The 71,522-nt window shown below is 42.4% G+C and overlaps 3 protein-coding genes across 18 annotated transcripts; 2 read left to right on the top strand and 1 right to left on the bottom strand.

The window, feature by feature from the left end:
- Window positions 1-4,043: 4,043 nt before the first annotated feature.
- On the bottom strand, window positions 4,044-16,412 carry LOC118398689 (phosphatidylinositol 4-kinase type 2-alpha-like). Of its 5 annotated transcripts, XM_035794311.2 has the most exons (10): window positions 15,859-16,411; window positions 9,892-10,092; window positions 9,314-9,445; window positions 8,659-8,812; window positions 8,459-8,520; window positions 8,207-8,306; window positions 7,984-8,117; window positions 6,113-6,172; window positions 5,804-5,909; window positions 4,044-4,102 (listed from the first exon to the last, which is right to left on the bottom strand). In XM_035794311.2, the coding sequence occupies exons 1-10, from the start codon at window positions 16,180-16,182 to the stop codon at window positions 4,059-4,061; spliced, it is 1,317 nt and encodes a 438-aa protein (XP_035650204.1). In that variant the 5' UTR covers window positions 16,183-16,411; the 3' UTR covers window positions 4,044-4,058. The 5 variants fall into 5 exon arrangements, with proteins under 5 accessions (XP_035650204.1, XP_035650195.1, XP_035650184.1 ...); XM_035794302.2 differs by lacking the exon at window positions 4,044-4,102 and having other exon boundaries at window positions 4,135-5,909; window positions 9,892-10,089; window positions 15,859-16,412; XM_035794291.2 differs by lacking the exon at window positions 4,044-4,102 and having other exon boundaries at window positions 4,135-5,909; window positions 15,859-16,410.
- A 13,937-nt stretch (window positions 16,413-30,349) lies between these two features.
- On the top strand, window positions 30,350-38,833 carry LOC118398688 (phosphoglycerate mutase 1). The gene is made up of 4 exons (XM_035794276.2): window positions 30,350-30,613; window positions 32,084-32,358; window positions 37,484-37,664; window positions 38,053-38,833. The coding sequence occupies exons 1-4, from the start codon at window positions 30,475-30,477 to the stop codon at window positions 38,220-38,222; spliced, it is 765 nt and encodes a 254-aa protein (XP_035650169.1). The 5' UTR covers window positions 30,350-30,474; the 3' UTR covers window positions 38,223-38,833.
- Window positions 38,834-41,525: 2,692 nt separating this feature from the next.
- Window positions 41,526-60,105, top strand: LOC118398644 (SMC5-SMC6 complex localization factor protein 2-like). 12 transcript variants are annotated; one of them, XM_052474555.1, is made up of 17 exons: window positions 41,734-41,971; window positions 43,168-43,205; window positions 44,585-44,716; window positions 45,238-45,767; window positions 46,897-46,954; window positions 47,443-47,605; window positions 49,700-51,305; window positions 51,805-51,884; window positions 52,131-52,253; window positions 52,426-52,593; window positions 52,713-52,815; window positions 53,005-53,234; window positions 53,317-53,581; window positions 55,050-55,373; window positions 55,680-55,844; window positions 56,010-56,078; window positions 57,695-60,105. In XM_052474555.1, exons 4-17 carry the CDS (start codon window positions 45,306-45,308, stop codon window positions 58,292-58,294), a joined length of 4,416 nt encoding a protein of 1,471 aa, XP_052330515.1. In that variant the 5' UTR covers window positions 41,734-41,971; window positions 43,168-43,205; window positions 44,585-44,716; window positions 45,238-45,305; the 3' UTR covers window positions 58,295-60,105. The 12 variants fall into 12 exon arrangements, with proteins under 12 accessions (XP_035650130.1, XP_052330512.1, XP_052330515.1 ...); XM_052474552.1 differs by lacking the exon at window positions 44,585-44,716 and having other exon boundaries at window positions 41,733-41,971; window positions 45,253-45,767; XM_035794206.2 differs by lacking the exon at window positions 44,585-44,716.
- The last annotated feature ends 11,417 nt before the right edge of the window (window positions 60,106-71,522 follow it).

The raw sequence follows: 71,522 nt of genomic DNA, 5'->3' as shown, positions 1-71,522 counted from the left end.
ATCCAGTGGCTCTTCAGGAGGAAGGTGGATGGGGCTTGTTTAAAATGGCATGTAGGATGTAACAACTTTCAGACATGTATGATATAAAGATATGATACTGTCAAATACGCTGTGTTTAGACATGCACCCTAATTCTGTTTTTTCCACTAATTGGTCTTTATCAATCACATCAGATCTCAAGTTGTCATGTGCACAAGTACAGTAAAATCCCTTACTTGCTTGCTCTTTCCCAACAATTCAGTATTCAAAATAAGTAGTACTATTAATATACTGTATATACAGATTTTTGAAACAAAAACACACACAGAATTAAGAACATGAGAAAGTGTAAGATACCAGGGAGGTGCATGTCTGGATGCATGGAGTGAGTCACTCAGTTTTGTATTGACAATACTGTGGTTATATGTAGAAACCAGACAAAGTTTAAATCAAGCCTCTAAAATCGATACATCAACATATACCCACGCAACTGGAAGAGAGTGAGCAATCAGTTGGTAAAGTGGTGGCAGCGACACTAAGCTTCCCCCAGAGGAAACTTCCATACAACCCATCTCCACGTCTTGTACCAACACACCGTAACCATTTGTTTAAGTGTCAGACAAAGGCAAAACACCCTCTAAAATGAAGGACTGGGCTGCCCCAGTGACTCGCAGCATCTTCACTGGCTGCTTAACACCATTGCTTCTCCGCAGAGACATGAACCCATCTGAAACAAAGGGTTCATTCACGTCTGATTCCAAATCTCGTTTACGAGATACACCAGTCCCATTCAAACACATAATAGGCTGGAGTGTGCTCAAGCTGTAATTTCTGTTGCTTCAACTTTGCCTTTAGTTCTAACTCTCACAATTACACGTCTGCAGGACTCCCCTTTTCATCAACCTCCCTCTCCGGAAGGATTTGCACCTCCACCAAAGCAGTACCGATCAACACTTTGACTACTGCTTTTGGATCGCCAGATGCCACCTTGATATCATAATGCCTTGAAATGATGAGCAGATTTGCCTTTGTACATGTATCTAGTATCTCCCATGTAAGGTTATCCACAAATGCTTCCAACTGGAAGTTGAATTTTTTAATTTCTTATCCCCAATTTCGTGGTATCCAATTTGAAGTTAGTCTTTGTCTCATTGCTGCATCTCCCGTAAGGACTCGGGAGAGGCGAAGGTCGAGAGCCCTGCATCCTCCAAAACACAACCCAACCAAGCCGAACTGCTTGATGACACAATGCCCACTTAACTCGGAAGCAAGCCGCACCAATCTGTCGGAGGAAACACCATACACCTGGCGACCGTGTCAGCGTGCACTGCGCCTGGTCTTCCACAAAAGTCGCTGGTGCGCGATGGGACAAAGACAAGTCCTCCCCTAACCCTAATGACACTGGGCCAATTGTGCGCCGCCCCATGGGTCTCCCGGTCATGGCCGGCTGAGACAGGCTCTGAACTCGAACACAGAATCTCTAGTGGCACAGCTAGCACTGCGATGCAGTGCCTTAGACCACTGCGCCACTCAGGAGCAGCCCCAACTTAAGTTACATAAAAGCCTGTGCGATTATGCAACTTTCAAAATGATTCAAACTCCTCAGGGTCGATATTAGTGACAGAAACTATCACAAAAGTGTATTTAGAACACTCAAATATCCGGGCACGTCAGAGTAAGTGACTAGAAAGACTACCATACTCATGGGAAACAAGATCGTGGACGAGCCCCCATTTTGTTATGTTCCCAAGCAAGAAAACCAAAAATGTCACTCACTCAAACAGAAGAGGGAACTAACAAAGAGTCAGTGATAAGAAATAAATGAAATGTTACATTTACATAACTATTCAGATCCTTTACTCAATACTTTGTTGAAGCACCTTTGGCAGCAATTGCAGTTATCATGTCTTCTTGGGTATGACTCTACAAGCTTGGCACATCTGTATTTGGGGAGTTTCTTTCATTCTTCTCTGCAGATCTTCAAGCTCTGTCAGGTTGTATGGGGAGCATTTCTGCACAGGTCTCTCCAGAGATGTTCGATTGGGTTCAAGTCCGGGCTCTGGCTGGGCCACTTAAGGACATTCAGAAACTTGTCCCGAAGCCACTCCTACATTGTCTTGGCTGTCTGCTTATGGTCGTTGTCCTGTTGGAACCTTTGCTCTAGTCTGAGGTCCTGAGCGCTCTGGAGCAGGTTTTCATCAAGGATCTCTCTGTACTTTGTCTCGATCCTGACTAGTCTCCCAGTCCCTGCCTCTGAAAAACATACCCACAGCATGATGATGCAACAAACCATGCTTCACCATAGGGATGGTTCCAGGTTTCCTGCAAGAGTGACGCTTGGCATTCAGGCCAAAGAGTTCAATCTTAGTTTCATCAAACCAGAGAATTTTTTTTCTCAAAGTCTGAGAGTCTTTAGATGCATTTTGGCAAACTCCAAGCAGGCTGCCATGTGCCCTTTACTGAGGAGTGGCTTCCATCTGGACACTCCACCATAAAGGCCTGATTGGTGGAGTGCTGTAGAGATGGTTGTCCTTCTGTAAGGTTCTCCCATCTCCACAGAGGAACTCAAGTGCTCTCAGAGTGACCATCGGGTCTCCTCCCTGACCAAGGCCCTTCACCCATTGCTCAGTTTGGCCGGGCAGCCAGCTCTAGGAAGAATCTTGGTGGTTCCAAACTTCTTCCATTTAAGACTGAAGGAAGCCACTGTGTTCTTGGGGACCTGCAATGCTGCACAAATGTTGTGGTACCCTTCCCCAGGTCTGTGCCTCGACACAATCCTGTCTCGGAGCTCTACAGACAATTTCTTAGACCTCACGGCTTGGTTTTTGCTCTGGCATGCACTGTCAACTGTGGGACCTTATATAGACAGGTGTGCCTTTCCAAACCATGTCCAATCAATTGAATTTACCACAGGTGGACTCCAAGTTATAGAAACACCTCAAGGATGATCAATGGAAACAGGATGCACCTGAGCTCAATTTCGAGTCTCATAGCAAAGGGTCTGAATATTTATGTAAAGGTATGTTTAAAATAAATATGTTAACATTTCTACAAACCTATTTTCACTTTGTCATGTGGTATTGATTGTAGAACTAGGAAAAAAATGCATTTAATCAAATTTAGAATACGGCTCTAACGTAACAAAACGTGGAAAATGAGAAGGGGTCTGAATACTTTCCGAATGCACTGTAGATGATGATTATTAGAGTGTGTGTAGTCAGTATGAGTGTGTGAGCAAATTAAGTGTGTGCATAGAGTTAGTATGCGTACAGACAGAGCAAAAAGAAACAATAAAATAAGAGTCAATGCAGATAGTCCATGTAGCCATTTTGTTAGCTATTTACCGGTCTCATAGCTTGGGGGAATAGAAGCTTTTCAGGAGGTTGTTGGTGTCAGACTTGATGCTCCGGTAGCACTTGCCGTGCAGAAGCAGAGAGAACAGTCTATGGCTGAGGTGGCTGGAGTATAACAATGTTCCGGGCCATCCTTTCACCCCCCCCCCCCAGTGATGTACTGGGCTGTCCGCACCTCCCTTTCCACATCAGATCAGCTCTGAAAAAGATCTGATTGGTCAAAAGACCAATTAGTGAATATATTTGTTGTTGCTGCCTGTCTAGATGCAGCAATAAAATAGGAAATGGTGACAGCCCTGTTCTTTCTGTTTCACACCACTGAATACAGTTGTACAGTAAAGCCTCGCTGACACAGGAGGCTGCAGAGTGGAGGACAGCTCATAATGGCTGGAATGAAGTGAATGAGATGGTATCAAGCACTTGCGATCCATGAGTTTGATAGCATTCCATTAATTCCGTTCCAGCCATTACTATGAGCCCGTCCTCCCCAATTAAAGTGCCACCAACCTCCTGTGCGCTGAACTGACTCATGATAAATGTTTTCTGTGGACATTGAAAGGATTTTGCAGAACATTTTAACGATCGACATTCCTTTCAAGTTTTAATAAAAAAACGAAACCAAGTCTCATCCAATTCTCCGCCCTCTTTGGATTTGAAAGCATATGATTGGTGTGGATTGAGTTTTCACCATTGTTAAATCCATGTGATGAAGTGTGCAAGTGCATACTACTTGCACAATTTGGGAGAAGGGTAGAAAATCAGGATGCAGCCTACGAGACAAGAAAAGTACAAGAGACCCTGATAATGCAATAGTACAATTCTTTATGTATTTCATTCTGTAATACATTACATACAATTTGTACAGTGCATTGTCAATACAATACATTAGTAGAACAGTTTGGTTGCTACAGCAGGAAATATCAATTAAAAAAAACAAATACAAAAAATGTCAACGTAACAAAGACAAAATGAGATGTAGGGAAACAAGCAATACAGGCAATGTGCATGTTTGAGACCGACTACATTGCAGTCCTCCCCTAGGTGGTGCCGCAGGGCTGCCATCACATGCCAATAACACAACAGGTACTGTTGCCTGGGTTATGTTCAGTAGGCATGAAATGGAAGAAAAGTGCCAGAAAAGGAGTGAAATTAGAAGGCTTATTTTAATTTTCTGTTTTTGTTTTTTTTCTGCTACAATGTACCCTAAGGAACATGGCTCAGTTCAGTCTGCAGTTCAAACCTAATCGACTACAACGTGAGTACCACCTATAACCTGGCCCTAAAGTCAGCCTGGTTAACCCAGACTTAACACTGAAGTGTTGACAATGGTGAATGCAGTGTTCAGTCTGGTCCAACCAGGCTACTGCAGTCAGGTTCTTCTGTATCAAAGAAAGAGACTCATTAAAATAAGGCCACAAACGCTGAATGTCTGACCACAGCATTCATACACCACAGGGTTGCAAAATTATTGTAACTTTAGGTTTTTCAAGTTGAAGGAATCCCAGAATCAGAAGGACATAAGCAGGGAATCCATAATTCTCCAACCAGGATTTCTGGAAAACCTAGGATTTTGGGAAAGTTACTGGAATTTTGCAAACCAAATAACAGGACACTTGACTTCTTATCTGCTTGCTAGCTACAAGCCATGGTAATGCCGTACTTCCATAAGAGATGCGACTAAATCTGTAACTTGGTAAGGAAAATGAAGAGTTGGGGCTGAAATGTTTAGCCTTAGGTAAAAACTTTCTGTGCACTTGGATGGATTTGATTGGACTACCATATATTGACATTTTGTACATTATGTCACTGAAGGAGAATGCTACCATAGAACCATCAATTGGGAACCTCTATAGTTGGAGCCTTTCACAGTTTTTGGTCTCTATAATCATATTTCAGCCAGCTACCAGTGTAGGGCTACCCAACTGTCTTAATATACCATACTTCTCTTATTTTTCTCCCCCCCCCCAATTCTGAATATTGACACTAGACAAACTAACCTCTTTACTCAATGTAAATCCTCCATCTCTCTTTCTCCACCTTCCCATCTTTCTGGTGAATGTCTGTAGTTAAAGCACAACTGAATGTGAAGGATTCCAGGGAAAGTGTAAACATACCTGGCTCCCTATTGGCTATGGACGGGAGAGGGGAAGAGCTTTACAGGCTGATGAAACAGGACTACGGCAGAGGTTTTTGGACGAAGCTCTTCTCCTCCTCTTTCTCTCCTTTTATACCCTTCTACTTGGCCTTGGTCTCTACTCTTCAGTCTCTCAATCTGGTTCATTCCTCCTATCAATTCTCCCTTTCTCATCTTCCTCCCCCCCTCTTCCTCTCTGATCCTACCATATTCATTCTTCCTCCCTCCTGAGTCTCCTTCACTCCCCCTCTTGCCTCTTCTTCTACTTGGCCTCCTCTCCTCTACCACCAGGTAAAGAAGGGTTTCCTGCTCTGGAAGCTCTGTGTGTAGGACTCACTGTTGGCTCTCTGTGGTGCTCTGGCTGTCTCCACTATGACTGGGGGCATCTGAACCAGGTGTAGCGGGGTCCTACTCTCCTTCAAGGCCTGGCTCAGGTTCAGGATCTGGTGGTAGAGACATACAGAGTTTCAGCATAGGTTTACACAAACAGACAGACTTACATAATCAAGTTCTGGTGACAGAAACATACAGAGCTTCAGCACAACTTAGCATACACGCATGCCCACACACGTACAATTTCACACACTCAGTCTGACAATATAAAGACAAATGCTGACACTGTCCAGGTATTCCTCCAACAACTCACCTGTCCCCTCATCACAGCTATCTGTTTGTGAAACTGCCCTCTGTCAAAACCTGGATCCTTCTGTAGGATACACACAACAATAACGCTGGCATGATTCATTCAGTGCTGTGAGGATGACAGAATAGAGTAGAATATAACTTTGTTGTGACGTTAAAAGGCCATAAAAAATAAATAAAAACGTGTTCCCAGATATAGTGGGGCAAAAAAAGTATTTAGTCAGCCACCAATTGTGCAAGTTCTCCCATTTAAAAAGATGAGGCCTGTAATTTTCATCATAGATACACTTCAACTATGACAGACAAAATGAGAAGAAAAGAAATCCAGAAAATCACATTGTAGGATTTTTAATGAATTTATTTGCAAATGATGGTGGAAAATAAGTATTTGGTCAATAACAAAAGTTTCTCAATACTTTGCTATATACCCTTTGTTGGCAATGACAGAGGTCAAACGTTTTCTGTAAGTCCTCACAAGGTTTTCACACACTGCTGCTGGTATTTTGGGCCATTCCTCCATGCAGATCTCCTCTAGAGCAGTGATGTTTTGGGGCTGTTGCTGGGCAACGCAGACTTTCAACTCCCTCCAAAGATTTTCTATGGGGTTGAGATCTGGAGACTGGCTAGGCCACTCCAGGATCTTGAAATGCTTCTTACGAAGCCACTCCTTCATTGCCCAGGCGGTGTGTTTGGGATCATTGTCATGCTGAAAGACCCAGCCACGTTTCATCTTCAATGCCCTTGCTGATGGAAGGAGGTTTTCACTCAAAATCTCACGATACATGACCCCATTCATTCTTTCCTTTACACGGATCAGTCGTCCTGGTCCCTTTGCAAAAAAACTGCCCCAAAGCATGATGTTTTCACCCCCATGCTTCACAGTAGGTATGGTGTTATTTGAAGGCAACTCAGCATTCTTTGTCCTCCAAACACGACGAGTTCAGTTTACACTAAAAAGTTATATTTTGGTTTCATCTGACCATATGGCATTCTCCCAATCTTCTTCTGGATCATCCAAATGCTCTCTAGCAAACTTCAGACGGGCCTGGACATGTACTGGCTTAAGCAGGGGGAGACGTCTGGCACTGCAGGATTTGAGTCCCTGGTGGCATAGTGTGTTACTGATGGTAGGCTTTGTTACTTGGTCCCAGCTCTCTGCAGGTCATTCACTAGGTCCCCCCCCATGTGGTTCTGGGATTTTTGCTCACCTTTCTTGTGATCATTTTGACCCCACGGGGTGAGATCTTGCGTGGAGCCCCAGATCGAGGGAGATTATCAATGTTCTTGTATGTCTTCCATGTCCTAATAATTGCTCCCACAGTTGATTTCTTCAAACCAAGCTGCTTACCCATTGCAGATTCAGTCTTCCCAGCCTGGTGCAGGTCTACAATTTTGTTTCTGGTGTCCTTTGACAGCTCTTTGGTCTTGGCCATAGTGGAGTTTGGAGTGTGACTGTTTGAGGTTGTGGACAGGTGTCTTTTATACTGATAACAAGTTCAAACAGGTGCCATTAATACAGGTAACGAGCGGAGGACAGAGGAGCCTCTTAAAGAAGAAGTTACAGGTCTGTGAGAGCCAGAAATCTTGCTTGTTTGTCGGTGACCAAATACCTATTTTCCACCATAATTTGCAAATAAATGTATTAAAAATCCTACAATGTGATTTTCTGGATTTTTTTTTCTCTCATTTTGTCTGTCATAGTTGAAGTGTACCTATGCTGAAAATTACAGACCTCATCTTTTTAAGTGGGAGAACTTGCACAATTGGTGGCTGACTAAATACTTTTTTGCCCCACTATATGTTTGTGCTGTCCATAGGAATTGGTAGAACTGCACAAACAGATCTGTGACCAGGCAAATTAAACCCCCTGCTAACCTTAAAGAGTTCGTAGAGGTCTTCCTCCAGGTCTTTGATGAAGTTGGGGTCAGCCAGTTTGGGCAGAACCAAGTCCCTAATCTCCTGAGAGAAAGGAACCTTAGCCTGGGACAGCCACACCCAGTAGAATGGATCTACACAGAGGAGGAATAAAGTAGTTTTCTGTGTGAGTGTGTGTGTGAGAGAGTGAGAGTGAGAGAGTGAGAGAGAGAGTGAGACTCACAGGCTCTCCAGGAGTCAGGGTGTTTGATTGGGAAGGCCAAGCCGTTGTCTATGGCTGCCAGTCTGATGATAGGCTCCTTTACCACCACCCAGTCTGTGTCCTACACAAACAGACATAAGGATATGAATGTGACATTCTAGTTTACCATTTAATTTTTTATTTAAATTTTTTTTTTTAAATGGAGGTTCCTATAAAAGTAATGCGGCAGATTGAAATCTCTAGTTTTAAATAATGTTTTATACGTCTACTCACCCGTTTCCCTTCCGTGTCCATTGAACAGTCATATTTTAACAGCCAGTTGTCGTTCCCCCGATCTGCAAGCATCAACAGCATCATCATTAAGCAACAATCAATCAAATTCAGTCATACATCCTCCCCACCACAAACACACACGCCTGTATTCCTGATGATGAAATACAGAACCACCAGTTCCTCTGTGCACGCACACACACCTGTGTTCCTGATTATGTAATCGAGGACCACCAGTCTCTCAAACTGAAGTTGCAGCTGCCGATTGGTGTTCTCTGGAAGAGGTTCCACCTCAAAACGTCTCAGCCAATAGTCTGCGTCTTTGTAGCCCTCCACAAACAACTGGAATGATCCCACCTGAGTCATGTGTGAAATGTATTATGTATAAGCATTATTCTAAGACATTATAAAGGATCATACATGCTTATAAGAAGTTTTAAATTATTACACCTGCAGGGTTTAAGTGTTACAATAGTATTTACTTTCAGGGCAGTGTTCTTCAACTCTGGTCCTAGGGACCCATGGAGGGTGCAGGCTTTTTTTCTAATCCAGCACTAACACACCTGATTCAATTAGCCGTTGAGCCGTTGATTGGTTGAATTAGTCAACACTACATGAGGCATGAAGTGCTGTCTAAACTTTAAAGCAGAGACAGAAATCACCCTATCACAGGGTCGTGTTCATTAAAACACTGTAGCAAAACATTTCTAAACATTGTACAATGGAAAACTAAATGAGGGTTTCTTATTGGACAAGTTCAGGTAGTACTTTACTGTTTCGGGCTGCTTTCTCCAGTTTCATGCCTAATGAACAGGACCCAGTTGTAGGTTCTGAACCCTAGGCAGAAGTTGTACCTACCTTAGGAGGGAGGCCTATTCTGTGGAAGCGCTGTCCTACTTTGGGAACTTTCTCCAGAGCTAGCCTCTTTCCCCGAGACTTGACTCGGTCTATAGCATTGTAGTTAAATGTATCACTGGCCAGGTACACTACCTAGAAAAGAGAGAGAGAGAAAGAGATGGTGGTGAGAGGGAAGGAGGTGGTAGAGAAGATAAGAGTCAGAGAAATCAGTCAATTATCAGTGCATACCCGTGTGTGTGTGTGTGTGTCTGCTAGAACTGGGCGATATGGACAAAAATCCATATCACAATAAATTGCCTGAATTGTCAAGATAACGATACATTGAACGATACTTATGAAATGAATAAGCACCAGTTACTTGTTTATATTACCCTTAACTATTCCTACTACTTTGAATGGTATTATTGTCCTGTGAGCAATAACCCATATGAGCAAACTTAGGAATACTTCATTTCAAACTTTACATTCCTCTAGTCAAGGCTACTTGACTGCGTTATCATTGATAAATTATTGGTTTGTTCGGTGAAGATAATTGTCAGTTTATCATCCCAGCTCTGTCTGCCTGTAACCCTTCTTACCTTGGTCCGGGGCACGATATTGAGCTCTAGTTTTTGGTCGACCAGACTGGCCCCGGCCTCAGACAGATAGCCCTGGTTCAGGACCAGACAGTCCCGTCCGAAGCAACAGGGACAACACAACTTCTGGAGCCACTTGGTCCACTTTGGGTTCAGCTGACCGTACGGCTCCTCAGTCTTCGGCTTGAACACACCAATGACCTTCTACACACAGACAGATTATTATTACTGGTATTTGTTACACGCAATGAATATTCTTTATTTGTAGCGAGAGAGAGAGGGAGAGAGAGAGAGTGTGAAACGCACCTAACATTATCCTATAGCTATGAAAAATTTACATTTTTTTGCACAACAAAATACAATCTCATCTGAAACCACACTACAGTTTTACAGCAGTACAAAGTTGGACAGAGCACAGTGGCTCACTCATCTACTATTTTTAGATTAACCCAAATCTTCACGACAATCTAATGTTGGTTCAGGCACACTGTTACTGTGTACAAAGACTGCTCAGGAGGATCATATGATAAACAAAGCATTTGCTTGATAGAAACCTGGGTATCAAAATATTGCCTGTGCTTCACTGATTACCTGCTCATGACCCAGAGTATCAAACAGACACTGATCTTAAGATTTTTTTTAGTAGCATTTTGGTTAAATGGTTAAGTTTACAGTGAAGGAATGAAAATCTGACCCTTGATCTGTGCCTACAGGCAATGTCTACCATGTCATTCTTCTAACCATGACTCAGTCCCCTGAGTCCTTAAATTGTGAGTGGTGATGTCAGAGGAAGTGACATCACACAACATCTGCCATCAGAGGGTGATTCATGGTGATTCAGAACCTGCAGGCTGGGGCTAACGAGCTGGAATGAGAATGGTTTCGCAACCCATTAAAGTTAATCAGATTAACTTAAGTTTCCTCACATGATTGACTGTGGAAGGAGAAGCACAGGAGGCTAAGTACAGAGACTGTGGCTAGCTTTTTATTCTATGGGCACGTTCCAGGTAGTCTTAAATGTAGTCTTGCTGCCTGTGTCAGATGATCCGATCTCACAACACCTGGATAAGTGTTAAGGCATTGTGGTTCCAGAGATGTTAAACAAAGACTAAATTCCCTCTTGGGCCGAGGGTGACACTGATTTGTGTAGCAGCAGGCAGAGCTACCTCAACACGAAAAAGTGTCAGTCTGTCTCGCCTCCACTTCATATGGGTGATTCCTCATGAACAAGATTTAATCCATAGAATGGTCCTTTGGAGGAAGGATTGTTGACATATATATCTTAAAGCATAACTGAGAATTAAATAATTTAAGTTGGAGTTTTGGCAGATTTGGAAATCACAGTTGGGTCACCTGCTACAGTCCTCCCTTCCACAAGCATATTGTTATGTTCCGCTCATAATGGGGTTTTCTATTTCTGTTGTCTGGTGGTCAAAGCAAGACTGAAAACAGTCTGGACAACCCCTCCCTCTTTCCAGTTAATGTCACTTCTCCCGGCTCATACTGGCACCTACCACCTTTCCATTTACTATACTGAACAAAAATATAAATGCAACAATTTCAAAGTTTGACTGAATTACAGTTCATACGAAAATCAGTCTAGGCAAATAGATTCCTTGTACATATATTTGTATGGTTTGTTAAACTTGGGAATCAATGTTTATTGTTTGGCATACATTTTAAAAAGTAACAAATCTGAGTTAAAGCGCAAATCCGTTAACGTTCCATGACCATTTAAGTTGACATTCGACAGAGGGTGGCGGTCATCTTTGTGGTAGTAATTATAAGTAAACATGTTGAATTCATTTTTTTTTTATGTCAATGGTTTACTAGCTAAATTTCAGTCTTCTGAAGGGGTAGGTCCAGTCTATGAAATCTATATTTCTATGATTGAATAAAGGGTTGGTGTCATTTCAGTAGCATGCTGTCTCAACCGATGGCGGGCACAACACAAAAACCTCAGATGATGTGAAATAGGGTCCGAGCTACAACATATGCGAATATGGAAGAAACATTACGTGTTTTTAGATCATTGAAGGTTTAAAAATGACATTGTGATTTTAAACTTTTTTTTCAAAAATAACTTTTGTTGACAACACTGTTGTATGTGGATACCAAAAGTATGTGGACACCTGTTTGTCGAACATCTCATCCTAAAATCATGGGCATTAATACGGAGTTCGTCTCCCCTTTGCTGCGATAACAATCTCCAACCTTCTGGAATGGCTTTCCACTGGATGTTGGAACAATGCTACGGGGACTTGCATCCATTCAGCCACAAGAGCTTCAGTGAGGTTGGGCACTGTTGTTGGGCAATTAGCCCTGGCTCGCAGTCGGCATTCCAATTCATCCCAAAGGTGTTCGATGGGGTTGAAGTCAAGGCTCTGTGCAGGCCAGTCAATTTCTTCCACAACAATTTCGACAAATCATTTCTCTATGGACCTCTCAGTGCACGGGGGCATTGTCATGCTGAAACAGGAAAGGGCCTTCCAAACTGTTGCCACAAAGTTGGAAGCACGGAATTGTCTAGAATATCAATGTATGCTGTAGCGTTAATAATTTCCTTCACTGAAATTAAGGGGCCAGGCCCGAACCATGATAAACAGCCCCAGACCATTATTCCTCCTCCACCAAACTTTACAGTTGGCACTATGCAGTCGGGCAGGTAGCATTCACCAAACCCAAATTCCTCTGTCTGACTGCCAGATGGTGAAGCGTGATTCATCACTCCAGAGAACACGTTTCCACTGATCCAGAGTACAATGGCGACAAGCTTTACACATTTGATGAACAAACTTGTTGAAAAAGGTTGCATCCTTTGATGGTGCCACGTTGAAAGTCACTGAGATCTTCAGTAAGGCCATTCTACTGCTAATGTTTGTCTATGGAGATTGCATGGCGGTGTGTTCAATTGTATACACCTGTCAGCAAAGGGTATGGCTGAAATAGCCAAATCTACTCATTTGAAGGGGTGTCCACATACGCTACATGGCCAAAAGTATGTCTCTGGCCAAAAGTATGCTATGGTGGGGAATGCAAAATGGGTCAACTTTAATGTTTTGGCATTCAGACCCAAACAGTAACTTTCTAACTACTTCTTCCATTGGAAAACATGTTTGGAAAGTTGTCTAAATAAAAAAAAATGCTGTCAAAAGTAATTGAATTCCAATGGATTTACCCAGAGGAAACATTATGTTAAAGGACGCCTGGATAAAGGCAAAAATGTCAGAAATATTCCAAATGATTACTCAATTATACTGTAAAATACAAATGTCAATAATCCTTCCTCAGATTACATTTTGTGAAAATCCCCCAAAAGAATCATGGTATTGTTTTGTCCCATGTCTGCAGTAAAGACACCCTGGAACACAGCCTATGTAACCTTGAGACAGTGCCTGGATAGAAGGTTATATCTGTTGCCTTTAATAGTTCACTGGTCAATAGGAGAGTAACATAACTGTGTTAATTGAGCATGTGGAGAGGAGAGGAGAGAGAGAGGCTAGGAAATGGAAATGAAGTGGCTATCTTCAGAGAGTGTGAGGATGCTTATTACTAGGCATATCTCTAGAGAGAAAATGGAGCCTTCTACCTTTAGCCATTCAGATTGCTAATACATGACCTCTCCTGAGTTACGACATCTTCACACAGATAGTAGCCTACATGGTACCCAAACACACAGTAAGCTAAATTGATTTTCTATGGGTTCAAAAAAAGACTGACAGGTCTAGGGTTGATCTTACTTACATGTGAACAATGCATAGAATGTCTGTACAATTCTCTCCCAGCCTGCTTCATTTAAAAAGGAACTAACAAGATGTATAACAGGATCTCAACCTTTTCGATACAGGAATGGCAGCAAATTACAATTGTTTTAGGCCTGAGAACTGATAGTGACAGCTAATCTCAGAGATTAGGCCTGTGTGCACTTTGCACCACACTTGTGTTAGAAGTTGCCCAAAGGCACGTCTAGGATCTTACAATGTCTCTATCCTTAGACCAGTGTCTGGGGGCAACTTCTTTCTATTCTATGCATTATGCAGGGCTGGCAGCCCACAGATTTGTTTTTCCTAGCCTGACTGCCAAATGCCCTGGGCTTTGAGATGCCACCTTGTCACACCCACAGGCTAGCGTGATTGAACTACACTGAACAAAAATATAAAATGCAACAAGAAACTATTTCAAAGATTTTACAGTTCCAGTTGATATGAAGAAATCAGTCAATGTAAATACATTAATCAGGCCCTAATCTATGGATTTCACATGACTGGGAATACAGATATGCGTTGGTTGGTCACAGATACCTTAAAAAAAGATAGGGTAGTGGATTAGGAAACCAGTCAGTATCTGGTGTGACCATTTGCCTCATGCAGCGCGACACATCTCCTTCTCGTAGAGTTGATAAGGCTGTTGTCCCACTCCTTTTCAATTGCTGTGTGAAGTTGCTGGATATTGGTGGGAAATGGAACACACTGGAGTACACGTTTGGGATGCTCTGGATCAACATGCTCTACGGGTAACATGTCTAGTGAGTATGCAGGCCATGAAAGAACTGGTACTTTTTCAGGACCCAGCAATTGTGTACAGTGACATGGGGCTCTGCATTGTCATGCTGAAACATGAGGTGATGAATGGCATGACAATGGGCCTCAGAATCTCATCAAGGTATCTCTGTGCATTCAAATTACCATCAATAAAATGCAATTGTGTTAATTGTCTGTAGCTTATTCCTGCTCATACCATAACCCCCCCACCACGGGGCACACTGTTCACAACGTTGACATCAGGAAGCCACTCGCCCACACAACGTCATGCATATGCCATCTGCCCAGTACAGTTGAAACCAGGATTCATCGGTGAAGATCACACTTCTCAAGCTCGCCAGTGGCCATCGATGGTGAGCATTTGCCCACTGAAGTCAGATAAGATGTTGAACTGCAGTCAGGTCAAGACCCAGATGAGGACGACGAGCACACGGATGATCTTCCCCGAGACTGTTTCTGACAGTTTGTGCAGAAACTCTTTGATTGTGCACAGCCAGTTCCATCAGCTGTCCGGGTGGCTGGTCTCAGACGATTCCGCAGGTAAAGATGCTGGATGTGGAGGTCCTGGGATGGCGTGGTTACACGTGGTCTGTGTTTGTGAGGCCAGATGGACATACTGCCAAATTCTCTAAAATTACACATTGGAGGCGGCTTATGGTAGAGAAATTAACATTTACATTCTGGCAACAGCTCTGGTGGACATAACTGCAGTCAGCATGCCAATTGCACACTCCCTCAAAACTTGAGACATCTGTGGCATTGTGTTGTGTGACAAAACTGCAGTTTAGAGTGGCCTTTTATTGTCCCCAGCACAAAGTGCACCAGTGTAATGTCCATGCTGTTGAATCAGCTTCTTGATATGCCACACCTGTCAGGTGGATGGATTATCTTGGCAAAGGAGAAATGCTCACTAACAGATGTAAACATATTTGGTCACAACATTTGAGAAAATGGTACATTTCTGTGGTATTTTTCAGCTCATAAAACATGGGAACACTTTACATCACGTTATATATATATATATATATATATATTTTCAGTATATATACACACCGATCTACTATACGGCAAGGTCTACCATGGCTAGAAACAAGCCACAATGTGAAAAATGCTCACCTCAACTCAAAAATCAACACTGCAGATACATGCTGGAACTCAATACAGAACATGATGACATCACTGCACAGTCAGGGCTAGAATCAGCAACATCAGGTTGCCAGAGCAGACAGACAGTAAGCAAAATCATGTGATGTTGTTGCTGCATGAAACTGAATTATATGATTTACTTGAAAACAAAGGACATTTTCAAACATGAGAGATGGCATCCTCTCCCTATTCGTCTCCCTCCCTGTTTAACGGACTGTGTTTTTTTTACATCTCTCCCACTGCCCCTCTAGAAAGAAAGACCATAGAAGCTTGTCTGTCTCACCCCTTGAGAGTCTTTGACGAAGTAGCTACCACTGGATCCTTGGCAGATCCTCTCTGGAAATATTTCTTCTTCTATGGCTTGTTCTGCTTTCCTCACGATCTCCCTAAACTCCGGGTCGTCCGGAAACTCATTCCTGTGTGGATCCCGCGGAGAATTCCCTCTGTCCCGGTCCAGAAGCGGCTGTCTCTCACGGCTGCGTCCCGGGCTCCCAGCCGACACTCGCACAACAGAACCCGGCGTTCTCGGATTGGTGGCTTCGCTCTGGCAATAGTTGTAATCTATGGAGTCCAGGAGAGGGGAGACGAGGGGGCTCGTTTCGTCCATCCCAAAGTGGGATGTGGGGTATAACAAGCGTCGGCGAATGGACAGATAAGAGCCAGGACGAGGGACTCAGACGAGTTATTTCTACGCTGTCGTCTCAACGCTGCTGATTCTGGCCTACCGCAAGCTTTCAAACAAAACAGTGTCGTCTTTCCGCGTAAAAACACGCCCACTTGGAATAGAGACTCGCGATTGGCGCTTTCCCTGCCCAACCTCCTAGATGTCTAATGCTGCATTTATAAGCAAGTGAGAAGGTGGCAATTACCAGTTGTGAAGGCTTAAATACCAGTTGGATGCATTCACTTGTTATCAACTCGTTATGAAACGCTGCGTCAACCATAAACTGCAAGTGCAGCTTTCATGCTTGTAAACAAAGCGTTCAAAAACCATAATAATATATTTTTACAAATAATGTTTTGTAGTTGCAATTAACTGCCGAAAATGCTGTTATGAGGTAATTTCCTTAGTAGTTGACCTCAGTGGTCAGCATGTGTGAGAAGTCAGAGCTCAGGCTTGACCCCTCCACTAGTAATTGCCAGTTGGAGGGGAGTTCAAATGGATTTATCCCAGTCGTATGTGGTTATGAACCAACTATGTTGAAATGTGGTTGGGAGGGGGGAATCTGGTAATACTGAACTTGTACAGCCTGTGAAAAGTGATCAGGGTTGTGGTAAAAATACTATTTTGCTGTAGCTGTTGGTTTGAGTTAAGGCTATTGTGGTGGAGTGACCATTCAAACACAGATGGTGGTTAGCAGTTCAAATTGCAATTATCTGGTTTATTATTTCAGTTTAATTGTTGAATATAATGATGACAAGGTTGAGGATGTAAGGATTGATGGTTAACTAGGAAACAAAAACATACATGTTAGTGATTTCATATAAATCAAGTGCAGATCCACAAATATACTCATGAATCTCAATAATATTACATTGAAAAAACCTTAGGCTACAGGTTTAAACATGAGTAAAAGAAAAGCATGAAGTAAATGTTCTTCAATTGGTAATATAAAAGAAGAAATAAAAACAAACTTGGTCATAAACATCCAAAATACACAAAGGGAAGGTTTACAAGAGAAAAAGTGTCTTGTAACAAAACACTTGCAAACTGAAACAGTGAGGTCTGGCACACTGATTAGTGACTGGTGGGGGTATTTAAAGGTGGTGAAGGAGCTTGAGTCCCACCTCTGTTGGAGGGGGATTGGACAGGCGATGGTGGTTGGTGATAGGGTGAGGGGACTGTTTGTATTTATTATTGATCCCTATTAGCTGCTGCTAAAACATTACAATACATTAACAGATTTCACAACGTATTAAGTGTGTACCCTCAGGCCCCTAAACTACTACCACATTTCTACAACACAAAATCCATGTGTACGTGTGTATAGTGCAGTGCATATGTTATTGTGTGTTTGTATGCACGTATCGTGCCCTCTTCATGACTGAGTGTACATTTACATTAGATGGCGCATTAAGTATATATATATATATATAAACTGTGCAAACAGATCACTGTACAAACAGACTGCGTTAGATACTAATAGAGCCGTTTGGTGTGTGTGTTGCCCATAGTTGTCCCGGTGTCGTGTATCTGATGAAGTCCGGGTGGCTTATGAGTTGTAAAGTAGTGATTCAATTTCTAGTACTTGGATAATGATACAGCTATATAGAAATTTGACAAATAGACATGTTTCTGTCTCTCGTGTTTCAGAACCGGGTAGACTCGGTCATTATTTATATCTCGAGCGAGGACAAAGAGGCAGCCGATTGAATTTTGAGGACATATTAGCAGACCAAGCAATAATTCTCGGTCCCCTGCGTTTTCAGTAGTGTGGGTAGGGCACAGGCGTATCTTTATCCTAAAATTACTGCGAGTTCCGGTAACTTAGGGCTAGCAAAGAAAATCGCTGAGAAAGGGTTGAATGTAAGACGTTTCTAGTAAAACCGTTCCCTTGTTTAAGGGGATCCTATGTTATGCTTGAAAGTGTACAAAGTAGGACTCGCTTGCACGAGATGCTAGAACTAACAAGTTGGGCAGCCATTTTGTTTTTCCTGTTTCATGTTGAAATTCCTCCGTCTTGGGCGACGGAAATCCCGCCCTCTGTATTTCTGTTTGATTTCAGCTTTTTGCAATCACTGACTCCTGGTGGTGAAGAATCGCCAGTAATATTTATTTTTAAATAATTAGTTCTATGTGATATCGACCATATGCTCACGTGTATTGAAATGGGGTACTGACTTTAAACTGTTTGGATATGTCTCATTCAATTCTAACTAAAGTTAAAATTGCCTCACAAATCTTTTCAGGTGGATCTTTTAGATAATATCCAAAGTGATTGGTTTCTACATTAACCTAGATCAACAATGCTGTCAGGTTAATTAAAGTTGAATTCCCAAATAGCCTATACAGGCTTGATTTATCATTAACACTGATTAATCAATTACATTTGTGTTTGCAAGCATTAAGCCAACTCATACATTACTGACCAGTATTGATGAAAGTCCCCCCTTCGCGGGAATCCCATGTGGTTTCAGCCCTCAGGGATAAGTGATCCCTGGTGTAACAGAATCGATTAAAATATATATATTCCATTGAGGGTCACCGTTGTCCTACAGTGCTAACAAGTGGTTACTCTTCTGATATCCAGCCAATCTACACTGATTGGATATCGGTCTCATTCAATTTAACTAAGAAATTAAAATTGCTTAACTTCTTCAAATGGACATTTTAAATCATTTCCAAATTGATTGGTTTCTACAAATGAGACCATTTAAACTCTTCCACATTAACCTTGATACAGCTACTCTCTCAGGTTCATTAAAGTGTAAATCCCAAATATCCTATATAGGTTAGATTTATCTTTCATTTTGATTAATCAGTCAAATTTGCTTTTGCAAAGCTTATTCGGGACTACCCAGTACTGAAGGAAGTACCGCCTTCACGGAAATCCCATGTGGCTTTGGCGTTAGGGAGAAGTGAACCTAGTGGTGAATGTACCAACATTTGCTCTACTGTTTACACTTATGATAATCCAGCCAATCTCAATTGATTGGACATCATCGTCTCATTCAATTTAATAAGTCAAATTGTCGAACATACATTTTCAGGTTCTTCCAATTAAAGGAGACATTTTAAACTTTCCCATATTAACTTAGACCAACTTCTTAGGTTAATTAAAGTTCAGTTGCCTATACAGGTATGATTAATCATTATCATTGATTAATCAAGTCAATTTGCTTTTGCAAATTAATTCACCTCCAACTCCCACTTTACTGATACAGTACTGATGATTTATTAACATCTATAAATAGATAAAAATCGTCTTTGCAGCTTCCAACGAATTCCCAACCCAAACTTAAGAGAAAAAAATGAACATTTTTCAAATAATGTGCAAGCTATCAGAGGGGGTGGTCCCCACTCCTCCGTTAATTAGTGAACCTCCACCCATAAAAGGATTGATTTCTGACCTCAGCAGTGATACCAACCCTAACTATGCCAATAGCGGAAAAACAGCAGAAATTGCGAACGCCCTCCAAAATCAACCATCGAACGCAGGCTTTGCAACGGTTCTATCCACTTCAGCCCTTATGTATCGCCATCAAAGATTGGCATCGGTACAATACCGCAATGCACAACTGAAGCATGTGCAAGACATGGCTGACATGAAGGGACAGGTGGAGATAACCAAGCAACTATTGACAAAAGCAGGAAATGAAAACATTCTGCTCGCCAAGGAACTGCGTTTGAAATCGGGAAAATTAAAAGTAATTGAAAATACTCATGACGATGAACGAGCACAAACTCTTCAACAAAATCATTGTCTACAGGAACAACTAGATTTAGCCAAAACTAAATACGATGTAGTCCACTGCAAACTAGATAAATCTGTGGAGTTATCTACAAACAGGAGCGCTCAACTTGATAACATGCAGGCAGTTTTGTTGAACGTTACTCAAAGTAACACGGTTCTACTCCAAATGCTGCAGACCAAAGATGATCAGTTAATGAACACAATGACTAAGTTGGATGACAAATCAGCAGAACTCATTGATGTCGCTGACCAAATGAATGATGAGAGAACGCAGGTGATGAGGATGGAAATATGGATTTCTAAGCAAGCAGAGGAAATCTCATCACTGAATCTCACGCTCTGTACTCAAGACCTCTTTCTGCAAACCATGACAGATAAGTTTGAGACCGAAAGGAGCAAGTGAAACACTCACATGTGCAAAATTAGTATTCTAAGCTCTCAAGTGGACTCTACAATGCAGCAGAATACCACCCTTAGGTACAATCTGGTGGAATTCCAGAAATGTTATGCGTTCTCAAAGGAGTGAAGAGATGGAAGGTTTCAGACTTTGCCTCCATCATGTGTCCCTCAGGCTTCTCCGCTTGGCCATTCGGCACTGAGTAATATGGCACCTCTTCGCCAACAAAGCCAAAGCTCGGCTTCTCCTCTTTGCCTTTTGCCCCAATTTCCCCATAAGATGAAGCCAACCCTCTCTGCCCACTTGGTGCGGAACGCCTTGACAAATTCGTCAAAGATTTCCTCACCTTTGAGTGGAACATAGAGGACGCATTGGATGGCTACCCGAACACTACAGGTTCTGACAGGGTTTACCTATGGAAGCGAATGTCAAATAAACACGTGACGAGGTCCATTCGTCTATAACAGCAACACGTGCTAAACGACCACGGTAAACTTGCCACAGCTTTGAAATTAGAGTTCAGTGGTTCTGCGAAACACAATAGCTCACTGGCAAACACTGTCAAACAAGCTTGGAATGAACACGCACAAGCTTACTATCATAGGCTTCGTTCAACTTACTCACTACTCACTGAAACAGGAATGGAAGAGCTGTTACCATTCAAACAAATGTTTCTGTCGAACATGTATCCCACCTTCATTACCTACTTGGGCCTTACTGCCCATGTTGGCTTGCCTATCTTTCAACTCAGAGAGCTTGCAAGCACAGCTTTTGAGGAATCAACAGCTTGCAACACTAAGAGCCCTGACCAGGAGCACTCAAGTTTGACCAGGAGCACTCACCCCAGTTAGAGGGTGCATTATCAGGTATTGGAGCGTTGAGAGATGACGCACAAGAACGGTTTCTACCACAAAACCATGAATCCAATAACCACCGCAGTCGAAATAACTGTAAAGTACTTCGCCATCGAAACAACTACCGTTACAATCGACCTGTTCGCTACGTTCCTGCACCCAACCCACAAAAAGTGTTAGAGCACAAGGGTAACAAAGGGTTGAAGGACGATCAAAACGTAGACCAATGTTCTCTGGAAGTTCCACTAGGTGAAGAACCTAAGCGAGAACAATTTGATTAAAGGGTAAAAGAAAAGTCACAAGGACTAGACAGGAAATTGCCGGACACCAGGTCGGCAAGAATTAACACACTTAGCAAGGAAGTTAAAAATCGAATTTCTCCCGCTCTCACTCAAGACCCTATCCAGGGCCCGCTTGATCAAGAAACAAGCCCATAGACTTTGTCTATAGACTGATAGAAAGGTTGCGAAGAAAAAGGCCAAAAGCTTCATTAATGCCAAGCCCACTCAAAATCCGAAAAGTCGATCTGCTTTCACCTTGAACAGGAATGGCACTACCACTCCACCGTGGGGAATATGTCCACTAAATGCGACTCTAAATGGCCGTACCTGGAAACAGTCCTGGAGGACTGCTTAACTTGCCATGCACTAATTGATTCGGGCGCGACAACATCACTCATCTCTCAAACATTGTTTGATGATCTCAAAAGGGCTTTGAAGCCAACTACACGTTGGTTAAAAGTGGAACGATGTGACATTACACTTTGAGGTTTCCCTCAGACTACTGCGCCTCTCACAGTGAGAGTCATGCTGAAACACTTACAGGACGTAACGCTCGTTCACCCTGTGTATGTTACTAACCTCGAATCTGATTGGAAAACCAACCATGTATGGTCACAGGTCCCAGTGCCTTCTCCACTGACCACACTGTCCTCCCCTAAAGCTAGCTGCAATGCAGTCATCCACGAGGGGTATCTGTCAAAAGCACCCCGTGGGAAAAATACATTTTGAAACCTCTTGGTGCAGAATCCTATCAAAGGACATATTACGATATCTCGACACATTCCATCAGCAACCCCGATTGACCATTATTTTAATGGTTTTGAGTCAGCTGTATCTGTGAATTACCAACTTCCCTCCTCCTTGACGTCGTGCAATACTGTAATTGAGATTAACTTCTCGTGCCCTTTGGACACTTCCGCAAGCACTGCGGCCATCTCAGAAAGAAGAACATTGATGAGCAGAGTGTACTCTGCTTCTGAGGATACATCTCCGCATTGTGTGGACTGTCACCCCTTACAATGACACTAATGGCGTCAGTCCAAGGTAAACCACTAGAGGGGGACAACAACAGGGATCACCAACCGGATATCCACTGCCCATCCTTGTGTTGGATTGCTCCGCTTTCAGAGAGCCTACCAATGTCAACCACCAGAGGGGGGACCGCAACAATGATCCACAACCAGGACATCACATGGTCATAATTGTTTTGTTAGTTTGCAACCTGCAGGATAATCACAAGATTCAACCCACCAGAGGGGGACTGTCATGATGTGCCCTGGGGGAAGGATTGGGTAATAGAGACTCTATAAACATTTTTTTCATGGTGCCCCAACTTCCTAGTTAATTAAAGTTTACGTTATTAGTTTAATTGGTAATAATAATTACACCAAGAGAATTGATTTGAAAAAATAACGGTCTTCACATTTGACAATAGTCCAGACACAACAGTACATATCCCAACCAGAAGCCTTGGATTATAGGAAACATCTGAATTGAGGTAAAAGCTAGAGCTGCCGCTTTCAAGTCTAGGACCAAAAGGCTTCTTAACTGCTTCTACCCCCAAGCCATAAGACTGCTGAATATTTAATAAAATGGCCACCAGAATATTACATTGAGCCCCCCTCCATTTGTTTTGTACACTGCTGCTACTCGCCGTGTATTATCTATGCATAGTCACCTCACCCCTACCTACATGTAAAAAAAATGCCTCAACTAACCGGTACCCCCTGTATATAGCCTCATTATTGTGTTACTTTTTATTATTTAATTTAATGTTTTACTTTAGTTTATTTGTTAAATATTTTCTTAACTCTTCTTGTTGGTTAAGGGCTTGTAAGTAAGCAATCACGGTAAGGTCTACACTTGTTGTTTTTGGGGCATGTGATAAATAGAGTTTGATTTGATGTGTGTGTGGCTGTTTGTATTGCTTCACAGTCCCCGCTGTTCCATAAGGTGTGTTTTTATCATTTTTAAAAAAAATCTAATTTTACTGCTTGCATGAGTTACTTGATGTGGAATAGAGTTCCATGTAGTCGTGGCCCTATGTAGTACTGTGCGCCTCCCATTGTCTGTTCTGGAGAACTGATGAGACCTCTGGTGGCATGTCTTGTGGGTATGCATCGGTGTCCGAGCTGTGGACCAGTAGTTCAAACAAACAGCTCAGTGCATTCAACATGTCAATACCTCTCACAAATATAAGTAATGATGAAGTCAATCTCTCCTCAACTTTGAGCCAGGAGAGATTGGCATGCATATTATTCATGTTAGCTCTCTGTGTACATCCAAGGGTCAGCCGTGCTGCCCTCTTCTGAGCCAATTGCAATTTTCCTAAGTCCCAGTTTGTGGCACCTGATCACACAACTGAACAGTAGTCCAGTTGCGACAAAACTAGGGCCTGTAGGACTTGCCTTGTTGATAGTGCTGTTAAGAATGCAGAGCAACACTTTATTATGGACAGACCTCCCCATCCTAGCTACTGTTGTATCAATACGTTTTGACCATAACAGTTTATAATCCAGGGTTACTCCAAGCAGTTTAGTCTCCTCAACTTGCTCAATTAACACATTATTTATTACAATATTTTGTTGAGATTTAGGGTTTAGTGAATGATATGTCCCAAATACAATGCTTTTAGTTTTTTAAATATTTAGGAATAACTGATTCCTTGCCACCTATTCTGAAACTATTTTTAAAGTGTTGCAGTCATTTCAGTCACTGTGGTAGTTCATGTGTATACTGTTTAGTCATCCGCATACATAGACACTCTGGCTTTACTTAAAGCTTGTGGCATGTCGTTAGTAAAGTCAGAAAAAAGTAAGGGGCCTAGACAGCTGCCCTGGGAAATTCCTGATTGTTGGAGAGTCTTCCATTAAAGAAACCCCTCTGTGTTATGTTAGACAGATAACTCTTTATCCACAGTATAGCAGGGGGGTGTAAAGCCATAACACATACGTTTTTCCAGCAACAGACTATGATCGCTAATGTCAAAAGCCGCACTGAAGTCTAACAGCCCCCACAATCTTTTTATCATCAATTTCTCTCAGCAAATCATCAATCATTTGTGTAAGTGCTGTGGTTGTTGAATGTCCTTCCCTATAAGCGTGCTGAAAGTCTGTTGTCAATTTCTTTCCTGTAAAATAGCATCATATCTGGTCAAACACATTTTTTTCAAAAGTTTACAAAGGGTCGGTAACAGGCTGATTGGTCTGCTATTTGAGCCAGTAAAGGGGGCTTTACTATCCTTAGGTAGGGGAATAACTTTTGTTTCCCAACAGGCCTGAGGGCACACACTTTCTAGTAGACTTAAATGGAATATGTGGCAAATAAGAATGGCAATATCGTCCGCTATTATCCTCAGTAATTCTCCATCCAAGTTGTCAGACCCAGGTGGCTTGTTATTGTTGATAGGCAACAATATTTTTTCACCTCTTCCACACTTACTTTATGGAATTCAAAATTAGAACGCTTGTCTTTCATAATTTGGTCAGAAATACTTAGATGTGTGGTGTCAGCATTTGTTGCTAAGTTTGCTAATCTTGCCAATGAAAAAACAATGAAAGTAGTTGGCAATATCAGCTGGTTTTGTGATGAATGAGCCATCTTATTTTTTATTTATTTCACCTTTATTTAACCAGGTAGGCTAGTTGAGAACAAGTTCTCATTTACAACTGCGACCTGACCAAGATAAAGCATAGCAGTGTGAACAGACAAAAACACAAAGTTACACATGGAGTAAACAATAAACAAGTCAATAACACAGTAGAAAAAAAGAAAAAAAGAGTCTATACATTGTGTGCAAAACGCATGAGGAGGTAGGCGAATAATTACAATTTAGCAGATTAACACTGGAGTGATAAATGATCAAATGGTCATGTGCAGGTAGAGATACTGGTGTGCAAAAGAGCAGAAAAGTAAATAAATAAAAACAGTATAAAAACAGTATGGGGATGAGGTAGGTAAATTGGGTGGGCTATTTACCGATGGACTATGTACAGCTGCAGCGATCGGTTAGCTGCTCAGATAGCAGATGCAGTTGGTGAGGGAGATAAAAGTCTCCAACTTCAGAGATTTTTGCAATTCGTTCCAGTCACAGGCAGCAGAGAACTGGAAGGAAAGGCGGCCAAATGAGGTGTTGGCTTTAGGGATGGTCAGCGAGATACACCTGCTGGAGCGCGTGCTACAGGTGGGTGTTGTTATCGTGACCAGTGAACTGAGATAAGGCGGAGCTTTACCTAGCATGGACTTGTAGATGACCTGGAGCCAGTGGGTCTGGCGACGAATATATTGCGAGGACCAGCCAACTAGAGCATACAGGTCGCAGTGGTGGGTGGTATAAGGTGCTTTAGTAACAAAACGGATGGCACTGTGATAAACTGCATCCAGTTTGCTGAGTAGAGTATTAGAAGCCATTTTGTACATGACATCGCCAAAGTCGAGGATCGGTAGGATAGTCAGTTTTACTAGGGTAAGTTTGGCGGCGTGAGTGAAGGAGGCTTTGTTGCGGAATAGAAAGCCGACTCTAGATTTGATTTTAGATTGGAGATGTCATTCAATGAATGATGGAGTGGAGTTTGCCTTTTTGCCCAAAAGTTCATTTAAGGTGCTCCAAAGCTTTTTACTGTCATTCTTTATGTCAATTGTCTTTGTTTCATAGTGTATTTTCTTCTTGTTTTTATCCAGTTTAGTCACATGATTTCTCAATTTGCAGTACATTTGCCAATCGTTTGTACAGCCAGACCTATTTGCCATTTATTTTTCCTCATCCCTCTCAACCATACCATTTTTTAATTCCTCATCAATCCATAGGGATTTAACATGCTTATTTGTAATTGGGCTAAACAATTTCATAAATGTGTCAAGTGCAGTGTCCGGCTGCTCCTCATTACAGACCACGGACCAACAAATATTCTTTACATCATCAACATAGGAATCGCTGCGAAACTTATTGTATGACCTCTTATACACTATATTATGCCCAGCCTATAGAACATGGTTTTCCTAGATATGGATACTATATTGTGATCACTACATCCAATGGATTTGGATACTGCTTTCAAACAAATTTCTGCAGCATTAATAAAGATGTGATCAATACATGTTGATAATTTCATTCCTGTGCTGTTTGTAACTACCCTGGTAGGTTGATTGATAACCTGAACCACTTTGCAGGCAGTAGTTACAGCTTGAAGCTTTATTTTGAGTGAGAAGCCTAATGAAAATCAGTCAATATTTAAATTGCCCAGAAAATATACCTCTCAATTGATTTCACATATATTATCAAGCATTTCACATACGGACAGTTAGCACATGGTGGTCTATAGCAGCTTCCGCCAGAATGGGCTTTAGGTGAGACAGATGAACCTGAAGCCATATTACTTCAACTGTATTTAACATGAGATCATCTCTAAGCTTTACAGGAATGTGGTTCTGAATATAAACAGCCATACCTCCACCTGGCATTTCCATCTTTTCTGTAGATATTATAACCATGTATTGCTACCACTGTATCATCAAACGTATTATCTAAGTAAGTTTCAGAGATTGTCCGAATATGAATGTTACTAGCAAATGATTGATTTCATGAACCTTGTTTCTTAAGCTACATATGTTAACATGGGCAATTTTTAACACTTTTCTGGGATGCTTGAATGTTTTTCTTGCTTTACTGGGAAGCTTTGCAGAAGTAGACATGCTCAGGTTATTTATGTTAGTGCAGGGTGAACTACACACAGTGGACTTCTTGCTAGGGCACAACACCTCAGTGCTAACAGTATAACTCTGGTTCATAGGCATATGATTACTGCATGCAATAGCTGTAGGATCAGCAGAGGCATTGACCCAGTTAATGCGAATGGATCTGCTCTGGCTCTTCCTCTGATCTCGAGTTCATTGGCAGGCAGATGTAATTGGGAGGTTTAGGAAGAATTTACAGGGGTTAGTGATCCCTACCCAATCATGTGTTCTGTAGGAATAAGGGTGGAAGATACAGCAGATTGCGTCGTCTATGGATCTGTTGGGACGGTATGCAAATTGGAGTGGGTCTAGGGTGTCTGGGATGGTGGAGTTGATGTGTGCCATTACCAACCTTTCAAAGCACTTCATGATTACAGATCAAATCAAATTTTATTGGTCACATACACATATTAAGCAGATGGTATTGCGGGTGTAGAGAAATGCTTGTGTTCTTAGCTTCAACAGTGCGGTAGTGTCTAACAATTCACAACAATACACACAAATCTAAAAGGAAAAAAATGGAATTAAGAAATATATAAATATTAGATTGAGCAATGTTAGAATGTTAGAGTGACTAAAATACAGTAGAATAGAATACAGTATATACATATGAGATGAGTAAAGTAGTATGTATGTGAGTGCTACAGTGTGGTAGTAATTGTGGCATGAAGCCTTAGAGTTCTTGGGAATGAAAGTAGTCACTTTAAGAAATGGGGACATGGGAATTATAGGCTGGGATAAGGAGAGGATGAAAATGACATTGAATATGCCTGCCAGTTGACCTGTGCATGCTCTGAGAATCTGTCCTGGAATATATTCCGGTCCTGCGGCCTTGCGAATGTTGACTTGATTAAAGACCTTACTCATGTCGGCCTCGGAGAGCGCGATCACCCAGTCGTCTGGGTGGGTGGGGGCCCTCACGCACGTCGCTATTGCCGAAGCATACATAAAATGCATTGAGTTCATCTGGAAGAGATCTTTGGGCATGTCATGGCTGGGTATTCCTTTATAATCCGTAATGGACTATAGCCCGTGCCACAAGCGGCGGGCGTCAGAGCCTACCTTATTATATTGTCCTTTGGCTCATTTGATGACTCTGCAGAGGTCGTAACAGGACATCTTGTGCTTTTTCCTTGCCTCAGACGTAGCCTCAGGGTTGTCTGCGATAGCCCTGCATGTGGTAGCACTGTCCTTTATTTTAGCACCAACCTCTGTGTTAATCCAGGGCTTTTGATTGGGAAAGCAGCTAACCTTCACTGTGGGGACAACGTCGCAGATGCATTTCCTTATGAAGCCGATGATGGAGGATGTTAGCTCGTCGATGTTATAGGCGAAGTCTCTGAACACTTTTCAATCAGTGTTATTAGCAAAGCAGATCTGTTGCATAATCTCTGATTCTGATTAGCCTTTCTCAATGGAGTTAGAAACCCGTACAGTGCATTCAAAAAGTATTTAGACCCCTTGACTTTTTTCACATTTTATTACGTTACAGACTTATTTAAAAATGGATTACATTGTTTTTTCCCCTCATCAATCTACACACAATACCCCATAATAACAAAGCAAAAACAGAGTTTTTGAAATTTTAGCATAAAAGATCCCCAAAATGTTCCATACATACAAAAATATAATTTTTCGCAACTTTTGTGAACACATTTGTTTACATCCCTGTTAATGAACATTTCTCCTTTGACAAGATAATCCATCCACCTGACAGGTGTGACATATCATGAAGCGGATTAAACAGCATGATCATTACACAGGTGCACCTTGTGCTGGGGACTATAAAAGACCCCTCTAAAATGTGCAGTTTTGTCACACAACCAAATGCTACAGATGTCTCAAGTTTTGATTGAGTGTGCAATTGTCATTCTGACTGCAGGAATGTCCACCATAGCTCTTGCCAGATAATTTAATGTTCCTTTCTATACCATAAGGCGCCTCCAACGCAGGACAACCGCAGATCATGTGTAACCACGCCAGGACCTCCACATCCGGCTTCTTCATCTGCTGGATCGTTTGAGACCAGCTACCCGTACAGCTGATGAAACTGTTGCTTTGCACAACCCAATGATTTTATCAATGGCAATTTGAATGCACAGAGATACCGTGATGAGATCCTTAGGCCCATTGTCATGCCATTCATCCGCTACCATAATCTTATGTTTCAGCATGATAATGCATGGCCCCATCTTGCAAGAACCTGTACACAATTCCTGGAAGCTGAAAATTACCAGTTCTTATATGGCTTACATACTCACCAGACATGTCACCCATTAAGCATGTTTGGGATGCTCTGGATTGAAGTCTACGACCACATGTTCCAGTTCCTACCAATATCCAGCAACTTCGCACAGCCTTTGAAAATGAGTGGGACAAACATTCTACAAGCCACAATCAACAGCCTGATCAAATCTATGCGAAGGGGATGTGTCGCACTACATGAGGCAAAAGGTGGTCACACCAGTTACTGACTGGTTTTCTGATCCACATCCCTACCTTTTTTTAAAGGTATCTGTGATCAACAGATGCATATCGGTATTCCATGTCATGTGAAATCCATAGATTAGGGCCTAATTTGTTTATTTCAACTGACTGTTTTCCTTGTATGATCTCAGTAAAGTCTTTGAAATTGTTTCATGTTGCGTTTATAATTTTGTTCAGTGTAAAACAGAATTATAAATGAAAAAAATGTATCAACCTATTTGACATCAAAGATGGTTGAGCATGCAGTGATGATTACTTAAACTGTCGTGATGACTGAATTATTCTGAATTATTCACCCAATTGATCCAAGGAATGTGACAAATCAGGCGAGATTGGGGTGCTGGTAGTTAAGTATTCTTTCATAACATTTACAATCCTTCATCATTTTCAGTCCAAATTCAGTGGTTGTTTTTGATGCCACTGAAATGTGCTAGTAGTCACATTGTAGGTATCAAACTACAAAACAGCTATAAAATACCTGTTCCCTATGAAGGTCATGGGACCTTGTGCCCGCCTACCTTTATTTCATTGGTCGAGAAATATTCAGGAAGTAGGTCTACTGCAGCGGGATCCCATTGGATTGGTGAGAAAACATCCAATCGCATCACTCGTGTCCTCAAGCTTCAAACGTAGTTAGCTGGGTCCTGCCATTCTATTGCTTCTTTTCAACTTGAACAGCGGCGTTTCCTCCTTATATACGGAGCTTGTTCAAATTAAGATACTTCTATCACTATGGCCGCCTACAAGCTGGTGTTGATCCGCCACGGCGAGAGCAACTGGAACCAGGAGAACCGATTTTGTGGCTGGTTCGACGCCGATCTGAGCGAGACTGGAGAACGGGAGGCGAGGAGAGGAGGACAGGCCCTGAAAGGTGGATTCTAGTTCTATTTTATTTGACCAGCTAGTTACTTACATTGTAGGATACCTTACCAGACACAACACATCAAATGTGTCCTCACTAATGCAATTGACTGATTGTACATTTCCATTCTCTGTTTATCGAAAGTCCTGTGGCAGCAGCGACTACAGCAATTTCAAAGGCTGAGTGCCTGCACATTTGACATTTTTTTTGCGGCTTGAAGGGATCTCAACTATTATTGATGATTTACAATCAAACAGGTAGATGTGAAACCACTTTTTACCAATACCAGCAACGTTACGTGACAACTCCATCGATTTGACATAGGATGGAGGTGTGTTTTGGTGGTCTCCCGGTTGTCAATCACGCCCTCATTTCCACTTTGACCATACCCGGTTCTAATAAGGAGTCCATTCAGTGCACCCGGCTATGGCCTATTACGTGAATGGTCAAAAGCGGTGAGGAAGGAGCGTATTTCTCAAATCGAACAGCAATCTTCGACTCTCGTTCATGTTGTCAACAAGGCAGCATGATTCACTGGGAAGGCAGATAAGCTTTTGTATCAAACGCAATCACTTTTGCATGTGAACTCAGAATCCTACTCATTACTCAACGTGCTGGTGGCCAAAACGGAGTCACCTGGCTCACGCCCGGGACGCAGCCGGTTGCAAATCGAATGCAATCAAACGCCTACCCGGTTCACTCGGGATATTAATAAAATGCCCTCTGGTGACCTATTAGTTCAGCCCCCTTTCACTGTGGACAAATGAGCAACGAATATCCCGACTCCACCGCTTTTGACGTCAGCTTTTCCGAAGGATATGAACCTGCAGTTCTAGACGTGCTGCTTCGTACAAGTACTACAATCAAGCCTTATGGTATTGGTTAGGGAAATATGTGGTGTTTCTGACTAAAGTCATATTTGGCCCAAAACGAAGACTTAGTAACCCATGCTATGTCAGCTGATGAATTTAAACAGCAACGTTTTTTTTTTATGTATTTTTTTATTTCACCTATATTTAACCAGGTAAGCTAGTTGAGATCAAGTTCCCATTTACAACTGCGACCTGGCCAAGATAAAGCGAAGCAGTGCGACACAAACAACAGTTACACATGGAATAAACAAGCGTACGGCCAATAACACAATAGAAAGTCTATATACAGTGTGCAAATGGCATGAGGAAGTAAGGCAATAAATAGGCCATAGAAGCAAAGTAATTACAATTTAGCAAATGAACACTGGAGTGATGGATGATGACATTGCTTGCTTGAATTATGTAAAAATAGTCTACAGCAGTGTCAAGGTGTTGTACTCTCCATCATATCCACTCCTGGTCCTGTAGACCAAGCATAAGCTTTTGTCCCAACCCAGAACTTGACCATTGGTTGATTTCCTAGTCTTACTCTGTTGATCCATCTGTCCATCCACTCACCCACAAATCATCATGAATCGAATGCGATCACAACCTTTCTTTTCCTCAGATGCTGGCTATGAGTTTGACGTATGCTACACCTCAGTTCTGAAGAGGGCCATCCGCACTCTTTGGCTGTGTCTGGACAGCATTGACCAGATGTGGCTTCCTGTCCACCGGACCTGGCGCCTCAATGAACGCCACTACGGTGGCCTGACGGGGTTAAACAAGTCAGAGACTGCTGCCAAGCATGGAGAGGCTCAGGTGAAGATCTGGAGGCGGAGCTTCGATATCCCTCCTCCCTCCATGGACCCAGACCATGACTTCTACACTATCATCAGCAAGGTGAGGGACACACAGACACGCATTCACATACACTCACTATTATGGATAAGAATTTGCCTGATATATGGCATCAGACAACAACAGAATATAAATATTTCTTTAGGCCAGCTCACTCACATTGGGAAGAGCCTATAGTGGAAGTCTTGACAGATTTAAATGTTGACGATTGGGTTTCTCCCTGTGCTAGTATGTTGCTAGTATGTTTCTGAGGGCTACAGTAAAGCACGTCTCAAAGTATCACCATGTGTTTTGCCTAGTTCATTGATGCACCGGCCCCTTAACAGGAGAGATGATCAGAGTATGGGCTGTCTGATTACGTAGATGCCAAGGCATCTGTCATGGCAACCCTGTGTTCTGTGAGAGTGGTAGTACCAGAGACTTATGGATTGTGTGTTCTGCTGAGGAGTGCTTTATTTGCTTTTTGGCAAACTCCAAGCGCGCTGTCATGTACTTTCACTGGCGCCGACAGAGATGGCCACTTCGCGTTCTTAGGAAACTGCAGTATTTAAAAAATATATTTTTTGTGTTCTTACACTTGTTACCCCGGGAAATCTTAAGTCTTATTTTATACAGCCGGGAGGAACTACTGGTTATAAGAGCAACGTCAACTTACCAACATTACGACCAGGAATATGACTTTCCCGAAGCGGATCCTCTGTTTGGTCCACCACCCAGGACAATGGATTGGATCCCAGCATGCGACCCAAAACAACAGTGCCGCAGAAGGTGAATATTACCCACGGTGAATATTAAAACCTTCCCCAACCAGAAACCGTGGATTGATGGCAGCATTCGTGCAAAACTGAAGGCGCAAACCACTGCTTTTAATCAGGGCAAGGTGACCGGAAACATAACCGAACACAAACAGTGTAGCTATTCCCTTCAAAGCAATCAAACAAGCTAAACGTCAGTATAGAGACAGAGTTGCAATTCAATGGTTCAGACACGAGCGGTATGTGGCAGGGTCTACAGTCAATCGAGAACTACAAAAAGAAAACCAGCCTCGTCGGGGACCCCAATGTCTGGAAGCAAGACAAACTAAACAACTTTTTTGCTCACTTTGAGGACAATACAGTGCCACCGACACGGCCTGCTACCAAAACCTGCGGGCTCTCCTTCACCGCAGCCAACGTGAGCAAAACATTTAAATGTTTTTACCCTTGCAAGGTTGCCGGCCCAGACTGCATCCCTAGCCGCATCCTCCAAGCATGCGCAGACCAGCTGGCTGGTGTGTTTACGGACATATTCAATCAATCCCTATCCCAGGCTGCTGTTCCCACATGCTTCAAGAGGGCCACCATTGTTCCCAAGAAAGCTAAGGTAACTGAGCTAAACGTCTATCGCCCCGTAGCACTCACTTCCGTCATCATGAAGTGCTTTGAGACTAGTCAAGGATCATATCACCTCCACCCTACCTGACACCCTAGACTCATTCCAATTTGCTTACCGCCCCACTAGGTCCATAGACGACGCAATTGCAATCACACTGCCCTAACCCATCTGGATACCTATGTGAGAATGCTGTTCATCGAATACAGCTCGACATTTAACACCATAGTACCCTCCAAACTCGTCATTAAGCTGGAGACCCTGGGTCTCGACCCCACCCTGTGCAACTGGGTCCTGGACTTTGAAGGGACGCTCTCAGGTGGTGAGGGTAGGAAACTACATCTCCACCCCGCTGATCCTCAACACTCCTCAACACTGGGGCCCCACAAGGGTGCGTCCTTTCCTGTACTCCCTGTTCACCCATGACTGCGTGACCATGCACGCCTCCAACTCAATCATCAAGTTTGCAGACGACACTACAGTGGTAGGCTTGATTATCAACAATGACGAGACTGCCTACAAGGAGGAGGTGAGGGCCCTCGGAGTGTGGTGTCAGGAAATATAGAGTACAGTATATACATATACTTATCTACTGCATCTTGCCTATGCCGTTCGGCCATCGCTCATCCATAAATGTATATGTACATATTCTTATTCATTCCTTTGTTGTGAAATTGTTAGATATTACTGCATGGTCGGAACTAGAAGCACAGGCATTTCGCTACACTCGCATTAACATTTGCTAACCATGTGTATGTGACTAATAAATTTGATTTGAAGAGTGGCTTCAGTCTGGTCACTCTACCATAAATGCCTGATTTAGTGGAGTGTTGCAAAGATGTGTGTCGTTCTGGAAGATTCTCCCATCTCCACAGTGGAGCTCTGTCAGAATGACCCTCGGGTTCTTTGTCACCTCTGACCAAGGCCCTTCTCCCCCGATTGCTCAGTTTGTCAGGGCGGTTAGCTCTAGGAAGAGTCTTTGTGGTTCCAAACTTCTTACATTTAAGAATATTTGAGGACTCTGTTCTTGGATCTTCAATGCCGCAGACATTTTTTGGCACTCTTCACAAGATCTGTGCCTCGACACAATCCTTTTCTCGGGGCTCTACAGACAATTCCTTCGACCTCATGACTTGGCTTGGTTTTTGTACTGACATCCACTATCAACTGTGGGACCTCATAAACTGGATTGTGCCTTTCCAAATCATGTCCAATCAATTGAATTTACCACAGGTGGACTCCAAGTTGTAGAAAGATCTCAAGGATGATAATTTGAAACAGGATGCACCTGAGCGCAATTTCGAGTCTCATAGCAAAGGGTCTGAATACTTATGTAAATGAGGTATTTCTGTTTTTTTTTTACATTTCTAAACGCCTCTTTATGTTATTGTGTGTAGATTGAGGAAAGAATGTATTGTATCCATTGTAGAATATGGCTGTAATGTAACAATGTGGAAAAAGTCAAGGGTACTGAATACTTTCTAAGTGCACTGTACGTACATGCATATTTTAAAGGCCCAATGCACCCGCTTTTATCTCAAAATCAAATCACTTCTGGGTAACAATTAAGTACCTTACTGTGATTGTGTTCATCAATGCTTAACAATAAATAATTGCTTCTTAGCAGGAGCAATTTCTCAAGCAAGAATTTGTCTGAGTGAGGAGGGGAAAACTAGCTGTTATTGTCAGGTTTGGAACTCTTTCTTATTGGTCTTAATTAATTTACCACATGGTGATGTCACCAGACAGGCAAACTCCATCCCACCAAAATGAGCTGAAATTAAAGGCCGTCTTTTCAAACCAATCTTACACTAAAATGGCATTATCACCATATTCACAGTATTATTCCAATCTCATAGTGTGGAAATATGCACTCAGTGGCCAGTTTATTAGGTATCTTTGCCTCCAGAACAGCCTGAATTCTTTGGGGAATGGACAAGTTACTCCATTGGTGTCAAGGAAAACATTCCCCACACCCCCGCCACCAGCCTGTACCGTTGACACCAGGCAGGATGGGGCCATGGACTCATGCTTCTTATGTCAAATCCTGACTGCCATCAGCATGACAAAACAAGAACCGGGATTTGTCAGACCAGGCAGCATTTTTCCACTCTTCAATTGTCCAGTGTTGTTGATCGCGTACCCACTGGAGCCGCTTCTTGTTTTTAGCTGATCGGAGTGGAACCCGGTGTGGTTGTCTGCGGCAATAGCCCATCTGTGACAAGGATGACGAGTTAGGTGGTCCAAGATGCCGTTTTGAACACCACTGTTGTACAGCGCCATTATTTGCTTGTTTGTGGCCTCTTGTTAGCTTGCACAATTCTTGCCATTCTCCTTCGACCTCAACAGCTCGTTGATTTCACCCACAGGACTGCTGCTGACTTTTGTTTTTTTGATTGTCGCACCATTCTCGGTATCCCTAGACACTTGTGTGTGGAAAAACCCAGGAGGCCGGCCTTTTCTGAGATACTGGCACCGACAATGATACCATGCTCAATGTCATTCGTTTTGCCCATTCTAACATTAAATCGAACAGTAACTGACTGCTGCTATGCCTTCATGTAGCAAGTGATGGCCACCTGACTTACTGTCTATAGGAGCAAACCATTTTTGTGAACTGGGCAAAAAACTGGCCACTGAGTGTGTGTGTATAAAAATTGTGCTGGGCCTTTAACAAAAAGAGAATTTGTGTGTGTGATATCTTTTTGTATTCATGGTCTTTTGGTGTTTCAACTCTTGAGTTAATCTATTGCAGAGGAGTGTGATATAGTTCAGCTGGGATCAGAATCAATTGGTGAAAGTGTCATTTGCACTGTCGGGTCGCGTTTAAAAATCACCAAGTAGGACTAGCAGAGGCATGGGCCTACTGGTCTTTATGCTAAACGTATGGAAATATGCAATGAATTTGTCTGACTTGTTCAATGTAGAATCAAAAGCACTGGACAGTTGCTGTTTTCCTTCCCCCAAATTGTTTCATTTCTGTATTTTTATTGTACCCTTAATTTACCAGGTAAGTAGTAGAACACATTCTCATTTACACCAATGACCCAGAGAGTAGTTACAGGGAGGGGGGGGGCGAATGAGCCAATTGGAAACGGGGATGATACCTCTAGCCACCTAGCAATTTTATAACTAGCTATAACTAGCCATTTCAGGCTGTCAATCAACTTGAGTTAGACAAGCTAGCTACTACCTTAGCTGGCATGCCTGCTGGAAAGGTTGTCCAGCTCAGTTGGTAGAGATGGCACTTGCAACGCAAAGGTTGTGGGTTTGATTTCCCACAGGGGACCAGTATGAAACTGTATGCACTCACTACTGTAAGTCACTCTGGATAAGAGCATCTGCAAAATTACTTAAATGTGAAGTGTTGGTAGACTTTAGAAAAGCAAGAAATTACTAAATGTACTGAATAAAACTCTCATTCCTTTCAATATCTTAACCAGATTTGAACAGAAGCATATTTAGTCAAAAATAAATAACTCCATTCAGTATAATAGACAGCTCGAGATATGCAGAGAAATGTAAGCATAATGGTTATGACTCCCAACTTCCAGCCATCAAGTTATTTGTACCCCCTGAGATTTGGGGTGCAATTCTGATTTCTTACTAATTGGTCTTTTGACCCATCTGTTCTTTTGCCAATAATTGGGCAAAACATCAGAATTGGGTGAAAAAGGGCTTTATAAATGCAATTGATTGACTGAAAGCAATATGGTGGTATGAGGGTTTAGGCCCAGGTTGCTGTTAGGCATTTTTCGGTTTGTTGACATACTAAATATCTCCATCTTTTATTTAGGACCGTCGTTATGGAGACCTGTCGGAAGAGCAGCTTCCATCCTGTGAGAGCCTGAAGGACACCATCGCCCGGGCACTGCCCTACTGGAATGACGAGATTGTGCCCCAGATCAAACTGGGCAAGAGGATTCTCATCGCTGCCCATGGCAATAGCCTCAGGGGCATTGTCAAGCATCTCGAGGGTAAGTAGTAAGAACTGCCTAGAACTGTGATCTCTGAAGAGCCACAGGATGTGCAGGCTTTTGTTACAGCCTTTCACTAATACACCTGTTTTGAAATCATCAACTTTTCATGAACAGAATTAGTCGGATCAGGTGTGCTTATGCTGGGCTGAAACGAAAGCCTGCACACAGTTTCTCCCCAGGACTGGAATTTATTCTGCTTGGTTTCTAGGAAGTACTGGTCTGTGGTAGTATCGTTTTACATTCTAATCTGCACATATGAAATGTGAGTGTCATCTGTGTGCTCCTTATTTTTTTGTTTACACTTTCTTTGTTGTGATTGTTGTGATTGTTTAATTTATGTTGTCGTCACTGATTAACCATAACCCCTATGTGCTGCTCCCTGCAGGTATGTCTGAGGAAGCCATCATGGAGCTGAACCTGCCCACAGGCATCCCCATCCTGTATGAGCTGGACAAGAACCTGAAGCCTGTCAAGCCCATGCAGTTCCTGGGGGATGAGGAAACTGTCAGGAAGGCTATGGAGGCCGTGGCAGCCCAGGGCAAAGCCAAAAAATAGAGGGAGCACTTTGTGCATCGTGGAGTAGGAAGTTGTGCTTATTTACAGATCTAGGATCAGATTTTATATTAGCCTCCCATCAATTCCTAACCTTCCGTAGGAAGCATGTAAAACTGACCTTAGATCAGTGTTTCTGGGAAGCTTCATTCTACTCCATTTGGCACAGAGTAGGGGTAAAGGGATATGGGTTGGAGGTTAGTAATACTACAGATCTCAAAGGAGCTCTCACACACACACACTGTATTTGCAGTCCAAGAAACATAGCTACTAAGAATGTGTTCGTATTCAACCCTACTGTGCATAGAAAATCTAACAAATGTGGATTATAAAGTAACTAATAAATTAGTATAGATTAATATTGACCAAGCCACTTCTATGGGGACAACTGACTACACTATCAAATCAGTCATCATTCCACTGGCTTATTGTGTCTTTCCCTGTTTAACAATGGAACATTGAGATTACGAATGTGATGAAGCCTAATTTATTTGAAAATATTTTGTCCTGTGTTACCATACTTCCTAGTCTCGCTAAAAAATAGTATATTTAATGTTATAGAAGAATATTTGCACTTTAAAAGTAAAGTTATTTACACTAAACACGTAAGATTGTACTATTTTTTATTTTCCAATGTGCTCTGTTTCTGGTCGTACAATTCTCTGTAGAACCACTGTATCGGTAGTTGGAAGACTGTTTCCATCTCCTTCGAGAGCCATGGCAGAGACTAAATAACTTTTTCTCCTCTGACCCCCTAGCCTTGGATGCTACTTCTGTGTGTCATTTACATGTCTAGTACTACTGTGTGTGACATGTCTTTCCATCCCATTTCCTGGTGACTATTGTGGCACGTGGCTACTGTTTTGTCAGTGGGATCAAATGTTTGGTACCTGCTATGTCAGTCTGTTTCTGCTTCATCAGTGGCATTCAGGGCTAAACATTCATATTTCACAGCATGAAATAGATTGCACACGACAGACCAACTCTCCTCTTCTATGTCCAAGCGAGCTGATTCTAAACATTACATTTTTATCTGAAACTTTGAGCATTCCGCAACTTATGAATAGGCTTCATGGTGGAACATGCATTTTACTATAAGTTTACTTTTGCTACCCTGTATGCTGCTGGACCCCTCTAAATGGGGAAACTGCAGTGTAGGTACCTGCTCCTATAGGATATGCTGCTTATATCCTTCCCCACCCATTCCCAAAGCTTTCTCTTTTGAAATGGTTGGCAATCTTATGACTGAAAATAAGATCATTTGGAATAATGTAATAATTGCAATGTACTTTTTAATGTACAGCACTGAAACCTGTGCTGAACCAATAAATGTGTGTGGGAAGAAACATGATTTGGTCAGTTTACCTTTTTTTAAATTGTATTTTTATTTAATTTTATATATCTTTAAATGTTATTGAAGTCATTATTGTTTTAGTATGAATTTCACTGCAGGGGTGTATTCATTACTCTGATTCTGTTGCAAAACATTTTGCAACAAAAATAAGAGTTTCTATTGGACAAATTTAGGTGGGTCCCTGCTCGTTTTCGCTCTGTTTGGTTCTTAAACATGCAACAGTTTCTGTTGCAAGAGTTAATGAATACATCCCACAGTCGTGTTCAGCAGGACCATGTTTCTTTTGTAACGTTCAGACAACATTGTTATGTAGAAGGAAACCGCCTCCGATATGTAGAACAAGGCGTCATAGGCTCTATTCGACAACGTTTGGCTACTGAACATGCACAGTCAAGTGATAATGCCAGAGAAGCCGGTGTTTGGAGGATATATTTGGCATGGGTGTTGTCGAGGGCAGGCAAACCATGCATTATCACTTTTATACTGGTTACTGACATACTCAATGATTTAAAAAAAATAATAATAATAATTTTAAAAAAATATTAATTTATTCAGACTACACAAACAAATAGTGGTGTAAAAATACTTAAGTACTATTTAAGTAGTTTTGGGTGGTATTTATCTTTTTTTTAACCACTGCTGGTTAGGGGCTCATAAGTAAGCATTTCGCTAAGGTCTTCGGCGCATGTGACTAATAAAATGCATCTGTACTTTACTAGTTATATTTCTGACTACTTTTACTTTGCTACATTCCTTAAGAAAATATTGTACTTTTTACTCTACATTTTTCTTGACACTCAAAAGTACTCATTACATTTTGAATGCTTAGCAGAATAGGACAATCGTCAAATTCACGCATTTCTCAACCGAACATCCCTACTGCCGCTGACCTGGTGGACTCACTAAACACACATGCTTTGTAAACTGTGTCTGAGTGTTAGTGTGCCCCTGGCTTTCTGTAAATTAAAAAAAAAAAAAAATTGTGCCATCTACATTTTGAGGGAGCTTACAATTGGCATGCTGAATGCAGTTATGTCCACCAGAGCTGTTTCCAGATAATTACATGTTAATTTCTCTACCATAAGCTGTCTCCAATGTCATTTTAGAGAATTTGCCTCTATGTCCAATCGGCATCACAACCACAGCCCACGTGTAACCACGCCAGCCCAGGCCCGAGAACAGTGATCGCTGGAGAGCCACAGGGTGTGCAGGGTTTTGTTACAGCCTTTCACTAATACACCTGTTTTGAAATCAACTGTTCATGAACAGAATTAGTCAGATCACGTGTGCTAGTGCTGGGCTGAAACAAAAGCCTGCGCACAGTTTCCGGCTTCTTCACCTGTGGGATCATCAGAGAGGGAGGGTGGGGTACTGAACAGTATTTTTGTCTGTAATACAGCCCATTTGCCAGGGAAAAAACGCATTCTGATTGGCTGGGCCTGGCTCCCAGTCATGTGAAATCCATAGAATATGGCCTTTGGTATTTATTTCAACTGACTGATTTCCTCATGAACTGTACACAGCAAAATATTTGAAATTGTTGCGTTTATATTTTTGTTCAGTATATTGCATCCTTCCACAAGGTATAATCCCGACAGAAATCTAGGGATGCTACCCAAGAAATTGTTGCGTTTATATTTTTGTTCAGTATATTGCATCCTTCCACAAAGTATAATCCCGACAGAAATCTAGGGTTGCTACCCAAGAGACACGACCCAGTCAAATCTTCTTGCTCTGTTTCTATGGACAAGACCCAGTTGTTCGTTCTAAATGTTCAATTGCCATACTGGCTGGTAACGTTCTTATCCCTTGCTTTGTTAGCTAGCCAACCACGGTGAATTTACAGTCACGTCATTTCATTGTATATATCCATAAAAATGATGCTGATTCATGATTTCGACTGCCAGACACGTCCATTACTATGCAACAGCTGGAGATCGAATTTCAATATTGAAACAATGTAGCAAATGTCAAGAGACAGACAGCAAGTTTTATACAAATATCCGCGGTTGAAAACGAAATGTGAGAATGTCTAAATGGTTTTTACATTGGAGATTAAGTTTATAAATGGCCTGGATGTGATGATGAGACAGTGGATTGCGCAGTCAGATGGAACAGCATAAATAGCCATTTTCATATAATAGATTTAGTCGGTGGTAATTTGTGGAATAGACACTGGTTTAAATGCGGTTTTAACCAATCCGCATTCATGTTTAGACCCACCCATTGTGGAAATTAACGAAAATGGCGGGTATCATAACAACTTTACTGCAGGCGGGAGAGTGAAAGGAAGTAAAGTATCAGTATTGATAGTCTGATGCGGAAACAAATACATAGCGAAGTCAATTTAAATGTTAACTTGTTCTGTCATAAAAATACAATCTGAAGGAAATGGGAGGTAAGAAACTAACTGCGTTCCAGAAGATATAGCTAGCTAGCTAAATAAATGCTAGCTAACGCTACCTAAGATTGTTTATAACTAACAAAAGATATACCACTAACTGTCCTTTCCAATGGGAGCACATGAACGATAGTGGGCAGAACAAGCAAGCTTGTGGGCAGAGCCAAGCACGAGCTAGCGAGATCCTATTGGGGCGTTGCACATTTCCGTTAGGGAACGCCTACTCTGATGTGTGCGTGTGCAATAATCCAATTGGAACGTGCACTCCTAAACAACGCACTTTTTATACAATGTGGCAAAGGGTAAAGTCTACTAAACTTAGCCCATTGTGTTTGTAACAGGTAGTTTTGGCTAGAGAAAAACTGTATCGAGATCAAATGTTCCATCGATGATAACATTTGTAGAACGGCCAAAATTAATTTCTGCCACTGGTCTTCCTCAGTGGAATCGTCAACCGGATGCTTCAGATTTATACATCCGGTGAAACATCTGTCTCATTGTTCTATCTGTGACGGTATTGTGCAACATAAACTAACCATTGTGAGCTTGTCTATCATTTTTGACTTGTTAGTAATAACTAGTAATTACTAGCTTTGTAAGTTAGTCATCTCACATACAGATGTGTAACCTCGCTAGCTAGATGTTCCTGGCGGAAGTCTAATAAACATTGGGAGCTATCTAACGTCACCTAGCTAGTGGAGTGCTAGCTAGCTACAGTAGATAGCAATATATTACAAGTCGACAGAATATTTTGTTGCTAGAGTAGCAAGTTAAAAACCCAAACGTGTTGCGTTGTAGACGATTTTTTTTAAATGCTAAGACTAAGTTAACGAGTGAGACACATTGCTTTGTAGACTTAATGTGTTATTGTCAATTAGGCCTAACTAGCAAATTTACTATTAGTATCCTAGTTAATGCACAAGTATGTGAGCGAGACAGGTTTGACAGGTGTAACCCATCTACTTCAGTATAGGCCGTCATTGTAAATAAGAATTTGTTCTTAACTGACTTGCTTAGTTAAATAAAGGTTAAATAAAAATTGAAATACTTTGCCACAGTCAGGTTGCTCTTTCCATTGTATGAATGACTTGTCGTATGCCATTTTTAATGTTTAATTGACTAAAATACAGCATAATGTTGAACCTGACTTTTTGGGGAATAATTTCTTGACTGACTTTTGTCTGTTGTTACAGATCAATTGCAGACTACTTGTCTCCAAAAGGCAGTATTGGTGAGTTTCAGATCTTGACACAACTGATGAAACAACACTGAACTCAGGCAACCTATCTACATACAAACACACATGATTTCACTACACGTAGATAACTGTGGTGCCTGCTGCTTCGTGTGGCTGCCTCAGGCATTGTCACGTGCTAATGTAACGGAGTGAGATTGTACTTACAGTTGAAGTCAGAAGTTTACATAAACTTAGGTTGGAATCATTCAAACTAGTTTTTCAACCACTCCAAAAATGTCTTGTTAACAAACTATAGTTTTGGCAAGTCAGTTAGGACATTTACTTTGTGCTTGACACAAGTCATTTTTCCAACAATTGTTTACAGAAAAATTATTTCACTTTTAATTCACTGTGCAAAAAGTGCAAATCAATCCCAGAACAACAGCAAAGGACCTTGTGAAGATGCTGGAGGAAACAGGTACAAAAGTATCTATATCCACAGTAAAACAAGTCCTATATTGACATAATCTGAAAGATTGCTCAGCGAGGAAGAACTGCACATGGGAACAAAGATTGTACTTTTTGGAGAAATGTCCTTTGGTCTGATGAAACAAAAATAGAACAGTTTGGCCATAATGACCATTGTTATGTTTGGACAAAGGGGGAGGCTTGCAAGCTGAAGAACACCATCCCAACCGTGAAGCAAAGGGGTGACAGCTTCATGTTGTTCGGGTGCTTTGCTGCAGAAGGGCCTGGTGAACTTCCCAAAATAGGTGGCATCGAGAGGATGGAAAATTATGTGGATATATTAAAGCAACATCTCAAGACATCAGTCAGGAAGTTAAAGCTTGGTTGCAAATGGCTCTTCCAAATGGACAATGACCCCAAGCATACTTCTAAAGTTGTGGCAAAATGGCTTAAGGACAACAAAGTCAAGGTATTGGAGTGGCCATCACAAAGCCCTGACCTCAATCCTATAGAAAATTAGTGTGCAGAATGGAAAAAGCGTGTGCGAGCAAGGAGGCCTACAAACCTGACTCAGTTACACCAGCTCTGTCAGGAGGAATGGGACAAAATTCCCCCCAACTTATCGTGGGAAGCTTGTGGAAGGCGACACAAAACGTTTGATCCAAGTTAAACAATTTAAAGGCAATGCTACCAAATACTAATTGAGTGTATGTAAACTTCTGACCCACTGGGAATGTGATGAATGAAATAAAAGCTGAAATAAATCATTCTCTACTATTATTCTGACATTTCACATTCTTAAAATGAAGTGACCTAAGACAGGAATTGTGAAACTGAGTTTAAATGTATTTGGCTAAGGTGTATGTAAATTTCAGATTTCAGCTGTATATATAATCTTTTATTTTACCTTTATTTAACTAGGTAAGTCAGTTAAGAACAAATTCTTATTTTCAATGACTGCCTAGGAACAGTGGGCTAACTGCCTGTTCAGGGGCAGAACGACAGATTTGTACCTTGTCAGCTCGGGGATTTGAACTTGCAACCTTCCGGTTACTAGTCCAACGCTCTAACCACTAGGCTACCCTGCACCAATGCAGGTGAGAAACAGATAATGTTTTAGTTTTTTTATTGCGTTGTGACTTGGCGCAATAACAGGCTACAGCATAATGCTTCATTGTTGTGTCATTTGGTGTTATGGTTACACTAACCCTTGAACTGCGTCAAAACCCTGGCTGCTTCTGCGTGGTGTCTGTTTCTTTGTCTGGCTTTGTGCATTTTGTTTGACACCTTGGCACAATAACCATAACAAACTATATAGCTTACATGATTATTCTGGGCTCAAACTCAGAACTATTACTTGCTCACTTTCCCTGTATTCTGAAAATACTTTTTGAGTTAGCATAAATTGGTTAATAATATCTTGTTGCCCTTCGTATAGTGGTGGGCCACAAAATGCTTTTGGGCTGTTAACCTGCATTAATACAGTGTACGTTTTTGTTTTGAGCAAACTTGTGGTGCACTGGGAGGGGATGGTTCATCCGTATGGTGCTGGGTTATATCTCTGCTGGTTTATTTGCTTACACCTGTGTCGTTCTTCCTCCTGTGTTTGCAATCAAAGATGTCATCCCTCTAGGGTTGCCTGGTCCCAAACCCTCCCCGGCCGCCTCCTACCTCCAGGTGACCCCCATGAAACCCTCTCAGCCCCGCGGATGCCTGTCCAACCCGAACACGCACCCCCTGCCAAAACGAGTGCCACCCTTGACAAGCCCAGGACTGGACCCAGTGAGGGCCAAGCCCTCTCCTGGACCTCACCCTCCCCAACTGCCAGGGGTGCATCACCGAGCTTCTGGGGGTGGAGGTGGGGATGAAGCCAAGGATGGCAAGGCCAACTTAACAAACCCCATCACCAGGAAGATACAGACTTCCCACAGCCCTGTGACCCCTAACCCCTCTAGGAGTATAACCTTGGACCCTAGGGTTGGTACGGGAACAGGCATCAGTGATGTTGGGAGCTCTAGCGCTCTGTTTACTGCTGGCTTGCCCCTCCAGTCTACCCCCCAGTACACAGCAGGTGACGACAAGAAGGACACAATGAAGAACGGTTGTCCACTGTCACACACCATGTGTAGCCCTGTCAATCCACAGCAGGTAGATGGATAAAGATCTATATTGATCCCGAAACGTGGTGTCAGCAGCAGATACAAACACAGACCATAATCTAAACTCTCACCTTACACAGTTCAATAATTACAATTCAATAATAAGGTTTCCATCCAACCTTTTTTATGTGGAATAAAAAACATTCACGACAGACTTGTGAATGAACAGCACATTTGTCTGTAAACTTTCCAAATGTTGATAAAACAAAATACGCTATACAAGGTGGGATCTTTTTGTGAAATGGAGGTGGAAACTCCTTTATGCACTAATATTGATGTAATAACCATCATATCGAAGTAAATTTGGAGTTGGGCAATGACATGTCTGGTCCTCCCTCTACGACTTGGGAAAGCATGCAGTTTATTAGGCTACAGATAAAATAAGTTATGAACTTCACAGGGTGGTGAATGTGCACAGTGATGAGCTTGGTGCTCCTTGCCAATAAATATGAAGTCTTATTCTGGTGACATGACGATTGATGCTTGGCTGCCGTTTGACAAATAAAAATAATCTCATGTTGGCAACCTACCCGCACTGTATCTGCAAGCTGTTGGCTAGGGGTTCCCAAAATGTTTCACCCAGGTCCCCCTTCCAGCATTGGGGAACATCCAGCACCCCACATCTATTTCTATGGGCACAAGCACTGTTCATGACACACTGTGCCCCCCCACAGTCTGGGAACCACTGGGTTAGAGAGCACCTATCAAGACCAGAGTGGGCACCTTTGCTATATAACTCAACATTTTTTATGACAAATGCGATGGAAACCCATTTAACTTGTATATTTTATTTAACTGCAAAGGTTATTTTATGTGCACTATGTCGTCACGCATAGCCTTTTTATCGACAACAAGTCAATTGGATGGAAACATCTCTATTGGAAAAATGTGACTATTGGTTTTAATGCAGATTTGAGAATATTTGCGTGCAATCTGTCACCATTTGGAGGGAAATCCATCTACTGATGTTGATATTGGCTCAGTTGGTAGAGCATGGTGCCTAAAACGCCAGGGTTGTGGGTTCGATACCCACAGGGGACCAGTACAAAAATGTAGGCACTCACACCTGTAAGTCGCTCTGTATAATATAAATGACTAATATGTTTGTTTTTCCGCAGAGTGGTGGTTCCCTGGACAACAGAGGAACCACTCAAACTAGCAAACTGTTCACTCCAGGTACAAATTATACCTAACTTATGTAAAATATCAAGCACATCCTAGACCTCTTAGTTTAGATTGCTGAATAGATTACTGAACCTGTGTAAATGTAGTCTATAAACAAATCAGTAGGGTAACCATCTCCAAATGATGTTTCAATGTTGTTTTTATACAGTAACAATGCTGATGCAGGCAAGTATAGTAGTTTCTGATGCCCCTCTGTCATTTGACTAATGATTTGTTGAGAGTAGTAAACCATGTAAATTCTGGCTAACTTCGCATGAAGTGCAGCAGTTAGCTGATGGAAAAATAGAGTTGTAATCTAGTGGGACTCTGTTTTATTGTAATGTGTGTTAAATGACTTTTTCCCCCTCGTTTTATGAAAAATGTAATTTTAACATCTATTGAAGGGCCTTTCTAGAACCCACTTACTCATTCTATAGTATTTTACTTTTTGAACTATTTGAGTTGTTGTTTTTGATGCTGCTGCTGCTTTCTCCCACCAGTAGGCACCAAATCCCTGTCACAGAAGAGGGGTAGAAACCCAGACTTGGAGGAGAGAACGAAAGGGGAGGAAAAGGCCAATAAGAAACTGCGTCCGGAGGACTATAGGCCAAACTCAAGCCCCGCCCCTATCTGTACCAGTCACCCACCCTATGGAACAGCCAGGTGAGAAGGGTAGACATTCAACACAACGTGGACCCTCTCTTTCTAAAATTATCCGCTGAAATTGTTGCAACCCCTATTACTAGCCTATTCAACCTCTTTCGTATCGTCTGTGATCCCCAAAGTTTGGAAAGCTGCCTCGCTCATCCCCCTCTTCAAAGGGGGAGACACTCTAGACCCAAACTGTTATGGACCTATATCCATCTTGCCCTGCCCTTTTTAAAATCTTTGAAAGCCAAGATAATAAACCGATCACCGACCATTTCGAATCCCACTGTACCTTCTCCACTATGCAATTTGGTCTCCGAGCTGGTCATGGGTGAACCTCAGCCACGCTCAAGGTACTAAACGATATCATAACTGCCATCGATAAAAGACTACTGTGCAGCCGTCTTCATCGACATGACCAAGGCTTTCGACTAGTCAATCACCGCATTGTTATCGGCAGACTCAATAGCCTTGGCTTCTCAAATGACTGCCTTGCCTGGTTCATCAACTACTTCTCAGATAGAATTCAGTGTGTCAAATCGGAGGGCCTGTTGTCCGGTCCTCTGGCAGTCTATGGGCGTGCCACAGGGTTCAATTCTCGGGCCGACTCCTTTTCTCTGTATAGATCAATGTTGCTCTTGCTGCTGGTGATTCTCTGATCCACCTCTACGCAGACGACACCATTATGTATACATCTGGCCCTTCTTTGTACACTGTGTTAACAAACCTCCAAATGAGCTTCAGTGCCACACTCCTTCCGTGGTCTCCAACTGCTTTTAAATGCAAGTAAAACTGTGCATGCTCTTCAACCGATTGCTGCCCGCACCCTCCCGCCCGACTAGCATCACTACTCTGGACGATTCTGACCTAGAATATGTGGACAACTACAAATGCCTAGGTGTCTGGTTAGACTGTAAACTCTCCAGACTCACATTAAGCATCTTCAATCCAAAATTACATCTAGAATCGGCTTCCTATTTTGCAACAAAGCCTCACACGCCAAACACCCTCGTAAAACTGTCTATCCTACCGATCCTTGACTTCGGCGATGTCATTTACAAAATATCCCCCAACCCTCTACTCAGCAAACTGGATGTAGTCTATCACAGTGCCATCCATTTGATCACCAACGCCCCATATACTACCCACCACTGCGACCTGTACGCTCTCGTTGGCTGGCCCTCACTACATATCCGTCGCCAAACCCGCTAGCTCCAGGTCATCTATAAGTCTGCTAGGTGAAGCCCCACCTTATCTCAGCTCACTGGTCACCATAGCAACACCCACCTGTAGGACGCGCTCCAGCAGGTATATTGCACTGGTCATCCCCAAATCCAACACTTCCTTTGGCTGCCAATGACTGGAACGAATTGCAAAAATCTCTGAAGCTGGAGTCTTATCTCCCTGTCTAACTTTAAGCATCCGCTGTACACAGCCAATCTGTAAATAGCACACCCAACTACCTCATCCCCATATTATTACTTACCCTCTTGCTCCCTAGTATCTCTACTTGCACATCATGATCTGCACATCTATCACTCCAGTATTAATGCTAAATTGTAATTATTTTTGCCTCTATGGCCTATTTATTGCCTTACCCCTCTACTCTTCTACATTTGCAAACACCACATAGAAAAGTATATTTTTCTTTTCTTTTATGTTATTGACTGTACGCTTGTTTGTTTAACTCTGTTGTTTTTGTCGCACTGCTTGGCTTTATCTTGGCCAGGTTGCAGTTGTAAATGAGAACTTGTTCTCAACTGGCCTACCTGGTTAAATGAAGGTGAAATAAACATTTTAAAAACTTGATTTGTCCCCATTGGGCAATTACTATTAGGGTTAACTTTGCATGAAGTGTACTTGCTGAAAATTGCTACAGAAAGACAGACAATGGAGTAAGCCAACCTTATATTTTGGGTTCTGATAAGTTAGATAATTGTACTATCTAGGCTCATAAGGCATTTCTAAGTTATTTTTTACATGAATCAATGAATATATCATCAATTGAAATAATGATTGAAAAGCTGTAAATCTTGCTGATTGTGATATTTTGTCTATTTAGTCTGGTTTGCGATGGCTAAATGCTCTGTTGTAAATACCACCCCCCAGCCCATCCTACCTGAAGAAAGTCTTCATGAAAAACAGTCTGAACTCAGGTCCTATTCTGAGTTTGAAGGAGCGTCTCACCCCTAAGAAGACGGAGGGAGGGATGGCGAGAGGGATGGAGATTGTTCCTACTTCTCCACTCCCTTCACCCAAGCCTGCGAGGCAGGTCTTTAACAACCGAGGACAACCACCATGCAGGAACAGTGTGAGGGAGAATAGCAATCCTCAGTGTAGATACAGTGGAATGAATCACCAATCTGTCAACCCTCAATCTGTTTATAGTGGTAGTAATCTCCAATCCGGTCACCCAGCGAACTTGCCTGTCAAAAGTGCTAGTAGAGGAGAATGCAGCAGAGGGAAAGAGGGCAGAGCAAGAGCGCCAGAGAGTAGAGGAAGAGAACCGACAGGTCGCACCGACAGAAGAACCCCCAAACCTGTCTCGAGGTCTCACAGCTCATACTCTAACTGCTCTAGTTCTCTGCGCCATCTCGGATTGGCACAGAACCGAAACGTCACTCGCCCCCGGGGAATGTCGGCCTTGTCGGATGACCTGAATGACCTTTTCACTCCTGACCCCATAACCTCTAGCCTGTCGAGAGCAGCAATGACCTTTTCCTCCGGTCCCCAGAGAGTAGACGGGTCGCCCTCTGTACACAAGATTCTTGTGTCTGGTGTGTCGGCTACAGTCTGTGGTGCTTCTAAAAGACTGCAGCCCACCTCTGTAACAAGCCCCAGAAAAATCCCCCAAATCTCCCCCTCGGAGCGAATCTCTGGCCCCAATATCTTTCCCTGTAAGGTAGCGGCAGTGGACCCCTCTAAACTACTCCTGGGCCCTAACATCTACTCTCCCTCTTTTTTAAGGCTGGAGTCGTGCGGGACTGACTTGACTAAATTAAAGACCGCCTCATACAGGACCATCACCTGCACTTCCTCAGGGAAGCCATCATCCCCTAAGGATGAGTCTGTTACGATGGAGGATGTCGCATCCAAACTGAAAACGAGTCCTACTTTTCCCGCTGTGAGACGGTTTGCGGATGAGTCTGTTAAGACAGAGGCAGGACCCAGATCTCTTGGTATTCCTTCAGCGGGCTTGGAGTCACCTATGGATGAGCATGCCAACCTCAAGAATGAGTCTTCCGCCCTGAAAACTATCCCCCTCTCAGCCTCCGCAAAGTCCTCATCCTTGTGTAAGGACGAGTCGTTTAACATGGGGACTGCAGACTTCAAAGCCAGCACCAGCTCTTCCTTCCTCCCTTCTCCCACCTCACGATTGGACCGAAAAGGAAAGGAGGGTGAAAAGAGGAAGGAAGGAGACCAGAAGAGTTTATCATTCCTTGAGGAAGGAGAAAAAAGAAGCAAGCTGGACAATCCCCAGAAAAGTCTGATATTTCTGGAGGAGGACCCTCTGGATGTTGAGCTGGGCCTAGGCCTCGACCTGGGTCTAGAGTTGGAGCTATCTCAGGCCAGCAGCAGCAGCAGCAGCAGTGAGGACGAGCTGCCATCCCTGCAGCAGATCCTGGACCGTACCGCCCGCCCCCCAGACACCCCAGAGAAAGGAACCTTCACTGCACCCAGCACCCCTGTTGGGCCCCGACACCACAGCCAGCTGGTAAAATGCTACTTTCTTAGGGCTGTGTTCCAAATGGTGTCCCTATGGACCCTGGTCAAAAGTAATGCTCTATGGGGTGCCATTTGGGACTCAAGATTATTGTTTAAATGTGTATTTACTCATTGTAATGTTCCAGTTTTGAAGTAGGCTTAAATGTGCAGTATAGCAACAATGTAGCAGCTACTTTCTAGCATGTCGTTTGGTTGTGTTTGGTTAACCTACAGTAGAAGGTTAGAAAAATTCAAATTACTCATTTGAGGTGCAGAAAAATAGTGGACTACATATCCCAAGTCGTCACTAACAATATTAAATCAAAAAATAAAATTGTATTTATATATATAGTCCTTCGTACATCAGCTGATATCTCAAAGTGCTGTACAGAAACCCAGCCTAAAACCCCAAACAGCAAGCAATGCAGGTGTAGAAGCATATTACAGTGTTACACTAGTATGAACTCGGTCTAAATGAGGTGATGACGTTTGTGTGTTCTCTCTGGCAGCCTGTGACGTCTAAAGCCAAACCCACGAGTTACAGGAACAACCTGGACGAGATGCTGAAGGAAAAGGAGAGCATTCAAAGGTATTGCTTTATCATACCTGACTATTATTGGTGCTATTTTCTCCATGTGGGTCAAGGTGATGGCAAAATCACTACATTGCTTTAAAATGACAACGTGACATGACATTGTTCTGCCCTTGTCTCCACCCCCCCCCCCCCTTGTTTAAGGAGATGTAGAGGTCTCTGCATTGCTTCAACAAGACTTCTATGTCATATCGTATGCGTACTATGTCATAATGTGTGCAATGTCATGGTTATTCCCCCAAGGTCTAAGGAGATGGAGACCAAGCTGCGTCTCTCCTGTGAGGAGAACCTGCTGAGACTGGCGGAGGAGGAGGAGGAGGATGAGAGCGCAGAGAACATGGAGGCGGCCATCTCCCACCAGCAGAGGTAACAGCACATACGCTTAACACACACACACACACTTAAATGCAGAGTAGGAGAGCACATAGAGGAGGCCATTTCACACAAACAAAAGTAACAACAGAGGAGGCACGACAGCAGTTTGGAGACCACTGGGAAATGGTGTAATGACCACAATTCCACATTCTTCTCCGCCCAGGGAGTTCCTGCAGCGTTTCTCGGTGGTGTCCAGTGCCATCCGAGACCTGCACCCCGGCGAAGCGATGTTTAGCCTGGACAACTTTGGCCGTCTTTTCAGCCAACACACACTGCAGCTGAGACACTGCAACGTCTCCCCTCGAGACACCGCTCAGAAAACACTACTCTGGTAAGACTTTTTGTGTGAGTGAACAGGCTGAAAGAGAGGCAGTTCAATGTTTAGTTCTAATCTCTCTTGCTCCCATCACCCTCATTTTCTCTCTCTCCCTCCCCCTTGGTATCTCGCAGGTCCACTCCAGACCAGTTCAGGTCCCATGTCAGTTCCGAGCTGATCCAGAGAGCCTACCGCTCCTCCCCCTGCCCTCCCCAGGTGACCCTTTGGCTCTTCCAGGTACTATTCCACACCCCCTTTTACAAATAGATTTGTTTGAATAATTGCTTGAATTAAATGTGCCAATGGATGGATCTGTCTTTCTCTCTCTCGTGGTATGCAATGTGTTTTTAGCGGAGGAGGGTTAATCAAATGAGGATGGCTTATTAAAGAAAGACTTGACTATCTATCTCTCCCTCCCTCCTGTAGATGGTGTCAGTCCACTCAGACAAGCTGACCTGTCATCAGGTACTAAAGGCCCTTAAAGATATTGCCTGCTCCGCTGCTGAACACATGATGCTGAATAAGAATGAGCGCTTTGAGGTGTGGGTGCCCAGTGTTGGAGACGTGACCCTGGTCTTGATGAACATGGGGGTTCCCTTCGTCACCCTGTTCCCCCTGGAGAACCTACAACCCCCCTTCACTGAGGGAGACCTGCTGTAAGCATGTGTCAATATAAACTTTGTTCATAAAAATGTGATGATAGACTGATAATAACTACCTGTGTGTTTGTCTGTGTAGAGAGGGCTTCCAGATCAGCACAGAGAGCCTGTCCAGTAAGAAGGAGCTCAGCACTTTCCCTGAACACAACTTTGATAGCGTCATCAAGTACCTGTCTCAATGTACGTCGTTGTGCCCGCGGGCCTACAGTGACGGAGAACTGTTGTTACTCCTGACGGTGGTGAGCAGAGTGGGCTTGGACACACAGCTCACCCTCCAGCCCACTGAGCACCTCCGCTCTCTACTGCGCAACCTGATCAGCAGCATCAGGGACTGGGACGTCATGGTCAGTCAACCTTTCATTTCTTTCTCCTGCGTGGTCCAGTAGAAAACAGTCATGTATAACCCCGATGGTTGTGGGTTCAGTCCCCCTCTCAGCCTTTCAAACTTAATCTCCGACTTGCCTGTGTCCGCTGTCTAATTAAGCGTAACAATACTTAAAGGGCAATTCCACCACTTTCCAAAATGTAATTCATTATTTCCAGCACCATACATGTGAAAACATCACATCTGTTTTGTAAAGATAAAGATTTCTATTCAATCGGTATCGCTGAAGTTCAGCGAAACAGCACAATCGAAATATAAAGGTAATTTCCGATTTGAGCTGACATATGCATCGTTTACCGTGACTGTCGTCTCTTCTAACGTGGGGAGCATTACCTTTTACATTTCTATCGAGCTGTAGTGCAGCGCTCTTCAGCACTACGGATTGAATTGAGTCCAAAGTGAAAAAGTTCAATATGATGTGGTGAAAGTAAAAACATTTGAATAAACGTGTGGTTACATGGGGAGCAAGGAAATGCCCTCCCTCTGGCTGGAAAGCATTGCGGGTTTTGAAAATCACTGGCCATGTCTGAATACTCGTACTTCCGTTATAAATAGTAGGCATTTTGGGAATGCAAAAATGTCATGTTTTTATCGTATGTCGAATTTAGATGTTTGAGTACTTTAAATTCCAGGATGTCATACTCATTTCAGCTTTTCATCTAATAGAATTTGGAGCACAATATGGAGGAATATAATTATTTCCAGACCCACGTGTGATTGGGACGGCAGGTAGTCTAGTGGTTAGAGCGTTGGGCCAGTAACCAAAAGGTTGCTGGATCGAATCCCTGAGCTGACAAGGTAAAAATCTGTCGTTCTACCCCTGAACAAGGCAATTAACCCACTGTTCCTAGGCCGTCATTGTAAATAAGAATTTGTTCTTAACTGACTTGCTTAGTTTAATAAAGGTAAGCTGACAACAGCTGATAATTACAGGATGACGCGCTATACCAAAATTAACAAATGGCGGGAATTGAATGCAATTGCACATTTGTCAATATAAACTCAAATTCATTCTCAGAATGAATGTGTTGCTTACTGCTTTCAATTTAACTCCACAGTACGATGTAAGTGTTGTATGATCGCCTGTGTTGTATGATACACAGCATGTAGTTTCCGTAAGTAGGCAAGACCGATTTCGGACGCTGACATTTTTTAAAATCCTACTCTGATCATGTATTCGAGGACTTGTTTAGGACCTTATCTTTTTAGCTGCTGAATGTAGACATGCACCATTTTGACAAAAGTAGACACTGGCGATTTAATACATGAGGTTGAAAAGGGAATTCCCCTCCTAAACCAAGACAATGTCAAAATGTTGTTCTTTCTCTTGGTTGACCTTTCTTTCCTTCGCTAGGTAAACTCATGTCACTTTTGTGTGTGTTTTTTCTGCTGTCTCATGTTGATCTATGTCCTGTTTCATCCTGTAGCTGCCCAGGATCTGCATGTCGCTGATTGACCTGAGTGATGACCACCACAACCTGCGCTGGTTGGTCCAGCTACTGCCAGACAACATTCGCGGCAAGCAACTCAGGAGACACCTCAGTGTGTCGGCCATCTCCAAGCTGCTGAACATCAGATGCACTTACAGGCCCTCCAATACAGAGTTCCAGCTGTCAGACCTGCGTCGGTACCTCCCTCGCATGCGCCCATCCTCACTCCTTCGGGGCCTGGCCACCTCCTTCAGGAGGAGTCAAAACGCACACAGAGAGAGGGAAGAGGAGGAAGAGGACTGTGCCTCTCTGGACCAGCAGGTCAGCAAAGGGTTATTTACCAGGGTATATAAGGGTCATTTTGCAACAGAAAATGTTTATGCAACAAAACAAGTGCAGCAGCTAGACACTCCCAGCTTAGGTTTGTTTGCTTCCTTCTGGTTCCTAATTAGTATACCCCTGTTGTTCATGTAAATCAGGAGTACTAGGGTTTTGTTCATTAGGTCAGACAATGAACAGTGACTTCAACAAAAATATTTCTTTTATTGGGACCAATAATCCAAGTAGTCCCTCCCCGGTTCAGTCAGTGTACTTCTGTTTGATGCCTAATTAACATGTTGTTTTCAGGCTTACTACCTCTGCTACAGCCTCCTGGCCCTGGCTAACGAAGCCACCAACTTTGAGTTCTTCCCTCCGGAGCAGAAGAACCAGTTGTTGTTGCTATGTGCTGAGCTGGAGAAACATATCAAGTGTGACATCAGGGAGAGTGAGAAGATGCTGTACAGGAGCAAGGTATGTGGTCACTCCTTCCATATAGACATTTCAATGGATCTGTAACCCACATAAATGCATCAATGATATGATCTCTCTGGTTAAACTGCTCTTAACCCCCCTTTGCTCACTTCCTCTCTCTCCGCTCTATCTTTCTCGTCTTTCTTTCTCCCTCCCCCTCTCCAGGTGAAAGACTTTGTAGCCAGGATCTACACCAAGTGGCAGGTGCTGGTCCAGAGAACCAGGCCTCTCCAGGTAGACCATGGCATAACTACAGTACATAAAGACATAGCTAGAAGTATTCTAAACTCAGCAAGAAAAGAAACATCCCTTTTTCAGGACCCTGTCCTTCAAAGAAAATTTGTCCAAATAACTTCACAAATCTTCATTTGTATAGGGTTTAAAGATTGTTTTCCATGCTTGTTCAATGAACCATAAACAATTAATGAACATGCACCTGTGGAACGGTCATTAAGACACTAACAGTTTAGACAGTAGGCAATTAAGGTCACAGTTATGAAAACTTAGGACACTAAAGAGGCCTTTCTACTGACTCTGAAAAACACCAAAAGAAAGATGCCCAGGGTCTCTGCTCATATGTGTGAATGTGCCTTAGGCATGCTGCAAGGAGGCATGAGGACTGCAGATGTGGCCAGGGCAAAAAATTGCAATGTCCGTACTGTGAGATGCCTTAGACAGCGCTACAGGGAGACAGGATGGACAGCTGATCGTCCTTGCAGTGACAGATCACGTGTAACAACACCTGCACACGATCAGTACATCCAAACATCACACCTGCGGGACAGGTACAGGACGGCAACAACAACTACCCGAGTTAAACCAGGAACATACAATCCCTCCATCAGTGCTCAGACTGTCCGCAATAGGCTGAGAGAGGCTGGAGGCCTGTTGTAAGGCATGTCCTCACCAGACATCTCCGGCAACAACGTCGCCTATGGGCAACAAACCCACCGTCGCTGGACCAGACAGGACTGGCACAAAGTGCTCTTCACTGAATAGTCGCGGTTTGGTCTCACCAGGAGTGATGGTCGGATTCGCATTTATCGTCAAAGAAATGAGCTTCACTCTGAGGCCTGTACTCTGGAGCGGGATCGAGGTGGAGGGTCCGTCATGGTATGGAGAGGTGTTTCACAGCATCATCGGACTGAGCTTGTTGTCATTGCAGGCAATCTCAACGCTGTGCGTTACAGGGAAAACATCCTCCTCCCTAATGTGGTACCCTTCCTGCAGGCTCATCCTGACATGACCCTCCAGCATGACAATGCAACCAGCCATACTGCTCATTCTGGGCTAGGGCCATTCCCCCCAGAAATGTCCGGGAACTTGCAGGTTCCTTGGTGGGAGAGTGGGGTAACATCTCACAGCATGAACTGGCAAATCTGGTGCAGTCCATGAGGAGGAGATGCGCTGTAGTACTTAATGCAGCTGGTGGCCACACAAGATACTGACTGTTACTTTTGATTTTGACCCCCCCTTGTTCAGGGACACATTATCCAATTTCAGGTTAGTCACATGTCTATGGAACTTGTCAGTTTATGTCTCAGTTGTTGTATCTTGTGTAAATATTTGTACGAACATATGTTAAGTTTGCTGAAAATAAACGCAGCCAAAATACTTGCCAGTGAGAGGATGTTTCTTTTTTTGCTGAGTTTATATACTGCTGGGAAGTACTGCCAGGGTAAACTATGGTATCGCAGAGCTGTGTTTGGTTTAATTCTGTGTATTTATCATTGCAGAGAGAAACTGCTCTAATAATGTATGTTCCCTCCCTCCAGGGTAAGCTGTAGTAATTCATGTTTGATAGCAGTGTGATGTGTTTTATAGTAATGCAATATTTCTGTTGCCTCCAGGGTAAACTGTATGACTACTGGCAGCCTCTGCCTGAGGACGCAGTGAGCAGCAGCCAGGAGAGCAAACACTCCCACAGGGAGAGAGAAGAGGAGAGAGAGGATGAGGAGACAGTCATGGAGTTGGAAGGAAAAGGAGAAGACGAGGAGAGGATTGCAGAAAATGCTTTGTCCATGGAGGATGAAAGACGAGAGACACCGGAAAAATACTTGGCCATGGAGGATGAAGAGGGGAAAGTGGTGAAAGGAGAAGAGGAGGATAAGGAGGAGAGGATTGCAGAAAAGGCTTTGGCCATGGAGGATGAAAGAGGAGAGATGTCAGAAAAATACTTTGCCATGGAGAAGGAGATTCTAGAAGGGGAGGAGAAGTTGCTGAAGATGGATGAGTTGGAAGAGGAGCGGATGGAACTTACTTTAGAGGAGTCAGGTGAGGAACGAAAGATGGAGGAAAAATGGACAGTAGTCAAGGCGGAGGAGAGGGTCACAGAAAAAAGGGAAGCATCAGCAGTGGAGGAGGGAAGAAAAGGACCGACTGAAGGAGAGACTGAGAAGAGGGGCAATTTAGAGAAAGATTCAGAGATGGAGGAGAAAGGTGAAGAATGAAGGGGAGACTGAGAGAAACCAGAGAAGAAGACTGCAACGGAAGACAACCCGGCTGCATCTATATATAATTGTACCGGTCTAGGCCAACTGTCATCTAGACTCTAGACTAAAGCTGAATCCAAAATGGCGCCCTATTCCCTTTTGACCAGAGAATAGGGTGCCATTATCCCAACTGTCTGCGTGTTTTTTCTCAGGTAAATCACTTCAAGTGAAGAAATGTTACAATATTTTTTTTTTTTCATGCACTTTGTTGCACAATGCAAAAGACAAATCCTATCTACAGAAACTGTGGCAGTTCTATTAATTCATTTTACTATTTGCACTTGTTTTCTATTTTTGTTTGCACTCGATTTGAAGTTATTTCTGTTTTTAGAACCGTTCGCTGACTGTGACCCCTCTGGTTATTTTTGTCACCCAACGTTAAACAGTTTGCATATATGACAATTGTTTTTGACGTTTTTGTTCATTTTGGTGTTCAGCAGCATTCGGCAGGTTTTTTTTCCGACTGTTCAACCAAATTTTTCTTGTGGCAAGCTGAAGTTTGCTAGCCGAAGTCTATGCCCCTTCGTCTGTTATTGGTCAACAGTAGGGAGTCTTCAATGAAGTGTGTTGTCATTCAATTGCAGACTACTAGTTCATGGACATTTTTTCACTTGAGATATACTGTACCGATCATCTTGAAAAGTTGCGCAACTAAGACCTCTGGAAAATTAATTACACATTTGAGTTATCTTAGATTCATTCGGACTAATTTGAGGAATGTACTGGCTATGGCGTCTTAAGAGTGACAAAAAGTAATATTGCCACCTTATTCTCGTTTTTCAAATGAATGTATTCTAACGGAATATGCGAGCGCAGCTGTTCACTTCGCCTAGCCGAGTTCTGCTTGGAGCAAACCCAACCTATGAATGAGAACACCTTAACTGGGCGCTGTTCCAATGAGTTAGCCAGCTAACTGCCCAAAATGTGTAAGAGAATTCATTTTTGCTAAATGTAGACTTAAAATGGATACAGTATATTTGACTCGACAACTTATACTGAAGAAAAAAATATAAATGCAATGTGTAAAGTTGGTTTCATGAGCTGAAATAAAAGATCCCAGAAATGTTCCATATGTACAAAAAGCTTATTTCTTTAAAATTTTGTGCACAAATGTTTACATCCCTGTTAGTGAGCATTTCTCCTTTGCCAAGATAATTAATCCACCTGACAGGTGTGGCATATCAAGAAACTGAGTAAACCGCATGATTATTACACAGGTGTACTTTGTGCTGGGGGCACTAAAAGGCATATTAAAACATGCAGTTTTGTGACAAAACATAATGCTACAGATGTTTCAAATTTTGAGGGAGTGTGCAATTGGCATGCTGATTGCAGTTATGTCAACCAGAGCATTTATCAGAAAATGTTATGTTAATTTCAATTGACTGATTTCAAATTGTTGCATGTTGCGTTTATATTTTTATTGAGTAATAATGGCGGTCCGCAAACAAACATTAAAGGTGCATGCTGCTACCTACTTTACTGGAGTGTGTGATCGTTCACGGTTTACAACATTGGCTCCAAATGTCAAAATCCTCCTACCTAACTCAGTACTTCTGAGAAAATAAAAAAGAGCCATACTAACATCTTATAGACCCTGGCCCCATCCCCAAAATCCCGTCCAACCTCAATGACCCTACACTTCAATCTTTCCCTCTCTTCAACAATCTAACATGTTATTTTTGCATTAATTTAAATGTGTCACATAACAATTTGCAAACAATGTAAAAATAATATATCAGAGTTAATAAAGCCACATACAAACATGGTCTCCTTTGTTTTGTTTTTTGTTTGCTTGAGTAAGGCGGCTCCAAATGCAGGTGTTTCAGCCTAGTTCAGTGCTTTCAAATACGGAGCGTTGCGCCGTGATTGGCTCAGTGTTCTGTCACTCATGGGGATTACATCACTGCCAAGTGTAAGAGGAGACCTTGAAAATTCTCTCCCTTCGGGTGTTATATTAGAAGTGCCCATCCAAGAAGGCTCAAGGTCATTGGCCACAGATAAAATTACTTTAAATCATGTTATATGTAAAGTAGCTTTGATTGGACTGATCATGTCAACATACTAAGGTGGCAGGGTAACCTAGTGGTTAGAGTGTTGGACTAGTAACTGGAAGGATGTAAGTTCAAACCCCCAAGCTGACAAGGTTATTCTGCCCCTGAACAGGCATTTAACCCACTGTTCCTAGGCTGTCATTGAAAATAAGAATCTGTTCTTAACTGACTTGTCTAGTTAAATAAAGGTAATACTTTCACAATCTTAGCTAATAGTCATCATCATGAATCAAGTCGACAATCTACTGGCAAATCTTTCTTAATCCTTGTCATGTGAAGAGAAGTTATAGATAAAACGTATTGGGTGCTCAAAGGCCATTGGACATAAACATTACACAAGTTGGGAATCGTAAATTCAACGAGTGGTTTGGAAGGAATCAGTGACTGGCTGTGTGGTCCCAAATCTGGGATTAAGGGGCTCTTTTCAAAGTTTAAAATGATAAACATTTAACATTAGCCATGCTGTCAATGAAGCATAATTTGTGCCACGCTCAAAACTACTAACTCGGAACTGTGAAAACTTGACTTCACTTCGGTGAGTTCAAAACAACTGGGAATAAACAAGCTCCAACTGGGAAAATATATTTTGAACGGTCAACCAACTCGGAATTGTAAATCCAGCCTCCAGTTGTTTTGAAAGCATCATAAGCACCAAGGACTGCTGTGTTACCTTCCTGTTCAAGTGAGCACTGCACAACAAGGTGAGTCCAAAAATGTATTGTATGCTGCTGCATAAATTATGTAATATGCCAGGGAGATACAGTGGGGCAAAAAAGTATTTTGTCAGCCAGCAATTGTGCAAGTTCTCCCACTTAAAAAGATGAGAGAGGCCTGTAATTTTCATCATAGGTACACTTCAGCTATGACAGACAAAATGAGAAAAAAACATCCAGAAAATCACATTTCTTTTTATTTCTTGAATCACATTCCCCGTGGGTCAGAAGTTGACATACTAATTAAGTGTATTTGGTAGAAATGCCTTTAAATTATTTAACTTGGGTCAAACGTTTCGGGTAGCCTTCCACAAGCTTCCCACAATATGTTGGGTGAATTTTGGCCCATTCCTCCTGACAGAGCTGGTGTAACTTGAGTCAGATTTATAGGCCTCCTTGCTTGCACACACTTTTTCTGTTCTACCCACAAATTGTCTATAGAATTAAGGTCAGGGCTTTCTGATGGCCACTCCAATACTTTGACTTTGTTGTCCTTAAACCATATTGCCACAACTTTGGAAGTATGCTTGGGGTCATTGTCCATTTGGCAGACCCATTTGCGATCAAGCTTTAGCTTCCTGACTGATGTCTTGAGATGTTGCTTCAATATATCCACATCATTTTCCAGCCTCATGATGCCATCTATTTTGTGAAGTGCACCAGTCCCTTCTGCAGCAAAGCACTACCACAACATGATGCCCCGTGCTTCACGGTTGGGATGGTGGTCTTCGGCTTGCAAGCCTCTCCCTTTTTCCTCCAAACATAACGATGGTCATTATGGTGAAACAATTCTATTTTTGTTTAATCAGACCAAAGGATATTTTTCCAGAAAGTACCATATTTGTCCCGATGTGCAGTTGCAAACCGTAGTCTGGCTTTTTTATGGCAGTTTTGGAGCAGCGGTAAGCGGCCTTTCAGGTTATGTTGATATAGGACTCGTTTTACTGTGGATGTAGATACTTTTGAACCTGTTTCCCCCAGCATCTTCATGAGGTCCTTTGCTGTTGTTCTGGGATTGATTTGCACTTTTTTGCACCAAAGTATGTTCCTCTCTCTAAAAGACAGAACGCGTCTCCTTCCTGAGCGGGTTGACGGCTGCGTGGTCCCATGGTGTTTGTACTTGCTTACTATTGTTTGGACAGATGAACGTGGTACCTTCAGGTCTTTGGAAATTGCTCCCAAGGATGAACCAGACTTGTGGAGGTCTATAAGTTTGGCTGATTTATTTTGATTTTCCCTTGATGTCAAGCAAAGAGGTACTGAGTTTGAAGGTAGGCCTTGAAATACATCCATAGGGACACCTCCATTTGACTCAAATGATGTCAATTAGCCTATAAGAAGCCTTTATAGCCATGACATTGTCTGGAATATTCCAAGCTGTTTAAAGGCAGTCAACTTAGTGTATGTAAACTTCTGACCCACTGGAATTGTGATTAAGTGAAATAATCTGTCTGTAAACATTTGTTGGATAATTACTTGTGTCATGCACAAAGTAAATGTCCCAACCGACTTGCCAAAACTATAGTTTTTAACAAGACATTTTTGGAGTGGATGACAAACGAGTTTTAATGACTCCAACCTAAGTGTATGTAAACTTCCGACTTCAACTGTATATTGTGTAGTAAGATGTTAGTAGCCCATGTGCCTCACCCTAATAATTTGGTCTATTTACCCCTCTTCATTTTGCCTACCATTCTGAATGTTCTGCTGTAGCCTATAACCTGTTTTAGAGAAATTAATATTGTAAAAGCTTTCATTTTCTGCTTTTATGACCCCTTTATTTATCTTACGGTTCTGACTTGGGGTACAGGGAGAACACTGTTAGAATGGCCCATGTTCTGAATCCTGTCACTGTACATTTCAAAAGTGCTAAACAAATAGTTATATTGACTAACGTTACTTCCGTCCTAGCACACTCATTAATGTCTTAATTGAAATTAAAGATTGCCTCTTATCCGCTTGTCATCCCCTTATGCCATATTTTGTACATCTCAATTGTCATTAGAAACCTCATTGGTTTAAGCAAGTCAGCCATATCAGCTATGTAATTTTAAAAGGCAGTAAATGAGGCTGAATTAACTGTTTCGCTGCCAGATAAGGCTCCGCTGATAGCCAGGTGTAGCAGCGGTAAGATGCTGGGACAGCTTTATATAGGCCCTAACAGTTTGTGGGCACCGTTTGTTACCGTTAAAGTGCAATTAATGTATTGTTTAGTGATGTGTTGTGTAGGGCTTTTCTGGCATGCATCCCACTTTCTTTCTTTTTTTTTGTCCCACCAAGATTTACATGCTAAGATCGCCACTGGTAAGAATACATTAAGTAGTAGAGATGCTGTTCTCACGAGAAAGGATAAAGGTATTGGATCAATTTTGGATTGTGTACATGTACTCTTGCATGTGTGAACTAAAATATTGTTCTTTGATGGCTAAATAACGAATCATTCATTCTCTCTTCCTCCCCACCCCCATTGGTTGCACTGTTGCTATGTAGTGGAAATAGTTTTCATATCTTCACACCTATATGTAAAGAATAAGGAACAGTAAAATACAGTAAAAAGTGCTGCCAACTAGAGATCGACCGATAATCAGTCGGGACGGTATTTTGGGGTGATATTAGCACTTTCCTATCGGCCCTTGACTATCTCTCCTGTACTCTGTGCTGCAACATCTTAAAGAGTTCTATCATCCTGTAATGAAGCCATAACTTCTGGTGTGTGCGTGTTTTAGGATTTAAAAAAAAAAATTATACTTGCTTGCCATTTCATACTTTTCCACATGGTGGTGCAGTTGGTACATAAAACCGACATTGTGTCCTCAACCAAAATACAGACAGACCCCAATACAGAGGCATCTCGAGGGCTGCGTTTAGACAGGCAGCCCAATTCAGATATTTTTTTCTCAGTAATTTGTATTTTGACCAATCAGCTCTGAAAAAGATCTGATTTGAAAAGATCTGATGTGATTGTTCAAAAATACCAATTAGTGAAAAAAAATGATCAGAATTGGGCTGCTGTCTAAACGCAGTCATATACTCATAAGCAAATGGGCAAAGACCACACATGGAACACTACTGCAGGTGGAATGAATGAAGGCCAAATTCACATTATTCACTGAACTTTATCACGGTATGGTTTTGATTTTAGCATTGTATAACACTGACTCAAATTCCTATAAATTATTTTGAATGACATTTGGAATCAGCCAGTGACTAGACACACAATTAGACTGAGCAATATCAACTTTTAATACCAGTTAAAGACAGGTGATTTCATAATGTTGAAATTAGGTATAAAATACATACTGTGTATGGCTTTGGTGAAAGGCATGTTGATGCAGCAATGTTGAGGTGACATTTTTGTGGTAACTGAAGCCACGACTCCCTTCTAACCATTGCTATTACAATAGCATATTTAAAGCACATTCAACAACATTGGATAAATCCAGGGGCACAAAGTTATATCCACAGAAACTTCCAGTCAGGCACGCATACATTTTACATATAATATGGGTGGTCCCAGGAATCAAACACACAACCCTGGCATTGCAAGCACCATACTCTACCAATTGAGCCATACAGAACCACATATCATGACAGAGCCCAGACAGATAGTTTCAATAACAGCACTAAGGAAATCTTAAGTGAAGGGCCCAACTTGAGAGTCTCCTTAACAGAAGATGGTTTCTTAGTGCTGCTATTGGCAGTGTCAGATTGGGCTCCATCAGCATCTTAAGTGGTCCAGCGCCTGTGTTTAATATAATAAGAGGCAATAGATGAGCTAGCAATGCAGCAGCCAGGGGAATACAGAGAGCCCACACAGAAGGGATCTGTTCTGTAACCCAAGGAAGAGTGTTCCCTGAACGTGCAAAAACAACCAAACACAGCAGGACATAAACAGGTTATCGTCTAATTTTCAGTCGGTATAATGTGAACTTTCTCTCTTGTTTTGCTTATGCTGTGTAAAATAACTCCTGTCATCCCACAGGAGAGGGAATGAAGTAGTGTGTTATTAGTGATCTAGGATTTCTCTCCTTGTGCGTTTGTGTGTGTTCTGTGATACTGTGTTATTACTGAAGTAAGGTTTCCCGATAGCCTCCTGTAGAACATCTCTCCCAGGACATGTTAGAGTGTGTTAGAGAGACATTAGGGTCAAACAAGAAGGATGACCCTTCTCCTCTTGCTTGGCCTTCATTTAATGAGTACCTCTGGACAACTCACAATCAACCCTAACCCGATCAGGACCAGGGCCTTTGTTCTTTTAAGCAGAAATTAACACTTCATTCACCTTGGTCAGCAGAAATTCAAAACGGCAATATGCCTTGAAGATCCTCCCAGGGAGTAGATGAGATAGTAGTGTTAAAACAGCTCCAAACTGAAACATGATTAGCTTGTTTTCTGGACAAATCAGCTAGTTGATGGCAGAGAGAAGTCTGGTGGATGAGATGATGTGTGGCCTGTAAAAATTGATCTAAGCGATCTCTGAGAGAGAGAAGCATTCCTAACTGTTGCGTCATCAGGATTCTTATAAGCAGGCTTTAGTCAATTCACAAGGTGTCATGACACGGAGTGCACATGGGGGCGACCTTCACTCTCATTCACACCAGAGTATGTGAGTGGAGCGGAGTGAGGAGTGGAGCAAGCCCAATTTGAGTGCAGAGCGAGTTTCACAAAGGCAAAAAATCTGATCTCTTAAAGGTTTTGTTCATTTTATTTTCTATACAATAGTCCAAGGAAGCGAAGGTAGCGCTCACGTCTGTAGCCACCAAGTGCTTTGAAAGACTGATCATGGCTCACATCAACACCATCATCCCATAAACCCTAGACCCACTCCAATTCGCATACTGCCCTTACAGATCCACAGATGATGCAATCTCAATCACACTCCACGTTGCCCTTTCCCACCTGAACAAAAGGAAGACCTATGTGAGAATGCTGTTCATTGACTACAGCTCAGCGTTCAACACCATAGTGCCCACAAAGCTCATCACTAAGCTAAGGACCCTGGGACTAAACACCTCCCTCTGCAAGACAAAGGAGCTGTGGACTGCAGGAAAAGGTGGGCCGAACAGGCCACCATTAACATCGCCCGGGCTGTAATGGAGCGGGTCAAGAGTTTCAAGTTCTTTGGTGTCCAAATCACCAATTAACTATCATGGTCATAACACACCAAGACAGTCGTGAAGAGGGCATGACACCTTTTTCCCCTCAGGAGACTGAAAATATTTGGCACGGGTCCCCAGATCCTCAAAGTTCTACAGCTGCACCATCGAGAGCATCCTGACCAGTTGCATCACCGCCTGGCAACTGCTCGGCATCTGACCGTAAGGCGCTATAGAGGGTAGTGCGTATGGCCCAGTACATCACTGGCACCAAGCTTCCTACCATCCTAGACCTATATACTAGGCGGTGTCAAAGGAAGGCCCAAAAATTGTGAAAGACTCCAGTCATCTAAGTCATAGACTCCCCGCCAAGTCTAGCACCAAAGGGCTCCTTAACAACTTCTACCCCCAAGCCATAAGACTGCTGAACAATTAATCAAATGGCCGCCCGGACTATTTACATTGACACCCCCCCCCCCTTGTTTTTACACTGCTGCTACTCGCTGTTTATTATCTATGCATAGTCACTTTACCCCTACCTACATGTACAAAATAACTTGACTAACCTGTACCCCCGAACATTGACTCGGTACTGGTACCTCTTGTATATTGCCTCGTTCTTGTTATTTTTGTCTTACTTTTTATTTTATTTCACTATTTTTGCTTAAGTTTATTTCGCAAATATTTTCTTAACTCTTTCTTGAACTGCATTGTTGGTTATTTCACGGTAAGGTCTACCGTGTTGTACTTGGAGCATTTGACAAATACAATTTGATTTGATCATAGATTTTTGCTCAATATGCCTGACATATTACCTCTTTTCAATGAGTTTTCCCGTTTTGATAGGCCTAAAGGTTTTTTGGCAAAATAACCCTATCTATGGACAAATAAATCAATGATAGTCTATTGTATAATCTCCCAACATCCTCAGACATGGATGGACATCGAATACTGACTTGTATCAAGGGTGACCTGGCTGAAATAATACATTTTCATTCCTTCGCCTGACCTATTTAGCATGTACAGTGGGGCAAAAAAGTATTTAGTCAGCCACCAATTGTGCAAGTTCTCCAACTTAAAAGATGAGAGAGGCCTGTAATTTTTATCAGTGGTCTTGTATGTCTTCCATTTCCTAATAATTGCTCCCACAGTTGATTTCTTCAAACCAAGCTGCTTACCTATTGCAGATTCAGTCTTCCCAGCCTGGTTCAGGTCTACAATTTTGTTTCAGGTGTCCTTTGACAAGTCTTTGGTCTTGGCCATAGTGGAGTTTGGAGTGTGACTGTTTGAGGTTGTGGACAGGTGTCTTTTATACTGATAACAAGTTCAAACAGGTGCCATTAATACAGGTAACGAGTGGAGGACAGAGGAGCCTCTTAAAGAAGGTCTGTGAGAGCCAGAAATCTTGCTTGTTTGTAGATGACCAAATACTTATTTTCCACCATAATTTGCAAATAAATTCATTAAAAATCCTACAATGTGATTTTCTGGATGTTTTTCTCTCATTTTGTCTGTCATAGTTGAAGTGTACCTATGATGAAAATTACAGGCCTCTCTCATCTTTTTAAGTGGGAGAACTTGCACAATTGGTGGCTGACTAAATACTTTTTTGCCCCACTGTATATGCTGTATAATACTACATGTAGGTTATTTGAAATGATGAGTGCTTGTGAGTGCTTGTTAGTCACCTTTATTAAAATACTTTTTAAATTCAATTCATATGGTTTGGTTTCAATATTTCAGTACAAAACAAAATGTTAGGTCCAGGTAGTCAAAAAATAGATGGGTGTTGGCTAAATTGAGATTTTAATTAATGGAGCTAATTTGGAGTGGCAGTTTTGTTTTCCTGAGTGAAGAGTGGTTTTTAGTGGAGCTGTTGGAAAGGACATGGTGCTGGGAGCAGCAAGCATCACTCTATGAGTGATGAGCGGGATCTCACATACTGTGATTCACATAGACCTTGCCTCCATATTTTTTTATTTTAGTGACCAACCCTTTTCTAATCTCGATGTGGCATGTGGTCCACTAGATAACCAATTGAAAATAAATTAAAGTAATACTCATCACACAAAAATACCCTCGGCTACACATTATTACTGCAATGTAAACTCGCAAACTTCTCAAGTCTCGACCACTACCTCTGGAGGTAGCGCATGCCACTAACCCAACAGCTACCCCCCTCTTTGATTTATTATTTATTTAACTAGGTAAGTCAGTTAAGAACAAATTCTTATTTTCAATGACGGCCTAGGAACAGTGGGTTAACTGTTAACTGCCTGTTCCGGGGCAGAACGACAGATTTGTACCTTGTCAGCTCGGGGGTTTGAACTTGCAACCTTCCAGTTACTAGTCCAACGCTCTAACCACTGGGCTACCCTGCCGCCGCCTCTAAGCAAGGCAGTGTATTATCTTGTTGAGCCAACACTGTTACAGTAAAACGTATTAGCTGAGCAATTTCACAGCTAAAATGTCTTCTTTTTTTATACTAGTTTTATAGAATTTTTACCAGAAATTTGAGTGTCAGTCTTGTTGTGAAGGGTCATGGCAGCCCTACAGTACTCCAATTGCTTCCAATTACCATAGGCCATGCCAAGCAGTTAAGAGTGCTGTGCCAGTAAACAAAAGGTTGCTGGTTTGAATCCCCAAGCTGGCAAGGTTGAAAAGTCTGCCGTTCTGCCCTTGAGAAAGGCAGTTAACCCCCACAAAACAACTGCTCCCTGGGTGCTGATGAAGTGGACATTGATTAAGGCAGCCCCCCCGTACCTGATTCAGAGGGGTTGGGTTAAATGCAGAAGACACATTTTTTGTTGAATTAATTCAGTTGTGCAACTGACTAGGCATCCCCTTTCCCTTCATACCTGTTCCCACTCCCTTCATCACCTCTCTTGCCTTTTTCAAACCTCTGTTCCCCATACAAGCAGCATGCTTCTCTCTGAGCACTATTTCATGACTTTGTCATGTCTGCACCTTTATGTTGATGTGTCCTAATGTTTTTCCTTTTGTATCTCCCTTCCAGACCACCACATCTTTCATATCACACCTAGAGGCCTTACCAGCCCAACTCCTAACCTCCATATTCGACTCCACCCAAACCCTCACTCACCCCATGTGCCTCTGTATTGTATAATACAGTGCCTTGGAAAAGTGTGTATAATACAGTGCCTTGGAAAAGTGTGTATAATACAGTGCCTTGCAAAAGTGTGTATAATACAGTGCCTTGCAAAAGTGTGTATAATACAGTGCCTTGGAAAAGTATTCATCCCCTTTGGAGTTTTTTGTATTTTGTTGCACTGCAACCTGTAATTTAAATGGATTTTTATTTGGATTTCATGAAATGGAAATACATAATATAGTCCAAATTGGCGAAGTGAAACAAACAAAAAAACTTGTTTCAAATTTTTTTTTAAAAGAATTTAAAAACTGAAAACTGGTGCATACATATGTATTCACCCCTTTTGCTATGAAGCCCCAAAATAAGATCTGGTGCAACCAATTACCTTGAGAAGACACATAATTAGTTAAATGAAGTCCACCTGTGTGCAATCTAAGTGTCACATGATCTGTCAAATGATCTGTCACATGATCTCAGTATATATACACCTGTTCTGAAAGGCCCCAGAGTCTGCAACACCACTAAGCAAGAGGCAACATGAAGACCAAGGAGATCTCCAAACAGGTCAGGAAAAAAGTTGTGGAGAATTACAGATCGGGGTTGGGTTATAAAAAAATATCAGAACATTTGAACATCCCACAGAGCACCATTAAATCCATTATTTAAAAAATGGAAAGAATATAGCATCACAGCAAACCTGCCAAGAGAGGGCTGCCCACCAAAACTCACAGACAAGGCAAGGAGGGCATTAATCAGAGAGGCAACAAAGAGACCAAAGATAACCCTGAAGGAGCTGCAAAGGTCCACAGCGGAGATTGGTGTATCTGTCCATAGGACCACTTTAAGCCGTACACTCCACAGAGCTGGGCTTTAGGGAAGAGAGGCCAGAAAAAAAAGCAATTGCTTAAAGAAAAAACAAGCAAATATGTTTGGTGTTTCCCAAAAGGCATGTGGGAGACTCCTCAAGCATATGGAAGAAGGTACTCTGGTCAGATGAGACTAAAATTGAGCTTTTTGGCCATCAAGGAAAATGATATGTCTGGCGCAAACCCAACACCTCTCATCACCCTGAGAACACATCCCGACAGTGAAGCATGGTGGTGGCAGCATCATGCAGTGGGGATGTTTTTCATTGGCAGGGACTGTGAAACTGGTCAGAATTGAAGGAATGATGGATGGTGCAAAATACAGGGAAATCCTTGAGGGAAACCTGTTTCAGTCTTCCAGAGATTTGAGACTGGGACGGAGGTTCACCTTCCAGCAGGAATATGGCCCTAAGCATACTGCTAAAGCAACACTTGAGTGGTTCAAGGGGAAACATTTAAATGTCTTGGAATGGCCTAGTCAAAGCCCAGACATCAATCCAATTAAGAATATGTGGTATGACTTAAAGATTGCTGTACACCAGCGGAACCCATCCAACTTGAAGGAGCTGGAGCAGTTTTGCCTTGAATAATGGGCAAACATTCCAGTGGCTTGATGGCCAAGCTTATAGAGACATACCCCAAGATACTTGCAGCTGTAATTGCTGCAAAAGGTGGCTCTACAAAGTATTGACTTTGGGAGGGTGAATAGTTATGCATGCTCAAGTTCTGTTTTTTGTCCAAATCATCTTGGCTAATGGACTCTGCCCACACATTTCAAGTCTGCATTTAGACATTGACTTATCAATGACCCAAGCCCAGCTCAGTTAATCCTTACCATTGTTAAATATTCAAACTGTAACCAGTGCCTGCAACCTGGTTCAGGTTCAGTCAACCTACAGTACCAAGGTAGTTATAAACAGCACAGGAATGAAGGCAGTTACTACCAAGGCAGTTACAGTCAATTAACTAATCACTGATCATAATCTTGATGTGATTGGCCTGACTGAAACATGAATTCACTGTGTTACATGAGGCCTCATCTCCTGGTTACACTAGTGACCATACCCCCCGCGCATCCCGCAAAGGAGGAAATGTTGCTAACATTTACGATAGCAGATTTTAATTTACAAAAATAAACCAACGTTTTTGTCTTTCTAGTCATGAAATCTATGCAGCCTAATCAATCACTTTTTATAGCTACTGTTTACAGGCCTCCTGAGCCATAAACAGCATTCCTCATTGGGTTCCCTGAATTCCTATCAGACCTTGTAGTCATGGCAGATAATATTACAATTTAATGGTGACTTTAATATATAGAAAAGTCCACAGACTCACTCCAAAAGGC

The sequence above is a fragment of the Oncorhynchus keta genome, chromosome 2 (assembly GCF_023373465.1).
Source record: "Oncorhynchus keta strain PuntledgeMale-10-30-2019 chromosome 2, Oket_V2, whole genome shotgun sequence".
In the NCBI taxonomy this organism is placed as follows: domain Eukaryota; kingdom Metazoa; phylum Chordata; class Actinopteri; order Salmoniformes; family Salmonidae; genus Oncorhynchus; species Oncorhynchus keta.
Note: the sequence above shows the minus strand (reverse complement) of the source record. Positions and strands in the feature narration are given on the sequence as shown.

Excerpts from the sequence above, each read along its gene's own strand:
- LOC118398688 (XM_035794276.2), top strand. The coding sequence starts at position 30,475 with ATGGCCGCCTACAAGCTGGTGTTGATCCGCCACGGCGAGAGCAACTGG. Across the intron at positions 30,614-32,083 it reads AGGAGGACAGGCCCTGAAAG|ATGCTGGCTATGAGTTTGAC; the intron begins GTGGATTCTAGT and ends TCTTTTCCTCAG. Across the intron at positions 37,665-38,052 it reads CATTGTCAAGCATCTCGAGG|GTATGTCTGAGGAAGCCATC; the intron begins GTAAGTAGTAAG and ends TGCTCCCTGCAG.
- LOC118398689 (XM_035794291.2), bottom strand. The coding sequence starts at position 16,182 with ATGGACGAAACGAGCCCCCTCGTCTCCCCTCTCCTGGACTCCATAGAT. Across the intron at positions 8,307-8,458 it reads TGGACACGGAAGGGAAACGG|GACACAGACTGGGTGGTGGT; the intron begins GTGAGTAGACGT and ends CTGTTTGTGTAG. Across the intron at positions 6,173-7,983 it reads ACCTCTACGAACTCTTTAAG|AAGGATCCAGGTTTTGACAG; the intron begins GTTAGCAGGGGG and ends TGTATCCTACAG.
- LOC118398644 (XM_035794190.2), top strand. The coding sequence starts at position 42,363 with ATGATAACATTTGTAGAACGGCCAAAATTAATTTCTGCCACTGGTCTT. Across the intron at positions 53,582-55,049 it reads TCAGGGACTGGGACGTCATG|CTGCCCAGGATCTGCATGTC; the intron begins GTCAGTCAACCT and ends TTCATCCTGTAG. Across the intron at positions 56,079-57,694 it reads AGAGAACCAGGCCTCTCCAG|GGTAAACTGTATGACTACTG; the intron begins GTAGACCATGGC and ends TGTTGCCTCCAG.